Raw genomic sequence first — 72,089 nt, 5'->3', positions numbered from 1 at the left:
CTGGATTTACACAGACACACAGAGGTACACCTCCAGCTCTGAAGCCCTGCAGCTCTCATTGGCCCACTTATGACTTGTAACAAAACGTCCCACACTCCGCTTAAGTGCTTTCATCATATACCGCTTCCTCCCAGTCTGACTATAGATATCAGATATTCCAACCGCTCACAAGCACAAAACTAGACGATACTTGTTTAATTGCTGAACATGGACTGTTTGCTAGAACCAAAATACAAGTCTTATATATAGTAGAAGAGGAGGTCCCCCCTTCTGCTCATATTACTCTAACAATACAACTGTAACCAGAAACCTAATTCACACAAGCTAATTAACTAATCCCTTAAAGCAGCTGATGTGACTCAGTGCCCTCCGGAGCATTGTTATGATTAATCAGGATTTCACTACAGGTCAGACTTGTTGTCACCGAGCTTCACGCAGTAGATTAAACATTATCATAAGTATAAACACAGGACACCTTCTCACAATAGCAGGAGCTCCAGCAGGAGTCGGCCTGTCTCCTACATTGTACATTGAGGCCAGTGTGATCAGCTCTCTCAACTAACCTGTTGAGTTCAGAATCAAACAAACCAAGAATAGTCTTTACATATAACCTGGGAGATATTGTGGATATAGATTACTGTCCCATTTTAAGTAATCCGAGATATATTTTCCAGACCAAGTACTCTTTATGCAACTCAATCAGTCCATATTGCAGAATCTACATGCATCAAAAAAAAAAAATCTCAGCAAGCCATTAGAAACTTCAGTGTACTAAGCAAAGACAGCATTCCAAATATTTTTTGGTTAAGTATAGTGAGATGTATTGTGTTAATTAGGATACACTGTTTTGCTTGCATATACTTTATATCTTTGTGCTTGTATAAGCCTATCATATATTTTTGTACCATAAGCAGTGGTTGACCCTTCCCTTTAATTTGCTTTCTGGGGACTCTCCTGTCCACACCAAAATCTTTTTAATACAGTTCTTTTTGCTACATTGGACAGGTATCCCGTCTTATCATGACGAATCGGCTGGTACTTTACCAATTTGGTGAGGGTGGATTCTAGGACTTCTTTTATCTTTTTTCTGTTGGGAGCAAGGCAGCCCGGGACTGTCAGTGCTGTTTAGACTGGAGTGGACTGGATGGACCACTTGGCATGGAGAGAGACTGTCCCTGTGACTCAGGAGGGGACATGTTGTGTCAGTGAGGTGTCATCTGTGCTGCTGCACACTGCTGTCAGTGTCACTGTGAGAGTCAGTTTTATGTGTGCGTCCTGCCCATTCTATTTTCTTGCCCTCCTGAGTTTAGTCCCTGAGCTACTAACTTACTATATCAAAATTAAATAGGAAATATGTTTTTTGCCTTATTATCTACCTTAAATCTTTTTAATTGCATATTGTATTTGTTTGTAGCCTAAATACTGTAATTTGCACTTAAAACTGTAATTTTGTAACTTTTGGAAATGCCAGTAAAAACTTGGCTGTGCCAGTAACTTTTGAGTGTTGTGTCAGTAAATTTCAATCTGGTAGGTTGGCAACACTGATTTAAGGGGGTTGGCATAATGGCACAATAGTAAAGCAAACGTGAGAAGCCACCAACGGGTCAATGCCATGTGCAAACAAAGTATTACTTTGTGCACCTGTTATGCAGAGTTCCTACCTGTGGAGGAGCTCAGGCTATTCATAGTGGCTGCAGGGAGCAAGGCACAACAATATCTAGCAATTAGGGTTGCCACCTTTTTTTCAAGTCAAACCCAAACACTTTTGCGGCGCACAGCAATCATTTTATGTAGTATAAACTATACATATATTTTGCAATTAAATAACATTTTTAATCAAATGAAATTAATCACAAGCGTCCCCCTTTACATCAGAGTCCACAGAGTTCCTCTTTTACATCTGAACTCATGGAGTTTCCTTACACTGTAAGGGGGGGGGGGGGGGGGCTCTACAGACTCTGATGTAAGGGAGAACTCTGACATAAGGGATGCTCTGGGAACCCTGATCTAAGGGGGAACATTGGGAACTCTGATGTACGGAGAGGACTCTGATGTAAAGGGGAACTCTATATGGAGTGCTCTGAGAACCCTGATTTACCTTAGTGTACTCTCTCAGAGACAGGAGAAAGAAGGAGGGACACATCAGTTACAGATGGATGGATGGTGAGCTCACTCACCCCTTGGCAGTTATCACCTCTCATCCAGATGTAGCTGAGACTGCTGGACTTCAAATTTCTGGCCCCCACTTTCCTTTTATGAGGCACAGCGCCGGGGATTGAAGTGTGCACAGACACAGAGGGGTAAGGGCTGGAGGAAAAGGAGCAGATCAAGCCCTCTCTCCTCTCCTGTGTGGGGAGGGGTAATTGTTAATGCTGGCTTTGGGCATTGTGAAAGACAGTGTAACAGACACTCTTGGCTTACACAACTGCAGCCGGCAACCCTGCTGAAATGCCATTGTTTGTTCTGAATAATGTGTCCGGGATGCAGGTAGTCTGAAACCCGAACTCATGATTCCAAACCGAACTGTGCGGGTGAATCCTGGACAGGTGGCAACCCTACTAGCAATGCAGCATTCATTTGGATTCAAAGCATTTTTAAATTTAGCTCACCCAACCTCCACCGTCCGACTGTAAACACTAGCACTGTGCAGGTATGCATGCGTGCCTAGGGGAGACTCTGCCGACACTGCTGCCCACTTCACGTGGACCCCAGAAAATGCTGTTAGCATGATTAAATCTGCCCAAAAACCAGCAGCAGGGCTACCTGGATTATGGGTCATTTAGCTGGTACACCAGGGACCGCATCCAGCCTAAACCCACACACATAAACAAACAGCCTGCCAGCCCTTTAGACCAGCCAGGTAGAGGAGCACGCCTAGGTCCTGCACATAGGAGGAAAAAAAGAGGACTGCAGAGGCTGCACGTGGGCTCAAATTTATAAGTTAAGGTCCTGGAAGCATGGAGGGCGGGCCTACACCAACTGTGCTGATATGAAGCCATCAGGAAAATTACTTGGAACCTCCCAACATTTTATATACCTACGCTCTAGAGAATAAATTGGTGGGTTTTGGAATTTTTTTATGTCAGTTGGTTATTGCGGTTTTTCAAAAGCAATTTGTTTTGTAAAAAAATACACTTTTATGAATGTTAATGCACAAAAACACAATACATAACCCATTTTTTTTGTAAAAGATGATGTTACACCAAGTAAATAGATTCCAAACATGTCACACTTTAAAATTGTGCATGCCCATGCAATGGCACAAATGTCAATTTTACTATCCATAGGTGATGCTTCAAAGGCCTTTACAGGTTACCACTTAAAGCGGGAGTCCACCGGGACTCCGCGTTTTTTTTTTTTTTTTTTTTAAAAGCCAGCAGCTACAAATACTGCAGCTGCTGACTTTTAAATAGTGACACTTACCTGTCCAGCGCGCCCGCGATGTCGGTACCCGAAGCCGATCGCTCGCTCGGCTGCCGGGTCCCGCCGCCATCTTGGGTATGGGAATCAGGAAATGGAGCCTTTCGGCTTCATTTCCCGGTTCCCTACTGCGCATGCGCGAGCCGCGCGGCGCAATCCGGATGGTCCCCGCTGCCTCTGGGAGCTGTGTGTTTCCCAGCAGGCAGCGGGGCACTTGCTGAAGGGGGCGGGCGCTTGCGGAACGGGGCATAACGTACGCCCCGTTCCGCAGAGAGCTAGCCCGGAAGTGGGTGCAGTTACCTGGATTATCCAGGTAACTGCACCCCCCTCCCCCCTGAAAGGTGCCGATTGTGGCGCCGGAGGGGGGGGGGATTCCGATGAGCGGAGGTCCATTTTAGGGTGGACCTCCGCTTTAAGATTTACAGGGAAGGTCTAGTGCTAGAATTACTGACCATGATCTGCTGTTCACGGTGATACTTCACATGTGTGGGACGGTTGCTGTTTGTATGCGGGACCAAAGTGAATGTTCACCTTTGTGCGGGAGTACGGGGCACTTTATTTTTATTTTTTTTAATATTAATTTGTTTTTATTTTTAATTTTTACACTGTTGCTTTTAATTATTATTATTATTATTTTTTTTTTTTATCACTTTTATTGCTGTCACAAGAAATGTAAACATCAAGGTTGGTTACACTGATAGGCAAGCACTGCTAGGTGGCACTAATTGGCACCACTGGTGGGCATTGATAGGTGGCACTCATGGGCATTGATAGGTGGCACTAGTGGGCACTGACAGGCAGCAGTGGCAGGTGGTACTGGTGGCACAGATGAGGCAGAATTGCCTCTTCCTCTTTGGGACCGATATCCCTTGCAGATAAGATGGTGATCGGCTTTTGTTTCTCCTCACGCTGTCAGCGTGAGGAGAAAAAAAACAATTAGCGAGCTTTTGTTTAGATCACATGATCAGCTGACATTGGCTGACAGCTGATTACGTGGTAAGGGGCCGGGACCGGCCCCTTACTCGGATCTGTGATCACTCGAGTCTCAGTGACTTGGTGATCACAGCGCGTGCCCCGCAGGGGAAGCGTGCAAATGGGAGGCTGTCATATGATGGCCTCCCGGAAATTCAGGTCCGCGCTGTGGCCGTCATTCGGAGGGCAAGAGGTTAAAAGCATTCAAAATACCTAGATCGATGTTTTAGAAATGGTGCAGTTGCTTCTGGGTTACCATAACCATACCCAGCTTTGTTTGGCTGTCCAGCCAGCTGGAAGTCAGTCAGGTCTCCCAGTGGGAAGGGACAGCCCGAAGAAGGTGGCAGGAGGGAGGGATGTCCCCTCCCGCTGCTTGTAAAAGCAATCCAGCGACTAGTTAGCTGCTAGGATTGCTTTTACAAGCGAGCCAAGCATTGGCTCTGAAAAGCCAGTACCGGGGTGATGCCTACAGCCAGTGGCATCACTAGGAGGGGAACGAGGGGTGCAGGCTGCACCCGGGTGACACCCGCCAGAGTGGTGACACCTGTGGGCAGCGGCATCGCATGAGCTGCACATCCTTACCTCTATACTGATCTGTCTCTCCAGCTGTCTCCCTCAGCGAAGCGGACCGAAACTGCCTCCTCCCTCCTCTCTGTTAAAATGCACACAGGAACTTTATCTACTGACAGGATTACCATAAAATAAAACAATGTGGTAATGCTGTTAACAGACTAAAGCATATATGTCACATTTGTGTTTGCTCATAGATTTACTTAGCTAAAGATAGCTAAAAGAAGATGGTGGGGGTGAGGACAAAGTGTACACTGTCTTATGCCTAGTACACGTGATGAGAAAATCAGAGCAAGCATCCAGTAATCTGTGTTAATTACGTCAACAAACATTTTCCTCAAAATTTTCATCGGCAGCCTTTTTACAGTGACGAAAATGGAAAGTACACCAGATATTCGTCCACTGACAAAAACTATGAAGAAAATCCATTCCGTTTTCTTTAACGAATGAAAACAACATGAAAATATGAAGCAGGGATGTTTACTCTTGTGAACTTTCAGTTTCCACGACGCTCCACCTGTTTCCTAGCAAGCAAGCGAGTCAAGTCCGTAGCGTGTTTCGCTTAGCAGCAGTTGCAGCACTGTGCATCCAGCATTACAGGCTTCCGAGTCCCCAGACGACCTTCTAGAGCAGCACTGTGCATTAAAGGCCTCCCAGGAGTCCCACTCCCAACTCACAATGATGGCCGTCCAGAGCAGAGAGCACTATGAATGTGTACATTACAATTACTGGTCTGAGGCCTCCCCTCAGACGACTGTCCAACTGGATCACCGTGTGTGCATTACAGCCCTCCTCTGACCACTGGCATCCAGAGCACTGTGCATTAGGCCTCCCCTCAGACCATCACCCATCCAGAATACCGTGTGCATTACAGGTCTCCTCTGACCACCAGCATCCAGAGCACTGTGCATTACAGGCCTCCTCTCCGACCTGAGACCACCATCCAACACTGTGGAGCTTTACAGGCCTCCTCAGAGCACTGTGCAGCATTACAGTACTCCTCAGAATACTGTCCAGAGCACTGTATAGCTTTTACAGCCACCGGCCAGAGCACTGTGTAGCATTACAGGCCTCCTCAGACCACTCTTCAGAGCACTATGGAGAATTACAGATCTTCTCAGACCATGCTGCAGAATTACAGGCCACCTCAGATAACTGTTCAGAGCACTGTAGAGCATTGCAAGCCTACTCAGACCACTATGCAGCATTACAGGCCTCCTCAGACCACCATGCAGAGCACTGTGCATCATTACAGTTACTGCTGCCTTTTGAAAAACATACTAAAATCCTCCAGAGTGACACCATGTCCATGTCCATGGATGTCTCTGTCCTTTTTCATCATCTCAGCCACCTTGAGAACAAAACACTAGCTACCAAGACCTTGCCACAATTGCACAGAAGAATAAATGGAATGTAAGCCAGCGCAGCGTTTTGCTTCATTCTTAAATGCAACTGACGTGTTCTCGCCACTTGGAGCAGCTGCTTTTTTTGTCAACCCTACTGTCTGTGAAACCCTTGTTGATGTGATGGATGAGAATATTTAGGAACGGCTCAAAAAGGCAGAGGAGTACGCCGTAAGAAAATCCACATTGCCCTACACACAGAGAGGGTATTCAGTGTCACAGGTGACCTTTCTAGAGGCCGGCGGAATAAAGCAAGGGTCATGTTGGCACAAAGTGCTTTCCTTAAAATTAATCAAAACTATTAGAAGTGTTTTATTCTCCACAGTATCTTTACGTAAGAAGCATTGTTTTCAACAACAGTTTTAATTGTCAATTTAAATTCATAAGAAAAATGCTCAGGCTACAAATGCCAGGAACTATAACAACCACTACTTATTATTTATCAGCCCCTCTCTCTCTTAACATTTGACAAATTTGACAACAGAGGTAAATATCACACTCATGAAAAATAAAAATAGATCAGTAACTGTCAAAGGGCAGCCTTGCATCGGGGTCCTGCCCCTAGTAGTCTTTTTAGTGTGATATTTACCTCTTGTCATTGTAAATGCTGAGAGAGAGAGGAGTTGATAAAAAGTAGTCACGATTATAATCCACACACTAATGGCCATGGGCGTCCACAGAACTTTTTTTGGGGGATATCATTTTAAGGTCACCCAGGGGCATTGCTAGGTGTACTAAATATCTGGGGTCAGAGCCCATAGCAGCGTAGTAAAGAAAGTCATACGCTTGGGCGGGCTTACACATGTATATAATATAAGTGTGTGTGTGTGTGTGTGTGTATATATATATATATATATATATATATATATATATATATATATATATATATATATATATATATAGTACAGGAGGTGATGCGGAGATTGCAGGCATGGTACATGAGATGTCAGAGGCTGTGGGCATGGTACAGGAGATGACAGAGGCTGCGGGCATGGTACAGACCACCTCCCTCCATCAGTACAGACTCCCCTCAGTACAAACCACACCGTCCATCAGTACAGACCGTCCTTCACTATAGACCTCCCCCCCATTAGTATAGACACCCAAGCATGTACTGGCCATTGGGACTACCGGGAGTTTCCCGGTGGGCCGATGGCTCAGTGGGCCTCTTTGAGTGACAGCCTGTCAAAGTAATGGCTCCAACAGGATCACAGGGGGCCCCATCATATTCTCCTGTTCCCCCCATGCTGTCCCCCTCTGTCTTCCACCTCCCCATGCTGTCCTCCTCTGTCCTCCACCCTCACTGTGTCTTTCACCCCCCCCTGTGTCCTCCACCCCACTATGTCCTCCACCCCCCACTGTGCCCTCCTATGTCCTCCACCCCCCTGTGTCCTCCACTGTGCACTGTGTCCTCCTCCCCCCATGGTGTTCAACTGTGTCCTCCACCCCCGCCCCAGTGTCCCCCTGTGTCCTCCACCACCCACGCTGTCCCTCTGTGTCCTCCACTCCACTCCCCAACAGTATATATATATATATACTGTTTTTGTGCATGTTTGAAAAATGAAAGTGGCCCGGTCTGGATGAAGTCCAGGGCCAAATTTTTGTCCCAGTCCTGCCCTGTAGACACCCCCTCAGTACAGCCACCCTTCATCAGTATAGACCCCCCTCAGTGCAGACCCCTCATCAGTATAGACACCGACACCGCCTTCAGTGCAGACCCCCTATTAGTATAGACACTCCCTCAGTGCAGACCCCCCCATCAGTATAGACACCCCCATCAGTATAGACACCCCATCAGTATAGACACCCCCCTTCAGTGCAGACCCCCCATCAGTATAGGCAACCCTTTCCCCTCCCATAGCTCCCCCTTCAAATGTCCATCTACATATTGTATAGTAAAATGTACAGACCTCAGAACAGCACTTACGGATATGCTGTACACAGTGGTGTGTCCCTCGGGCTCCTCCTCCTCCTGTGTGGATGTAAACAGAGAGGAGGGGGAAGCAGCTTTAGTCAGCTCCGCTGAGGGAGACAGCCGGCAACACCTGAGAGTTTAGGGCAGCGGGCGGTGTTAGCGGTGCCACTACCCACGGGTGTCACCCCTCTGGCGGGTGTCATCCGGGTGCGGCACTCACACCCCCCCACCAATGCCACTGTCTTGGGCTCATGCTGTGTCACTCAGTTTATGTGACATCACTGATTGCTAGACCCTGGGCAGTTCTAGCAACCAGTGCAATGGCAGAACAAAGTAAAATGGCCGAGATGTTAGTTATCTGCACAGCGCCCACATCCGCCCACTGATGGCACCGCTTCACCCTGTGAGAGATTCAGGGCTATGGGCCCCAGATTCGGGGCTATTGTGCCCAATAGCCACCCCCTAGTGACGCCTCTGAAGTCATCCATGCTCCACCCCTTTTTAACAATGTCATCACGGTCAGAGACTGCAGCCCTAGTACAGAGATGGTCAGATTCTGTGAACAAAGTACATATACCTTACACCCCAATACACACATATTACACCCAGATACAGGCTGCAACAACTGTTGCACATGCCAAGCAGCTCAAATGAGGCTGAGGCCTCATGCGGTGGGTGTTCTCGGGGCCCCTATCTAAAAGGGAGCGCTGGGCCTCTCACACATGTCTAGGCAGAGCACACACAGCTGGTAGTCAGAGGAGAGGAAATAAATCTGGTCAGGCTGAACATTAGCAGATGCTGTCCGCAGCATGTGAAAGGTAACAGGCAGCTGCGCGAGAGCTTTGTATTTCCAGTTACTGGCCGTGCTGCCTCCCATCAGCTCAGGGCCCAAAAACACCATCACTCCTGATACACACTCCATGTTGTGTATGTGACTCCCAGCCCTGAAGCATGCAGCGCAGCGCCCCCAATTGATATGCACACTTGCCTATAGGTAGCACCAGCCCTGCCAGGGGGAGCACTTGACCCCCTTGCCCCCATCTGCAAACGCCCATGCTAATGGCAATATTGTAGACTGTACACATTTTCTTTGAATGTAACTGAGAATTAGAACTGTTGAAATGATTAACTGACAGTAAACTGATTCTTATTGCAGAAATAAGCATTACCCTCAAGTATTAGTTTATTATGCTGTGCCAGACTGCCAGTGACAGTGCCTGTGTGCTGAGTGTGCTTGTAGCTGCTGAAATGTTTTTCTGTGTTCTGTTCAGTTTCTTGAACTGTTAAAGTTCATGTAAATGTGCACTGCATAGTGGTCTCATCACGCAAAAAGGGTTTTTGTTTTTTTTGTTTTTTTATGTTAATGTGTAAAAAAAAACTGTCAAAAAAAGCAATAATCTTGCAATGAAACTTGGTAATGATTATATCTACTGGCATCTGAAGTGACGTCATGATGTCACTTTCGGCCTCCAAGGGTCAAAGGGTTGACCGGGGACCCTGTGGTCCATGGCTCAGCTCTATGGTAAACTGCTGCTGCTGCTAAGGTAGCTTTTACACTATAGTGAATCGCTGGTTGAAAAAAAAGATAAACAATGTCATATGGCATCTACCCAGGGGAAGTGGTTATGGAATTGTTTCAGCCCTGTTAATAACACTCATTAATATTTCGCTATATGAACACGGGAGTGCTCAGTGTTTTGAAAAGTCCTGCATGCTGCATCTTTGACGTGCTTTTTAAATGTGCACAAAAAACGCATGTAGTGGATGACATTTTGGACAAAGTGTCATTCATGTGTAAATTTTGTTTTTGCCTCAGAACAGTAGTGGGGTTCTGAGGGTTAATTATGTAGGTTAACTTTGACATCAGTTTGGCTGGGCTGTGTTGGAAGTTCTGCCTGGTCATGTGTAGAGTGAGGTGCACATGATAAGCCAGAACCAGGCCTGGCTGGACGTTTTGGGTATCGGTCTTCTCGGATCAGTGGATGTTCCGGGCCCCGCTGAGGAGTTTGGGAAGGGGTACTAAGATGTTGAGGTCACGTGTTCAGTAGGATTTCGTGAGGCCCGAGCAGTCTGTTCTTGTTTCTGGACCGGGGTAGCCCCGCGAGGGGTTCCGGTCACGGGGTGTTCGACATCCCTCAACATGCTTCCGTTGGTTACCCCCAATAGACCCGCCTGGTCTGGGGTAGGGATCCGTCTGTTCCCGAGTCTCGGAAACCGGCTGGTCCGAGGTGCAGTAACTGAGGGAGGATTCAAGGTCTGCGCTCGGCTTGGAGGGGCACCACAGCTCGTGAAAGTGACCGGGGGAGGACTCTTCAGAGGAGGACCAACAAGCTGGCATCCTGAGAAGTGCCTGGTTACTGAGTTGGGAAGGACATTGACGAATCCACGCTTTTTCCAGTACTACCAAGGAGACCGAGAACATTCCAGGTACTGAGGAAAAAGATTCCTGTTCACTTTCAGTTACAACTTGTTCAAGGTCAGAGATTTTACAAGTTCTGAATCAAAGTGCTGACTGCCATAATCTCTGGCTAGAGATTTGTTCAGCCTTGAAGCGCCCAGCTGCGAGCGGTTACTCTCTGGGTGGTATTAGAGACTTTGTTACGCCTGCAGTTCAAGGTGCCTGAGTTCTTCACCCTTGCCCTCTGTTCCTATACGAGACTGTGTTGTTGGATGTTACCCCTGCAAAATAAAACCTTTCAAAAGGACTTTAATGGTGTCAGCGTCCAAGTTGTTGGGTATCAACCCTGGGAACCCCTAGACGTGGAAGAACAAGCCAAGCGGAGATATCCGGTAAGCCCAATAAGTCAAGGCCGCCCTACAAAGGGTTATGGCCGCTACACGCATCTTCCTTTTATAAAGCCCATTTCACACTGGTGATCCGATCAGGTGTGCCTGTCGGTTTTTCAGGTGGACCTGATCGGACCCTCCAACCTCTTTTATGGAGCTGCGGATGTCCACTGACACCCGCCACCATCAGATCCGTTCCTGTCCGCCAAAAACATACGGATGGGGGACCTATTCCCCATCCATCGATTGGATGGCATCAGATGGAAATGGACAGGTGGTCTGTTTCCATCCAATTGCCCCATCCACCTGCTCAACGGGGATCAGTGGAGAGATCGTCTTCTGAGCAAGCGGATCCCGCTTCACGGAAGCGTCTGTGTGAAAGGGGCCTAAGACAAAGGGAACGCACTGCATCTGATTTTTAAGTCATATGTTCATGTGTTCACAGGTGCATGCTAGCATTCAAACAGAAGATCCCAGTGCTGCAAGCCAGAAGTGCACTAAGATACTGTACTTCCCTACAACGCATGTTATGTGCTTTACTGTGTTGCCCTGCCATTTTCATTTTAATGGCACCCTATTGCACTAAAGCAGGAGTCTCCAAACTTTCTAAACAATGGGCCAGTTTATTGTGCATCACACTTTAGGGAAGCCAGACTGTGGCCATTGGGAGTAGAAAATGCCCTGCCATCAGTGGATTAAGGAATGCCCCATCTTGGTATTAGGGGAATTATTAGTGCCACATCATTGGTGTCAGTGGGAGGAATAGTGCCCCATGGTTGGTGTCGGTGGGAGAAATAGTACCCCGTCACTGGGGTCAATGAGAAGAATGGTGCCCCAATGTTCATGTCAGTGAGAGGAATAGTGCCTCATCATTGGCATCAGTAAGAGGAAATATGCTCCATCGTAGGTTTCAGTGGGAAGAATAGTGACCCAATGTTGGTGTCAGTGGGAGGAATAATGCCCCGTCATTGGTGTCAATGAGAGGAATAAAGCTCCATTGTTGGTGTCAGTGGGAGGAATAATTCCCCATCTTTGGTGTCAGTGGAATGAATAGTGCCCCAACATTGGTGTCAGTGAGAGGAATAGTGCCTCATCATTTGTGTTAGTGGGGAGGATAGTGCCCCATCATTGGTGTCAAAGGGACGAATAGTGCATCATCTTTAGTGTCAGTGGGAGGAAAAGTGCCCCAGGCAAGCAAAGGGCTGCCTTCAGCCCCCAGGCCGCAGTTTGGGGACCACTGTACTAAAGTAATGCAGCTCTGATGCACATGCATTACAGCACATCACAACGCACAGTAACACACACGTCTGCATTGTTGTGCACTGTGTAGAATGGAAAATGCTGCATGTTCATTTTTGGTACATCATGTGCATTGGTAGCCCAGATAAAATGAATGGGGTATCCAAATGCAGCATACAGCAACATGTGACACAATATAATGTCATCTAAATGTCTTCCATGTTATACAAGCACGCACCCTTACATAATGTCACTTATTTTATTAGCTTGGGCCCATTCAAGCTTTTGTTATCCGCTCTAGCTTCTTCTTTCCTGTGTAACGTCATATAACTTTTCTCCTGTGTGTTAACATGCAGCGTACATCAACTATCACCCCTTCTGCTGATTCTGCAGCTGTGAATCTCTTAGACTCGGTTCACACTATGAACAGTATGTGAATCGCACAGGAACTGCACCACAGTCCTGTTCAATTCACATGCAATTCAGTGTGGTGCAATTTGAGCCCATTTATTTTAAATGGATTCAAATTGCACTGCATCACACCAAAGACGTGCATGCAGCAGTTTTGAAACTGCAATCCGGTACCGGCAAATTCAGGTTTGGGACTTGAGTTTTTAGTGTCATTAAGATTGCACTGACACCCGATGTGGATCACAAGGGTATTGTGATTTGAATTTGGTGTGGGAAACGAACATGGATTGAAGTATTTCCTGCACCGTGTTAGTGTGAACCTAGCTTTATAAATAATTCCCATGCATTATTGTGCTAGACATAGTGGAGTAATTTACTAAAACTGAAGAGTGCAAAATCTGGTGCAGCTCTGCATAGAAACCAGCTTCCAGGTTTTATTGTCAAAGCTTAATTGAAGGAGCTGAAGTTAGAAGCTGAATGGCTACCATGCACAGCTGCACCAGATTGTTGGCATTAATCTCTCCAATGTTTTGTCTTATTTAAAATCTGGAAGATAAACTAAGGTAGCAAATAGTCACAGGGAAAGCATTTGTGCCAAATGAAAAACCTGCTTTAGCCAAAGCCGAACATAGATTAAAAATTCTGTTTTTCTATCTTTTATATTAACTGCTTGCTGACCGGCTTACGCTGATATATGTTTGCAGAATGGCTCTGCTGGGCAAAACCCCATATGGGTAGGTTGTACCCTGTAAACACAAATCCCTGTTCTGTCAAGAGAGAGGAGACATATTGTTTGTTCCTACTAAATAGGAACAACGATATGTCTCCTCCCCCAGTCAGTCACATCCCCATACAGCTACAACACATCTAGAGAACACACATTTAAGCCCCAAAAATATGTAGAAGAATATAAATTGGCCTAAACTGATGAAGAAATGTGTTTTTTTAAAACATTTTTGAGGGTATTTATTATAGCAAAAAGTAAAAAATATTGGGTTTTTTCTTCAAAATTGTCTCTCTTTTTTTTTGTTTATAGCGCAAAAAATAAAAGCCGCAGAGATGATAAAACACCACCAAAAGAAAGCTCTATTTTTGGAAAAAAAGGACGTCAATTTTGTTTGGGTACAGCATTGCATGACCACGCAATTGTCGATTAAACCGAAGCAGTGTCAAATTGTAAAAAGAACTCTGGTCAGGAAGGGGGTAAAATCTTCCGGGGCTGAAGTGGTTAAATAAAGTGATGGCATGAATGAAAAATACAGAAGAAAAAACCAAGACACATTACCCCCTTGCTCCTGAAAAGCAGGGATCCTTCCTCACCCTGAGAGCACCCTAAAGCCAGCCACACATTTTATAATGCGGTTGCAGGATCTCTTTTATATTTTAGATAGAGCTGCAAAATCTTGACCATGTTCAGACCAGAGGGAACTTCAAGAGGTGCTTGTAGCGACCACAACTGATGGTGCGTTTTATAACCGGAGTGAAAGAGTAAAAAGTCACTAGCGCTCCAAAAGATGCGTTTTCACAATTTTGTGAGTGTGCTCTGTCACATAGGCCTCTCAAGGTCTCCTTCCTTAAAGGCTGACCTTCACAATACACAAACCACTATACAGTATATCATAAACAATTGCCATTTTTTTTATTAATATTTTTATGAAATATTGTTTTCACCCTTTTGAACATCCTTTATTGCATTTAAGTGGTGCTTATCCTCCTTTGCAATAAATAAATAAAAAGAGACAGCGCTTAGCCAAGTGTGTGTAAATGTGATTTATCCTAGAAGAGTGTATATAATATAAATATATAGTGACCCAAATACTATAATCTCTATCAAAAACAAATGATAATAATAGTATAATCTGTATCAGATTAAGTGATAAAAACTAAATAATTAATCTAAAGTGATATATAACCACACCAATATGTGATAAAAAAAAGTGGGAGACTAAACCCACAAAAAAATCTACTTCAATTTATGTGTCTATATATTACCAAGGAACAGAAAAAAAATAAAAGTCTTAAATCTTAGTGCCAAAAAATTATATTGTTGGTAAACCTATGTGTCAAAAAGGAGTTTAAAAGGAACTATGTTCAAGTGTAAGTAGCAAATTATTTAGTTATTAATCACTTAATTTGATAGAGATGATAGTATTATTATCATTCGTTTTTGATCGAGATTATAGTATTTGGATCACTATATATTTATATTATATATATACACTCTTCTAGGATAGATCACCTATACACACACTTGGTTTAGCGCTGTCTCCTTTTTTTTACTTCTTTGATGTTGAGATTTCTCAATTAGACAGCAGCTAGACAGGATTAATTAAGTATTATCACCTGAGCCTGGTCTAATTCTATATTTTTTTATTATCCTCCTTTGCCACTTCCTATCTACATGCAATCCCTCTAATGTGGGCTGCACATCATTGCAGCTTTCTAATGGTAATAAAAGTGGATGGTGCCTGCACAATGTATGTGACAACACAGGAGCATAACTGGAGAGCAGCTGTCACCACATAACAGGAAGTACTCAAACGAAGACCTTCATGGCATGGTTACCAGCTTTTCTTTTAGTAAAGGCTGCGCATTTGAAAGGGTTACAGTAGAACTATTTTGAATAGAGTAGTTTGTTTTTGCCATCTGTGTCCCATTTCTGAGATTTTCCTTTACTTCCTGTCCCATAGCCAAACAGGAAGTGGGGGAAAATTCCTGCAAATTAATGTGGTTCTAAAGGCAGAAGGTTTTTTTTTATCTTAAAGTGATACTAAAGTCTCGTTTTTATTTTCTGTTAAAAATAAAAAACATGTTATACTTACCTACTCTGTAGTAGGGATGGCCTTGCGGTTCGCCCGGCAGTTGGTTCGTGGCGAATTTTGCATGTTCACGATTCGCCAAACCGGCAGACTTCTGGCGCTGTTCGCGCGGCGGACATATGCGTATACATTGTGAAAGAACTTTGACCCATGATGACACATCCATCATGGGGTACAGGACAGCCAATTGAGACATTTCAGCACATGGACAATTGGACATTCCCCCTACCTTATAAATAGACCTGATCTGGTGGCCATTTTACATTCTGTCTTTTGTCAGTGTAGGGAGAGGTTGCCGTGTGGAGCAGGGACAGACTGTAGTGACACAAATCACTAGCTATTAGGTCCACAAAAGTCCTTTTAAGGACTGGTATAAGTGTATAGTATATAGGGTTCTGGTGCACTGCTGTGCTGCTGATTGCTGAGTGCACTGCTGACCGATTCTGCAGCTGTCTTTCGTCAGTGTAGGGACAGGACGCTGTGTGGAGCAGGGACAGTCAGTTTAATCACTAGCTAATACTATTAGGTCCACAAAGGTCCTTTTAAGGACTGGTATAGGTGTACTATTTGGTGTGCAGTATATAGGGGTGTAATACACGTATAAAATACTTGCACATATAGAAATCATAGTATAGTGCATTTCCACTGTGCAGCATTGTGACTGCTGAGCGGTTCTGCAGCGATACTACAAAGAGTGACAAACGCAATTTAAAAAAAGTATTATAACTGGTGTGATAGACCAGTGGCCCCCAAAAACGACAGATTGAAGCGGGGTGTTATATACCTTCTTCCACATACATACTGCACTTCTCTAAAGACTTTTGTCACAGGGTCATTTAAAAAATGACAGGCAGAGGAAGAGGCAGGCCCTTCCGCAGGGGTGATAGGGGTAGGGCAGGAGCAACAGACTTGAGCCAAAGTGGCAAATTGCAGAAGGTGCGTGTGATTACGTCAAAGGACGCACCAGACTTGGTTGAGTGGCTCACTCAGCCTTACTCTTCTGCACCCTCCTCATCCTCTCAATCTGCACCCTCTTCACTCTCTGCTGTGTACACCCCCAAAGAAACTACCACCAACAGTGCTCTCTATCTCGGTGCTGGTGTCAGTGCTCTCTATCACGGTGCTGATGTCAGTGCTCTCTATCTCGGTGCTGGTGTCAGTGCTCTCTATCTCGGTGCTGGTGTCAGTGCTCTCTATCACTGTCAGGGAAATAGGCGTAACCTCGCGCGGTACGATCGCGTTAACGCGCGTCAGCAAACAAGAAGGCGCTATATGGTTCCGAGACGAACGTCCCAAGCTGCGTCTGATCGAGTGCGAGTACGCGGTGTAGGACGAACGCATTCCGTTACACGTCATAGGCGTACGAACGCTACGGCGCGCACACGACGTAACCCAGCCACCCTGCCTATTTAAACGTTCACCTGACAGAGCCTCATCGCTGGATTATCGTCAGCTTCTCCTGAGTACCTGTGCCCGTGATTCCTGCTGTCTGATCTCCCGTTTACCGACCCGGCTTGTTTGACCTGCTTCTGTTGATTCTCCTGGCTCCGACCTCTGGCTTACATCTGACGCTCCCTGTCTGCTCCCAGTATCCGACCTCGGCTTGGCTTGACCTCCGCTCTCCGGCTCTCTGCTTGGTACCTGTTGTCCTGACCTCTGGACTGATCTTCCGTGTTGACCCTCGGCCTGGCCTTGACCCTGCCATTGGACTTCCTTGCACAGTTGCCCCAAGACTGATCATCGGCTACTGCTACCTGGCAACCTGTGCTACTGTGGGCACTGCATCCCTGTGTCACCTTCAGGGTTGTACTGCACTCGGTCGCAAGGGGAGCCCTCTCAGCATCTCGGCCTCCCTACCCGGACGTGACAGTATAATCCAGCCATGTCCGAGGCCGACAGAGGCGACTCCCCGATGGAGGCCATCCTACAGGAAGTTATGGCTCTTACTCCAGCAATTAAGGGACTCCAAGAAAAGTACCTCCGGCTGGAAGAACATCTGCAGCACTCCTCCTGCCAAGGTGCTATCACCATAACTACAACCCCGCCGGAGCCACGAGTCCCTGCACCAGAATATTTTCAGGGGGACCGAAGGAAATTCAGATCTTTCCGGCACTCATGTTATTTATACTTTTCCTTACAACCCCAGACTTTTGCTTCCGAAGTAACCAAAGTGGGGTTCACCATCTCCCTGCTAAGGGACGATCCCCAGACGTGGGCCCACGGCCTACTAGAACAACGCAGCTCCTTCGTCAGTACGTTGGACCAGTTTTTTCAAGCCATGGCTCACCTATACGACGACCCCTTTCGGACAGCAACAGCCGAAGCAACCTTGTATTCCCTGCGTCAAGGTGAGCGGCCTGCGGAGGACTACACAGTGGAGTTCCAGACATGGTCTGCAGATTCTGGCTGGAATGAGGCAGCTCTGAAATATCAATACCGGATGGGGTTGTCTGAAGTCCTCAAGGATGAACTAGCCAGAGTAGAGGTTCCCCCCACACTTGAGGATCTTACCCGACTTACCATTCGGCTGGATAGGCGTCTACGGGAACGCCAGTCTGAACGCGCTCGGACCCTTTCTCCTATCCTGGCGCCACCTTTGGTCTGCCCCTCGGCAACCCCCGCTCCAAAAGGCCTGCTTCGTTCCCCCTTAACCTCCGAGGAAAGACTTTACCGCCGACAGGCACACCTTTGCTTCTACTGTGGAGAGCCAGGACACCTGATAAACAATTGTCCCACAAGACCAAGCAAACCAATCCTCTATCCTCCACTTCACCTCCAAGTAACGAAGCCCGCCTCGGCCCATATCACCCTTCCTGTCACATTGATGGTGGCAGGTCGGGAAGTTCACTTACAGGCAATACTCGATTTTGGGGCCTGTAGCTGTTTTCTGGACTTAACCTTAGCCAAGAATCTCGCTCTCCCACTACTCCTCAAGAAACAAAGACTGACTGTCCGTCTGGCCGATGGCTCCCTACCTAGCTCTGGCCATGTCACCAGGGAAACAAGACCCATTCTAACGACCACAGACTCGGGTCATCGGGAGTTCCTTAAGTTTGATGTCCTATGCTCTCCTATGTTTCCCGTTATCCTAGGAATCCCATGGCTGCAGGCACACAACCCTCGGATTGATTGGCCTAAGAAGGAGATATCCTTTACTTCCGCCTACTGCCAACAATATTGTCTGGATCCCGAATCTAAGGACTTGTCCAGTTGCCTGACCGTTCAACCCATACCCAGTCCAGCCCCCAACATACCAGCTGCCTACCAGGAATTCAGAGATGTATTCGACAAGAAGAAAGCAGATGTCCTACCACCACATCGCCCTTATGACTGCCCCATCGAGTTATTACCAGGGGCTCCCATTCCCTTTGGCCGGATATTTCCTCTTTCCGAAACCGAGCTTGGGGCCCTAAGACAGTATATAGACGAGAACCTGGCCAAGGGATTCATTCGTCCTTCTTCGTCCCCTGCCGGTGCAGGCATCTTCTTCGTAGAAAAGAAGGACAAAACTTTAAGACCATGTGTAGACTATAGGGAATTAAACAATGTCACCCTGAAGAACCGTTATCCACTCCCGCTCATCCCCGAACTTCTTCAGAGGTTCCATACTTCACGTATTTTTACCAAGCTCGACCTACGTGGAGCCTATAACCTTGTCCGCATCCGGGAGGGGGACGAGTGGAAAACGGCATTTAGGACGAGGTTTGGACATTTCGAATATTTAGTCATGCCCTTCGGATTGTGCAATGCCCCAGCAACTTTCCAGCATTTTATTAACGACATTTTCCGGGAGTATTTAGACCACTTCGTTGTCGCCTATCTTGACGACATTCTCATCTTCTCAACCACTCTGGAACTCCACAGAATACACGTTAGGAAAGTATTATGCATTCTCAGGACTCATGGCTTATTCGTTAAAGCCGAGAAGTGTGACTTCGAAAAAGAATCTATCCAGTTCTTGGGGCTCATCATCACCACAGGCGGAATTGCCATGGACCCCCAGAAAGTGAAGTCTATCCTAGACTGGCCCGCCCCTTCTGATAAGAAGGGTGTCCAGAGATTCATTGGCTTCGCAAACTTCTACCGAAGATTTATAAGAAACTTTTCCACTATTGTAGCACCCATTACTCAGACCACTCGCCAGCATACCAAGTTCCTTTGGTCCCCAGCAGCTCAGTCCGCCTTTGACCAGCTCAAGACCCTCTTCACCACCGCACCAATTCTGCAACACCCAGATCCCGCCTTACCCTATGTGCTGGAGGTTGATGCCTCAGAGGTAGCCACAGGAGCGATTCTATCCCAACGCCAAGGCCCCAAGGCACTACTACATCCTGTAGCTTTTTTCTCACGAAGGATGAGCGCTCCGGAGAAAAATTACGATGTGGGGGATCGGGAACTTCTGGCGATCAAGACCGCCCTCGAAGAGTGGAGATATCTCCTGGAAGGTGCCGCTCACCCCATTCTGGTTTTTACCGATCATAAGAACCTAGAATACCTCCGCACGGCCAAACGCCTAAGACCCCGACAGGCCCGATGGGCTCTATTCTTCTCGAGGTTCAACTTTCACGTAACTTATCGCCCAGGATCAAAAAATGGTAAGGCCGATGCTCTGTCCCGAATGTTCCCAGATTCCCCAGAGAGAATCCCACCCAGTACAATCCTGTCTCCTCAAAACTTCCTGCTCATCCAACCGGATCTAAGAGCTTCATTAGTGCAGGCCGCCAGCCAATGTACGGAAACAGAAGCTTCTTCCCTGAGAAGCCAAGAGGGGCTTCTATGGCATCAGAATAAAATTTTTGTTCCGCAGCAAGTCAGGTTACTCGTGTTAAGGACCTTTCACGATCATCAACTAGCCGGCCACTTTGGGGTCCGAAAGACTATTGACCTAGTGCAGCGGTCCTTATGGTGGCCTACCCTAAGGTCTGACTGTAAGAAGTATGTTGACTCCTGTTCAATCTGCCAGCGTAACAAAGGGTCGAACGCCAGACCCTGGGGCCTGCTAAGGCCGCTACCAGTCCCATAAAAACCTTGGAAGGAAATCTCCATGGATTTCATTGTAGAATTACCTCCCTCTGAAGAATATACTACCATCTTAGTGGTGGTGGACCGTCTATCCAAGATGGCGCATTTTCTGCCAATGAAAGGGACCCCCTCTGCCTTGGATACTGCTAAAATCTTTGTAAAAGAGATCGTCCGACTACATGGTGTACCTGACAGCATTGTGTCAGATAGAGGGGTACAATTCACCTCCAGGTTTTGGAAGGAACTCTGTAAGCTGCTGTCAATTAAGATATGTCTGTCCTCGGCCTATCACCCACAGAGCAATGGCCAAACGGAAAGAACCAATCAGACGCTTGAGCAATACCTCCGATGCTTCTGTTCTTTCTCCCAGGATGATTGGGTCTCTTTGCTGCCCTGTGCGGAATTCGCATACAACAATTCAATGCACGCCTCTACCAACCAATCACCCTTTTGGGCAAATTACGGGTTCCATCCTTCATTTTTACCAAATACCATTCCTGAATCTACCGTCCCAGCTGTTCAAGATAGGGTAAGCTTCATTCAAGCAAATTATCAAATGCTCCAGGATACTATGAAGAAAGCCCAGGAGGAATATAAGAGGCACTATGACAAGAAGAAGAGGAGTAACCCCACCTTTAGGATAGGGGATAAAGTATGGCTCTCAGCAGCAAATCTGAAATTGTCATGTCCATCTCGGAAGTTGGGACCCAAGTTCCTGGGTCCTTTTGAGATCAAACGTGAAATTAACCCTGTGGCATTTGAACTTACCTTGCCTAAATCTTTCAGAATCCATCCTGTGTTTCATGTCTCTCTTCTCAAACATGTAACTGTCAGTCCTTTTTCAGGAAGAGAAGAAGCGCCCCCGCCTCCGATTCAGGTTGGTGATGATACGGAATTCGAAGTTGAGTCTATCCTGGACTGTCGTCGGAGAGGTAGGACAATCCAATTCTTAATTAAGTGGAAGGGGTATTCTGTCGAAGAAAACTCTTGGGAACCTGCAAGTTTTGTACACGCCCCTAGGCTCATACACAGGTTTCGCAACCTTCACCCTGAAAAATGGGCTCGTTTAGGCATCCGGAGGCTGCCCCTTGGGGGGGGGCACTGTCAGGGAAATAGGCGTAACCTCGCGCGGTACGATCGCGTTAACGCGCGTCAGCAAACAAGAAGGCGCTATATGGTTCCGAGACGAACGTCCCAAGCTGCGTCTGATCGAGTGCGAGTACGCGGTGTAGGACGAACGCATTCCGTTACACGTCATAGGCGTACGAACGCTACGGCGCGCACACGACGTAACCCAGCCACCCTGCCTATTTAAACGTTCACCTGACAGAGCCTCATCGCTGGATTATCGTCAGCTTCTCCTGAGTACCTGTGCCCGTGATTCCTGCTGTCTGATCTCCCGTTTACCGACCCGGCTTGTTTGACCTGCTTCTGTTGATTCTCCTGGCTCCGACCTCTGGCTTACATCTGACGCTCCCTGTCTGCTCCCAGTATCCGACCTCGGCTTGGCTTGACCTCCGCTCTCCGGCTCTCTGCTTGGTACCTGTTGTCCTGACCTCTGGACTGATCTTCCGTGTTGACCCTCGGCCTGGCCTTGACCCTGCCATTGGACTTCCTTGCACAGTTGCCCCAAGACTGATCATCGGCTACTGCTACCTGGCAACCTGTGCTACTGTGGGCACTGCATCCCTGTGTCACCTTCAGGGTTGTACTGCACTCGGCCGCAAGGGGAGCCCTCTCAGCATCTCGGCCTCCCTACCCGGACGTGACAATCACGGTGCTGGTGTCAGTGCTCTCTATCTCGGTGCTGGTGTCAGTGCTCTCTATCTTGGTGCTGGTGTCAGTGCTCTCTATCACGGTGCTGGTGTCAGTGCTCAGTCTCTATCACGGTGCTGGTTTCAGACAGTGAGGGAGATAGCAGCAGAGAAGCCAATCAGCAGGCAGTGCCAGCACCATGGCTGAGGATCAGCACTGGACTGGCACCTCCGGACCACCGCAGTGGAGCCCTGCATAGGTGGGGGTAAGGGCCGGGCAGAGAGAGAGGCTCAAGCACAGGTTGGCACACTGGCACAGGACTGCGCTGCCCTGACTGTAGCACTGATCATCTCCTGCACCCCCTTCATAGCCTGCCCTGACCTTGCCTCTCCTCTATGGCCTTCATGCGCTCCTGAATTGTCAAAATTTCACAGATAAAAAAAGAATGCTTGTCGTTGTCGATTCCAGATTCACTAAATACTTTTGTTATGTCAGTGTCCATGTGGTGGGACTATGTGTGCACAGCTAGTAAGTATTTTGTGGCTGAAAATATGACCTGTAGGTTTTTAAGGTTTGTCTGGCATTAAAGTCAATGGGGTCCACCGCGAACCTTGCGGTTTGTGAACTTTTGGCTGCGTTCGCGGTTCGCGTTCGTCGGAAGTTCGTCCATCACTACTCTGTAGTGGTTTTGCACAGAGAAACCAAGATCCTCCTCTTCTCGGTTCCCTCTTTGGCACAGCAAACTCAGACGGAAGTGGGAGCGGGTTCCTGTCAATACCAGGTGCCTGCTTACCCCAAAATGGTGCCAAATGTGGCAGCGGGTGGGGGGAGGGAGAGGAGGCAGCTAAACGGAGCTTTCCCTTTTGGGTGGAGCTCTGCTTTAAGATATAAAAAACCTGTGTGCAGCAGCACCCCCCCCCCATACTTATCTGAGCCCCATTTCGATCAACCGATGTTGCAAGAGAGCTTCGGCTGTCCGGGACTCTCCCTCCTGACTAGCCGAGACACAGCAGAGGGCGCCATTGGCTGCCGCTGCTGTCCATGTCAGTGAGCCAAGGGATGAGAGAGAGGGGGCGGGGCCGAGCCATGGCTCCATGTCTGAATGGGTACACAGAGCAGCGGCTTGACTCGGGGGTGCCCCCATAGCAAACTTTTATCTGTGGGGGCAGCAGGAGGAGGGAGGGGGTCAGGTGCGCCAGCAAGGGACCCAAGAAGAAGAGGATCTGGGCTGCTCTGTGCAAAACCACTGCACAGGGCAGGTAAGTATAACATGTTTGTTATTTTTAAAGAAAAAAAAAAAAAGACTTGAGGAAATTCCTTGGGGACCTCCCGGTCACCAGAACTAGTGTCCTCATAGGCCCAAAATGATTTTCTTTTACCTTCACTTTCACTGATAATGGTAAACAAATAAAGAGGATGAATCTCCCAATGGGAACAACGACAGCAATGAAAATGACAAGCATTCTAATCCCTCTGGAGGCATTTTAAAGTTTATATGAGATTTGATATTGATTTCGTTTAGGTCTAAATTAATCTCAACAGTTTATGGGCTGGCATGAGAAAGAAGATCCCCATCAGTCAGAGATCAGGTACTGGCATTTTACACTTTCTAACCAGGATGTTTTTTAATAAGTCAAACAGCATATGGCAGAAGGAAAGAATATGCAACATGTGGACTGTAACAAGCAATATAAAAAACATTTATAGATGTGGTAATTTGGGCTGCTAAAAATAAAGATTTTACCCCAAGGACACCTTCACTCGGGCAAGCAGGGGGCAGAGAAAAAAAAATGAAGGTTGAGCTGTAGTTTTATAGCACCTCGAAGGTGGTGTTGTACATATGCTGTAGCCACAATGCTTTGAATCATGGTCACACTTAAAATTATACTCCTATCGAGTGAACGGGGCCATGCAATATGCAATGCAGATGTTTGTGGGTTAGGGCTTTAAAGGAGGTAAAACATTACCAGTCAACCAGCCCTTTGAAAAGCAAAGTTTTTCAGAGGGTGCAGCAAGGACTGCTGCAAGTGTGAACGAGCACTTACTTTATCATTTCTCTGCACTGTGCATATTTTATATACTTTCTGAACTTCTTGTGGACATGTGTGCTTCAGTAGCAGCTAAACTTCCGCTTTACAGCGGTGACTACAGCAAAAAAGTGCCAGTGTACTGTGTGTTAGCATGGCTTGTAGCCCATTATGGTGGAAACATCATCAACCTAGGAAAGCAAGAACCTTGTTAACTGAATTACCAAGTTTAAAGGTCATTAAAAGCAGGCATAATGAAGAAAAAAAAAATACAGGAATGTATAGACGTATGTGCAATAACAGATTTGGTTTGGATTTAGATACACTTTAAGTACAATTTAGTTTTTTTATTAATGGTCATGCTGATATATTAAGCAGCTAATTAGCTATATACATACAGCATAATACATTATACTTTTATAATAATGTCCTTTTAAAATAGATGAAACGCAGAAGGGAGTTTAGCAAGACTCATGGCCACTCATTAAAGTTAGAAGAAAAGAGGTTTAACCTTAAACTACGTAGAGTGGCAAGGATATGGAATTCCCTTCCACAGGCGGTGGTCTCAGCGGGGAGCATCAATAGTTTCAAGAAACTATTAGATAAGCACCTGAACAACCACAACATACAGGGATATACAATGTAATAATAACATATAATCACACACATAGTTTGGACTTGTGTCTTTTTTTTCGACCTCACTTACTATGTAACATATGTATGAAAAGCTATCTATTGTTCCCAATGTACTGTATTGCTGAAGACATTAGTTTGGAGTAAACTGCTATAAAGCCCCATACACACGATTGGACTTTGTACAAACTTTCCTGTGGATTTCTGTACAAAACGTGTTGCCCGTGAACTTGTTAAGCATATACACGATCTGACTTTTTCAGCCAACTTTCACCAAATCACATGGTTTTTCTGCTCATTACCGCCACCTTTGGTCAACTTCTGTATTGTTGTCTGATCTTTTGCATTGGTTCTGAGCATGTGATTTTGTAAAGTCCAATGGTTTTCTGTACACACAATCGGACTTTGCTCCATCGGACTTATGTTGTTGAAAAGTTTGCACAGCCAACAAAATTCCGATGAAAACTGAAAAAGTTTGTCCGATGGAGCGTACACATGGTCGGATGTTGCCTCAAAACAGCTAATTTGCATGTTTGTTGTCAAAAAGTCTGATCGTGTGTATGGGTCTTAAAACTGCTATTTTCAACAAACTGCATTCTAGCTGATACCATTGTGCGTTTTCCAAACAGGAGCCAAAACGTTGCTTAGATTAGAGTTCTTCATTAAAAACTGACACAGGTTAAGACAGTTCTTATATATTAGGTTTCATCTCTATCCCCATATACTGTATGACTTCACTCCATGCCTTTGGTTTGTACGGTATATATTTCAGCATTGAAGCTATTGATGAAACCCTCAAATATATGTTAAAGATTATATGAATATGCTATCAGACAGTTATCACTTCCATGTGAATTGTCCATCTTCTCTTCTAAATATCTCAGGTCCTTGTTATTTGTCTGTGCAGAGGATGAACGGGGCCCGTCTAACATCACGTAGCTTGTTCTCTGCTCTGCTCCTTCACAAGGCTGAACATTTCCCAATCATGGAAAAATTATTCTTGGGGGTTTCAAGGAGGACACTTCAACCAAACACTTCATGAGACATGTAAATCACGTAGAGAAAACCATCTTGGTCCCGGTGTGTAGAATATACCTCCAGCATGGTCATTGATAAACTGACCATTTGACGTTCATTGACCATCACACAAAGAGAGCAGGAGGGAGGCAGGGAGAGTCTGCTCCTGTGAAAGAAAATGACTTTAGTACATATCATTTTATAACTTTTATTTTAGGGCCCAAAGTACCCAACATTCTTACACAAATGTGTCGAAGTACTAAAATATTTTTTTTTTTAATCTGAACTTCAACCTTACCCTCAGTCTTGCACAGTTGTATAGACTCTTCTCCCGTACAGAAATTATTTACTCTGATTTCACTGCACACTGGGAGCTTCTCTAAGTGTGCATCAGAAGCTACAACCTGCCTCATTTCCTGGCTGGAAGATGTCCAGCATCATCTGGCTCTTTCTTCCTCAGCCTCACTGTCCTTGGCATGCCCCTTTCATTCATATGCATTAAAGTGGTTGTAAACCCCTACAAACCACTTTGACCTACAGGTAAGCCTAGATTAAGGCTTACCTGTAGGTCCAAGAAATATCTCCTAAACCTATACGGTTTAGGAGATATTTACCCAAAGACAGCCACCGCTGTCTACGGCGAATCACAGCGCCGGAGCAGCGAGACCCGGAAGTCACTCCGGGATCCCTGGCAGCTGCAGACATGAAGACGGAGGACCGCTTCGGGGGCTTCGGTCTCAGGTAAGTTATTCATAATGAGCTAGTATGATATGCATACTAGCTCATTATGCCTTTGCCTTGCAGGTTGCTCCCCCCTCCCCCCAATGGGTTTACAACCACTTTAATTTATTTTAATCTGTATGCAAATGCAGTTTGCCAAGGAACATCCTCTCCTCCAGACTTTCATCCACCCATCATGATGACGTTTGTTCGCTACGAAGGGACTACGTTTAGGCTAGTAGCCAATAGCTTTGGTCTTGTAATTTGATCTGAGCATGCGTGGCACTTTGTCCGATCGGAATTCTCTACAAACGATCGGACAAAGTCATGTTGTCGGAAAATTTTATATCCAGCTCTCAAACTTTGATTACTTGGATTACCGACAACACGGTCCGATTGGACATTTTCCGTCTGAATGTCCGACCGTGTGTACAAGGGCTTAGAAAGGTAAAAAACTGGTAAAAATCATTTTGAATCACATTGAAACATGAATGGTGTTAGTAGGGCAGTGGATGGTGTCAGTAGTTTTTTATTTTTATTATTTTATTTTTTATAATTGTTTTAATTTTTTTTAGGACACCCATTGGGTTGCTTTAGTGAAATATCAGCAGAGGCAATCTGTGTCGCACGGGGTGATAAGGGTGTGCCCGTGTGCCCAGGCATTCCTGGCACAACCCCTGTGCAGGCCGATGCTGAATACATTACTGTCAAGGGTATTGTGTACAGACACAAATACAAATAAAAATATTTGGTTGCTCCAGTTATTAATGTGTCACTTTTGTTATTTGTACAACTCAGTAGTCAGTGGCCATTGCTCTTTTATCAATATACTTCTATTCCACTCCTGCTCACCTGATCATATCAACAAACTGTCCCATGGTGATTTCCGGGGGAACTAGGAATTTGATTTTCTGAAGTTGAGGCAGCACTTTTTCACGAACACTTCTCTCCACTATAACCTGTAACAGAGACATTTTTATGAAACCACTCCGGAGTGGTGCAATATGCCAATATGCTCCCTGGATTACCTCACATAGAACTGGACAATGCCTGTATAATGAGTATGAAAAATACTTGGACCTAGGTAATATTTGCCATAATACTTGAGCATGACTATGCCAAACTTACATCGCTAACACACCAGGAGAAGGATTTTCAAAAATGTGAGTTATTTGAAAATCACAGTCCTCTGGCTAAAAATAAAGATCCTCATCCATGTGCAAATTTTTATTAATGGAGTCTATTGTTTTAAACTAGGGATGCACTTAGCAAGATATTGTGCTTTGGGGTATTGAAGATTCCCTGCTTGCACAATTATTTCATTATTAGCTTTAAAGTCATACATGGATCAAAATCCAGCTGGTTCAGCAGGGACCGACCAAATTTCGATCCATGTAAAGGCAGGCTTTTTGTACAGAGGTTGATCTACCGATCTGTACAACCAGCCTGTTGTAAATGTTTTATATGATCAGTGCCGCCTACAGCTGGCAGTGCTGATCAGTGTACAGTACCTTGAAAAAGTATTCATACTCCTTGAAATTTTCCACATTTTGTCATACAACCAAAAACGTAAATGTATTTTAATGGCACATATCAGAAGTCATCTAATTAGTAAATAGAGTCCAACTGTGTAATTGAACCTCAGTATAAATACAGCTGTTCCTTGAAGCCCTCAGAGGTCTGTTAGAGAACCTTAGTGAACAAACAGCATCATGAAGGCCAAGAAAGACACCAAACAGGTCAGGGATAAAGTTGTGGAGAAGTTTAAAGCAGGGTAAGGTTATAAAAAAATATCCCAAGCTTTGGACATCTCACAGAGCACTGTTCAAGCCATCATCCTAAAATGGAAAGAGTATGGCACAACTGCAAACCTACCAAGACATGGCTGTCCACCTAAACTGAAAGGCTGGGCAAGGAGAGCATTAGATACCAGTGGCGGCCCGTGCACTGTGGGCACACGGACGCCACCCCCCTTTCAGGACGCCGGACACATGGATTCCTATGGCCGGGGCTGGGGGGGTACTTTTTGAAGCACCTGATTAGAGTCAGAGGCTCTAATAGTCTTCAAAATAGGGTGGGCCCAGGGCACAGAGAGTGCACCCTGATCCCACCCAATTGTGTGACCATAGCAAAATAATTTTCGCTATTCTCACACTAACCTTCCTCCCTGCCAGTCAGAAGGCAGGGCAGCAGACCTGTTTCCTGATTGGCCCTATTGGATGCCTGGCGCTTAGGAAGAGGAGAGGAAAAGACACGCTGGAGTAAGTCTGCTGCAGTAAGTCCCCTCTGCCAGAGCGCGTGGGGGGGTCCAGTGCTGCCAGAGCCTGCACATCTCCCTGAATACACCATCCCCACCGTGAAACACAGTGGTGACAGCATCATGTTGTGGGGATGCTTTTCTTCAGCAGGGACAAGGAAGCTGGTCAGAGTTGATGGGAAGATGGATGGAGCCAAATACAGGGCAATCTTAGAAGAAAACCTGTTAGTCTGCAAAAGAATTGATACTGGGGCCGAGATTCACCTTTCAGGAGAACAACGACCCTGAACATACAGCCAGAGCTACAATGGAATGGTTTGGCTAAAAGCACATTTATTTGTTAGAATGGCAAATTTCAGACCTAAATCCAATTGAAAATCTGTGGCAAGACCTGAAAATTGCTGTTCACAGACTCTCTTCATCCAATCTGACAGAGCTTGAGCTATTTTGCAAAGAAGAATGGGCAAAAATGTCACTCTAGATGTGCAAAGCTGGTAGAGACATACCCAAAAAGACATGCAGCTGCAATTGCAGCGAAAGGTGGTTCTACAAAGTATTGACTCAGGGGGGCTGACAAGCAACACTTTTCAGATATCTATTTGTAAAAAAATGTAAAAACCATTTATCATTTTCCTTCCACTTCACAATTATGTGCCAAATAATAAAATACATTTCCGTTTTTGGTTGTAACATGACAAAAATGTGGAAAATGTCAAGGGGTATGAATACATTTTCAAAACGCTGTATTCTGATGGAGGAGAAGTTTCCTCACTGTTAAGCCATGTACACGCGTGCGGATTTTCCTTCAGAAAAACCTTGGATGGTTTTTCCAACGAAATTCCGCTCAAGCTTGGCTTGCATACACACGGTCACACAAAAGTTTGCTAATCTTTCAACCCGTCAAGAGCGCGGTGACGTACAACACTACGATGAGTGGAGAAAATGAAGTTCAATGCTTCTGAGCATGCGTCTAATTGTTTCCGAGCATGCGTAGGAATTTTGCGGGTCGGAATTGCTACAGAGGATCAGAATTTCCGATCAAAACTTTTTCGATCCGAAAAATTGAGAACTTACTCTCAATCTTTTTCTAGCAGGAATTCGGCCAGCAAAAGTCCAATGGAGCATACACACGGTCGTATTTTCCAGCCAAAAGCTCTCATCAGTCTTTTGCTGGCTGAATTTACGATCGTGTGTATGCGGCATTAGAATACAACACCTCATGCCGCATACACGATCGGAATTTCGGCCAGCAAAAGACCGATGAGAGCTTTTCATCGGAAAATGCGACCGTGTGTATGCTCCATCGGAATTTAGCTGGCCAAATTCCCGCCAGCAAAAATTTGAGAGCATGTTCTTAATTTTCCCGAAGGAAAATCTTTCTATCGGAAATTCCGATTGTGTGTATGCAATTCCGACATGCAAAAAATCATGCATGCTCAGATTCAACTACGAGATGGAAGCTATTGGCTACTGGCTATTGAACTTCCCTTTTCTAGTCCCGTCATAAGTGTTGTACGTCACAGCATTCTTGACGGTTGGAATTTGGTGTGACCGTGTGTATGCAAGACAGCTTGAGCGAAATCCCGTCGGAAATTCTGTCGGGAAAACCATCAGAGCTTTTTCCGACCAAAATTCCGATCATGAGTACGCGGCATCAGTGGGAGTAATTCCCCGGTTCAAATTGAGTGTGTGGATGGGGGAATAAAGTCATTCTTTTCATTCAACCCACTGGTTGAATAATAAAAAAAAAATAATCATGTGTGGCCTGCTTCAGTTTTAAAAAAGTCTTGCAAACAGTAGTTAGAAGTGTTTTTAATGATCAAGTTCCAAGAAGGAGTACAAAAAATGCCCTTTAATGATCTTTTACTAGCTCTAAAGGTAAGGCAAGCCATAGATGAGATGATTTTCTTTCCTTCCACCATGGGTGGAAAGAAAAGAAAATCACTCAATTTCCAGGATCAACACAGTCAATGACTTCCTAGATAAGATTAAGCATGTGCAATCTCAACACAAACAAATGCCAAACTGACATCTGGGAAGAGAGCTAACCACAAATCATCATTAACCCACTCTCAAAGATCTTTTTACGAAATGATCAATAAAATGTGGCTAATCTCTTACCAACACAAAAAAAAGACAATCAAAAAATAAATATCTAAGTCACCTAACTCTGCCCCATCCAAGCTTGAAAATAATTAAAACAATTTTAAATTTAAATGAACAGAGGATCATATAAAAATATCTTGGAAGCTAGGGGTCAGTTCACAAAGAGAGAAATGCCGCATTCATTTTTGCCATCAAATAACTTTATATTTGATGTATAAAATAGTCAGTTTACAAAAAAAAATTATTTTAGAAAATGCAGGACCCTTTCCCTGCATTTCCTGCAGGTACAGCAGCCCATTCAAATGAATGAGCTTGTGAGCCCATGCAAACACATCTGCAGGGATACCGCATAGATGTGAACTTGGCCTTATGCCGGCCATACACGGTTCGAATTTCGAAAGAATTTTCTTTCGAAAAATCGGATCTAAGAATTTTCGTATGAATTTCGCACCATTAGTGGGCTGCAGCAACAGCCGATTTTCGTGCGGAAATAAAATGAGTAATCGGACATGTTTGAAATTTTTTGAAAAACTAACGATTTTCTAATCAATGATGGGAGAATCGTGCGAGAAATGTAATAAGAAAAGAAAATTTACGGAGATAAAAGAAAATTTACGGAGAGAAAAGAAAATTCCCGGCCAAGAAAATTATTTTCTGTAGCAACATGAGGTGAAATTGAAGGCTTGGTCGGCCGAATTTCGAAAATCAATGGTGGCATCATCAGATCACAAAAAAAAACGAATTTTCTGATTTTGAAAAGAAAATTTGTTCGAAATTTCGACCATGTATGGCCTGCATTAGACCCTTTCCCTGCAGCGTGGGTACAGCACAGTGTACCTGTGGTTTTTGTGCACGTTACCCATGCTTTGCCATAGACTTTTATGAGATTGGGTGGTTTTGTTGCATTTTCTGAAATCCCATCAAACCCCCCTGACAAGAACATACAGAAGTGTGTAGGTAGCACTCCCACTTTACAGCCGGTGTACAGTGGTGTGAGAACAGGAGGCAACACAGTACTGGACAGAGGGCAGCTATCAAACTTAACTTTTCGTATTAAAATCTGGTGATTGGTTGCTAGGATACCAAGCATTCCTATCTCAACCAATTGAAAATTTGATACAGTCTCAATTCTCCCCATCCTATAAAGTGGGAAAAATAAATCAGTAAGGCATATGAACTGATGTTTCTTTCTTGTTTTTTTGCTCCCAAAACAGTTATAGCTCAATTTATGATTAATTAGATGCAGGGCCCTCTTTAATATTGATTGGACCCTGGGCAAAACTGTTCTTGCCCCCCCCCCCCCATGCAGTTTTGCTCTCCACCTGCTCTGAGACATACAGTAAATAGCAACTAGACTCAAAATCAGTTTACTGAATCAGATCAGGCAGCTATTGCGATTGGTTGCCAGAGGTTACAGTGTATCATTACCGCTCACTGACTGGTTGCTAGAGGTTACAGCACACATTACAGCTCACTGATTTGTTGCTAGAGGTTACAGCACCTAATCTCCTCACTTCAGGGGTAATGCTATACATATGGATGCTGCCTTTATTTACATATCTATGCTGCTATTTACATATGAATGCTGGTTATTTACATGTAAACACAGGTCTGCAGGTGAGTCATCTGTACACAATAGGGCAGAGCTGGGCAGCATTAGTAGCAGCACTTCACACTGAGATATCAGGACACGGCAAGAGACAAGGAAATTTAAACTGGGATAGTTGGCAAGTATGAGGCAGCTGCTTTGGGCCCCACAACAATGACAGAGCCCTTTTTTTTGCCCTGCCTTACAAACGGCCCTGATCAGGTGTTCGAAAATGGCCAAAATAATGCGTAGATAGGGAGATTTAGCAAAAAAGGCTCTACACAAAAAATGGAAACCATCTCTTTAAGGCAAAGAGTGCTAGAAAATTAGAAATACAATGTAAGGGGTTTGTTGTTGTTGACTGCAGCTTTCTGATAGGTGCTTTGGAGGTTATTTACTAAAGGCAAATCTACTTTGCACTGAAAGTTCACTTGGAAGTAAAGTCGCTGTAGATCCAAGGGGGACATGCAAGGAAAATAAACAACAGCATTTTAGCTTGCACATGATTGGATGATAAAATAAGCAGAGCTTCCACTCATTTCAGATCTACCCCTTAGATTTAGAGTGACTGCAAATGTGCAAAGTGGATTTGCCTTTCATAAATAACCCCCTTTGTGTTTTTCTTTTCTTGTATCTAGCCGGTTAGTTTGCTTTAAAAGGACAAAGTGGTGCTACTTCTTACCGGAATTTTGCAGGGGAATTTGCTCTTTACTCTGTTTACCTCATGGATTCGACTGTCTGCAAAAATAATAGATAAATATACATCGTATTAAAATGCTTGAAGAGATTTTGACTACAATATATATATATATATATATATATATATGCAAAACACCAATAGGCAATCATACTTGTGTACAAATAACTATGATCAGACTCCTCCAGTTTTGCCTTGTAGGTTATCTGGTACCTTTGATAAAGATTATGACCGGTACCAGACACACAGATTTAAATTTGACCAGCAGAGACCGTCCAAATTTTAATCCATGTATAGGCAGGGTGGTTGTATAGCAAGGCTGATCAGTGCATTCTGATGATGGGGAAGTCTCCCGGCTGGAAGGCTCCAGAAAGCGTAGGATTCCCTCATCCACAACCCGTTGGTTGAAGGAAAAAAAAATGTATGGGCTGATCTACAGTATACAGGATAGGCATGGACACCACTGTGGCATGAGTAATTTCTCAGTTGCTTAAGTTTCAGCACATGAGCTAGGAAGACATTATTGGCTAAATGGAAGGGGGCAGTTAACCCTACGTTTCAACAATGGAGAACTGTGGTGAACCAGGTGTTGCCTCTGTACAAATTGATTCATATGGGATAGAGCTGCCATAAAAAAAAAAAAAAAAAAAAATCACAAAACCTGGGGTACTTGGGTGTAAGCTAGAGATCTAACTTTGTGATTAAAGCAGAAATATGTTACAGCAACAAATACCATAACATTAGCAGCGCTAAAATAATCCAAACATTTTAGGATTTGTTAAAAGTTCACTAAAATAGTTAAATAAGTATGAAATCCACTTTATATATAAAATGAGGCAGATGTAAATGTAGGATTATCCATCACAGAAAAAACGTTGCAGATAGTAATTCAAACCAATCGCCTCCTCCACACTGCATGTGTCACAATCCCCCTAGGGAATGCACTTACTAGATGATACTGGGTTATACGCTTATCTGTCAATGGATGATGTTTGCTCGCGGCATACACTCCATTAGATGATCCTGGGTTATACACTTGGCTTGCAATGGGTGTTGTCAGCTCTCTGCATGTAATCCATCTAGATGTTTTCTCGTCACTAGTTTCGTAATTGCTTCATCAGAGGGCATCGATGCCCTGTGACGAGGCAATTACGAAACTAGTCAGGGCCTGACCACGCAGCAACCTACATCATTGGCTTTCCTGCTTGCCTTACCTGGGAACACCGATGGAGCGGTGAGAGGTAGTCAGGAGTATCGACTTGTGATACATTGTTGTTACATGCTCTTTTATTTTAATTTACATTGTGAGTGTGCAATCTTATACCTATAGTAAATACCTTTTAGCACTGGATTACGCTATGTATATCTTTGTTCTCTCCTTGTGATGAGCAAAGATCTAGATGGATTACATGCAGAGAGCTGACAACACCCATTGCAAGCCAAGTGTATAACCCAGGATCATCTGACAGAGTGTATGCAGTGAGCAGACATCATCATCATCTGCATGCACTACTTTTGGAAATTCACTGCAACCCCATTGCATAGTACTTCTGTACCATGCGATCCGGTTGCGAGCAAATGAACTGCATTTGAGACCTGCATTTGGGTTGCCATTAGCTTAGTATTGACACCCACTGCAGACCGCAACCGCAGTGCCTTTTGAACAGTGTGCGGGAAACGGGCAAGAAACACAGGTTTCCTGCACCACGTTCTGGTGTGAATCGGCTCTTAGCCCTTGTACACATGGTCGGAGATTCCAACGGAATGTGTCTGAAAGGACCATTTTGTCGGATAATCCGACTGTGTGTGGTCTCCATTAGACTTTTTCCATCTGAGTATCCGACGGACCAAGTTTTCCAACTTGTCGGTAAAATCGATCATGTGTAGAGAATTCCCGATCTAACAAAGTGCCACGCATGCTCAGATCAAATTCCTACACCAACGCTATTGGCTACTAGCGTGAACATAGTCCCGTCGTAACGAAATAACGTCATCACGTTCTGAACGATCAGATTTTACGACAACTTTGTCCGACCGTGTGTATGCAACAGTTTCGGAAAAAATCTGTAGGAAAAAATCCGACGGATTTGGTTGTTGGAATTTCCGACTGTGTGTACAAGGGCTAAGACTTTCTATAGAGGCTTCTCTGCTATTTATGGAAGTATGTTCACAGATAACTGTCTTATGCCTCGTACCTCTGTTGAATAACCATGGATTATTATGTAAACATGTATACACACACGTGCATCACCCAGACTTGTATGTACCAAATTATTTGTTATATAACCTGTACTTCTTCTATGTGCCGCATGGAACACTGTTCTGTATTGTAAAGCTTTTCGTAGCCTCCCTGGCGGTATTCCCGAGTCTGGCTCGGGGTGAGATCTAATTACCATAAGCGGTATTCCTGAGCCAGACTCGGGATCGCATCGCTGGATCCATGTAGGGGGTTACTTACCTTGTCCCCTGGATCCAGCGATGTCTCCCCGCTGTGATCAGAGAGCTGCTGTGTCTCGCTAAATCTGTGACAGCGCTGGGCTCCGTTCCCTGCAAGCGTTGCAACGCACAAGGACTGAGTTCGGCGCCAAATTCAAAAAGTAAAATACACAGTATAGATACAGTTAACTGTAATCTTACAGATTATAGTGCTGTATCAAATAATTACACATCCCTTTGTCCCTAGTGGTTTGTCCAGTGTCCTGCATGCAGATTTATATTATAAATACTGTTCTTTATGCCAGGAAACTGGAGATTGTCCATAGCAACCAAAAAATGTCCGTTTACATCAAAAGTGGTTATAGACCAACTAGAAAACAGTGATAATAAATTAGAATCACTCGCAAAATTGAGCTATAGTAATTTGTGGGGAAATTCGTCATCAAACACTAAAAGTAATGACAGCGACAATTCTGCAACTCAGCATATTTCAGGGTTTTCGATTTGATTACATTATTGAATCATTTTTATTATTATTTGTTATAATTATTTATAGGTATTTATTTTATTATATATATATATTATAATTTATGATTTCATATTTCACATTTTATCATACCCGGGATGTCTATTAGACTCTTGTTTGGACGGATTTAAGTGAATTATTTCTTAGCTCTTGTACACACGGTCGGACATTCCGACGGAAAATGTCCGATAGTACCATGTTGTCGGATAATCCGACCGTGTGTGGGCTCCATCGGACTGTTTCCGTCGGAATATCCGACCATCAATGTTTTAGAGCAGGGCTATAACATTTTCCGACAACATGATCCGATCGGACTTTGTCCGATCGTTTGTAGAGAATTCCGATCGGACAAAGTGCCACGCATGCTCAGATCAAATTCCTAGACCAAAGCTATTGGCTACTAGCCCGAACATAGTCCCATCGTAATGAAATAACGTCACCACGTTCTGAATGATCAGATTTTCTGACAACTTTGTCCGACTGTGTGTATGCAACAATTTCGGACAAAATCCAACAGATTTGGTTGTCAGAATGTCCGACCGTGTGTACAAGGGCTAAGAATTACAGGCCCACAATATAAAACACCAAATTTTCATGCAAAATAATGGTACCGTTTTCAGCACCTAAAATCTGACATAATCATACCACCAGAGAGGTTAATAAAAGGTTTCTGTTAAAAAACAAGAAACTCCAGCACATGCTTCATTGTCTCCTGGGTTAGTGCAGTGTGGGTGCAGAAGGGTAATTATGCTGTAGGATAAAGAGTATCTCTAGACATCAGTGCCAGGACAAGGTCATCCAGCACCCAGGGCAAAGATGCCAAGCTGCGCCCCCCACCGCTTCCCTTAGGGTTAGGGTCAGGGCCCCCATCCCTGCAATAAAGCATTGCGCCCAGGGCAGTCTCCTCTTCTGTCCACTCCTTGTTCCAGCTCTGCTAGACATGTTAGCCCTTGTACACATGGTCGGAGATTCCGACAACAAAATCCGTCGGATTTTGTCCGTCGGATTTTGTCCGACGGATCTTGTCCGACGGATCTTGTCCGACGGATCTTGTCTGAAACTGTTGCATACACACGGTCGGACAAAGTTGTCGGAAAATCCGATCTTTCAGAACGTGATGACGTAATTTCGTTACGATGGGACTACGTTCAGGCTAGTAGCCAATAGCTTTGATGTAGGAATTTGATCTGAGCATGCGTGGCACTTTGTCCTATTGGAATTCTCTACACATGATCAGAGTATGTCCGATCGGAGCATTTTGTCAGAAAATATTTCCGGCAAGTTGGAAAAGTTGGTCCGACGGCAACAGTCCGATGCAGACCACACACAGTCGGAATATCCGACAAAACGCTCCGATCGGACACATTCCATCGGAATCTCCGATCGTGTGTACAAGGGCTTAGACTACTTGGATCTCCATCCACACTCGTTTGTGTGGATGGAGAAATCTGTCTTTTCATTCATTGGTCTGGCTGAACAAAAAAAAAACTAACCATGGCCAGATTTCATCTCAGGTTTCTACAACATACAAATTTAAGAACTATGAGAGATTACACAGGAAGTATGCACAGAACTCAGGACAGCTCTGAATTTCTGACATAAACTCAATTTTTTTATTTTTTTTGCATTTACCAAACAGATATAACAAAATGCTTCCAATGATACATTTAACAGACTAAAAAGGGACCAAGTAAGAGAATTTCATTGTTAGTGTTTCCATACTGTACTCTTTAAAGTTTGCACAGCATGGGGAATTTTGCATTAAAATGAATAAAGAAGTCGTATTTCTTATTTTATATTTAACGTAACTGCACATTGCACATGGATCATTCCCTGTCCTAAGAAAAGAGAGCTTACCCATGATCCAAGCGTTAATAATATAAAGGCTACAATAAAATTATAATATTAATAATCTTCCAGAAAGGAAATCAGAAAGCTCATGCTCAATTTTATAGACCCCCATTACATACACCATTGCATATCATTGTAGCTCTCCATACCTAGTCGTTTTCTTTGCTTGAAGGATAATAGGTTTAGTTCCAGGCTGGTGCTGCTCCCAAGTGGGGACATTTTCTCTGTGTGTGGCCCTCAGTCTCTCTATGTGTGGCCCTCAGTCTCTCTATGTGTGGCCCTCAGTCTCTCTGTGTGGCTCTCCATCCACAGCCATCATCCTTGCCTTTATAAGTAGTAAGCAGCTGAAACCAGTTACATCTGGCAGCTCACACCCTCCTTGTTCCAAGAATGCCTAAATTACCTTCTACATGCCTCACACCTAACTGTAGAACTGACCTCAGCAGTACCAGCACTAGGGATTGATGCTCTCTGCACAACATTACTGAAAGTTCTGATCAGAAGACACATAGACAGCAGAGGTCACACCTATATGTAAGAACTGGATGTTCTATATATAGGGTATTTAGAAGCCTTGTATTCTTTGGTCAGGAAAAATAGACTCGAAAAACAACTAAAAAAAAATATTCTTGAGTACAGTAAAGATTAACTTTTTGAACCTTTTACATCTCTATGACTAATGTGACTTGTTTAAGACAAAATAAGGCCTTGGGTACACTGAAGAGACAATTGGAGTAAAATACGCCTATTGTTGGTGTCAGTAAAATAAGTCCTACCATTAGTGCTAGATAAACACCAATGACGAGGCTTACTTTATTCCACTGTCACTAATGACGGGGCTTATTTTATCCCACTGACACCAATGATGGGAATTATTTTAAGCCACCGACACCAATGACAGAGCTTACTTTATCCCACCGACACCAATGACAGAGCTTACTTTATCCCACCAACACCAATGATGGGGCTTATTTTATCCCGCTGACACAATGGTGTGACTTATTTTATACCAGTGACACTATGATGGGGCTTATTTTTTTCCCACTGACAACAATAGGGTTTATTTTTCTCCCACCTCAATGATGGGGTTACTTTTTACTGTCACTAACACCACATCAATGGGAATAAAATATGCCCCATTGCTGGTGTTAGTAGTATAAAACTCTCCCATTATTGCTCTCAGAGCAATAGTAAACATTATGAGCAAAATACAGCGCTACCCAAATATAAATATAAAAAAATAATAATTCATACCATATTAAAAAAAACTATTTCAAAACTAAGTGCAATAAATTAATACAAGGGTTCTGCACTTTCTTAACTCTAGTAAATATAAAACAAAAGTGTGGAAACTTTTTGAAGACCCTTTGTACATCAATAAATACACAGTGCCTTGAAAAATAATTTTGTTTATGTTGATATGTTGTTCACGTTTTATGCACATATAAGATTCATGCTTGTAACACAGAGTTAGATGTTATTGTATTGCTGTATGATATTGGGGTATTTTACATATGTGATACTATTGCTGATATTAATACTGAGGGTTGGTGTAGCATGGCACAACTTACTATATATCTACAGTTCGGTCCATATATATTTGGACACAGGCACAATTTTCATACTTTTGACTCTATGCCGCCAGAATAAAATTAAAACTAAGCAATCCAAATGAATTTGAAGCGGCGACTTTCAGCTTTAATTCAGCTTTGAACATAAATATCAAGTACAAATTCCCCCCCATTTCAGGGATTCAAATGTAATTGGACAAATGAATATAATATAATCATAAATAAAATGTTAATTTTTTATATTTTGTTAGGCAGATTTGCACGCATTTGTCCAACCCTTCCAAGCAGACCCTTAAAATAACCTACACATAGTTTTAGAAGTTATCACCCACACATCAGACTTTCCTATTTTATGAACATATGGGGTACCTGCCCAGATATGCAAAAGGCAGACATGGGGACAGAAATAGATTCAAGATAATGTAGACCAGTGCCTGGTCAATCTGAAAGAAGTACACCCTGGCTTTTCTGCAAGAGGCTTGGGGATTGGTATAGTGAAGCAAAGAATGAAGGAAAATCTAGTTTGTCCCACTGGCGGGTAATATCTTCACGCCTCTGGATTCAGGTGCCCTACAGATGATCTGATAGGGAGATGCCCACTCCTGCCCTCTCCTCCAATGAGAAAAGATCTTTACACACTCTAAAACACGATCTGTGAACAGTCTGATCAATATCAGGATTCTCTCCTCCATTCACAGGCAGTGTAATCAATGAAAGGACTTTTCTCATTGAAGGAGAGGAAAAGAGGGGGCTTGTCTCCATCAGATCATCTTTTGGCTAGGTTCACATTTGTAGATGTAGCACCCTGGTGTTTAGGCAGGGTTGCTAATAAATTTAGTTTGCCAGGTGGTAATTTTCCTGGCTAACTGATAGAAGATCAATTGATTCCCCTCTAATTCTGGAGTTGCTGCACCCTTTCTCTTCTGTCACTAGGTGGAGCTGTGGCTGGTAACATTAGAATGACATGGGGCTAAGCAAGGTCAGAGTATGAATGGATGGGGTGTCTCAGCCAACTGGCAGGGGTTTCTTTAGTCCCTTGGCCCACTGGGAGAGCCTATTTGTTTGGGTGGAGTGGTGATCGGAGTTCAGTGCCACCTGGACTGCTGTCTAGGTGGATGTGTTTTATGTCGCCCCAGGCTGCTAGGTCGGAAGCCTAAGGCCTATCCCAGAGACACCTGGCTGCTAGGCTGCCTGAGCCCTATCCAGGAGCAGGAGAAGCCGATTAGGGTTGGGACTGCAGGATTGGAGTCCAACCAAGTTGAGAAGGTTCAGCTGGATGGGGAACCAGTTGTGGTCGGAGGTAGAAGGGAAGCTGTCGCCACTAAGGGACTGTCCATCTTACTACTGGAGACTACAGTAAGTAAGCTTGAGCAAGTACCAGAGCAGTCTTCTCACCAACCGGGGACGGTGAAGAAGTGGGAAAGCTTCAACAAGTGCCAAGCAAGGGACCCAGCAGGATAGTGGGGGTGACCCTTGAGGAGTATACAGCGAGATAGCTGTGGAAGAACTCAGGGGGATCCAGTTTTGACTGGGATCTGGAAGTCCAGTGAGAGACTAGGAGCTCAGTGAGTGAAGATCTACAGTAAGATACTGTGATATAAGAAACGGACTGTTTTGTGTTACCAAGAGTTACGTACAATTACCTTTTATTGACTGTTGCAAGATTAGTTGCCATAGAAGTCATTGGTCCTACCTATACAGAATTATTATCAGGCTGGAGGCCTGCCACTGTATAGCTGTCTACCTATAGACGTCTCGGAGTCTGCCAATTAGCATTGCATCTACTCAAGGTTGTCCTGGCCCTAACCTTCTCTCCAACAGTTCTGTTAGGAGACAATAAATCTCTTGTTCACATTCAAAAAGGGACTGGCGCCCAGCATTTTTTCTTGCATCACACCCACCATGCCTGGTAACCCTCTTTACAAAGAAGGATGTCAGCTCCCCCTGACTCTGGAGGACACCATTAGGCTTCTAGGGGTCAGGGGCCTTGCTACATGCACAAAATCATTATTATTATTATACAGGATTTATATAGCGCTAACAGTTTGCATAGAGCTTTATAATGTAGAGGGAGGACAGTACAATTACAATACAGAAGGGATGGGAGGGCCCTGCTCGTGGAGTTTATAATCTAAAGGGAGAGGGAGGTGGTGCAAAAGATAATAGCTGCAGGGGTTAAACTGATGGAGGTGGCTCGGGTACAGTTCTTAGGTGGAGGTGGGATAGGCTTTCCTGAATAAGTGAGTTTTCAGGGATCGCCCAAAGGCTTTCAGGGTAGTGGCTGACTGGACATACTGGAGCAGAGATCTCCAGAGTATGGGAGAGGCTCTGGAGAAGTCCTGGGGGCGAGCATGAGAGGAGGTAACCACGGGAGCTAGAGAGCAGGAAGTCTTGGGAGGAGCGGAGAGGACAATTTGGGCGATACCTGCAGATGAGGTTGGTGATGTAGCTGGGGGCAATGTTGTGGATGGCCTTGCATGTTGTGGTTAGTACTTAGAATTTTATGAGGTGGGGTAGTGGAAGTCAGTAAAGGGATTGTCAGAGAGGAGTAGCGCTAACGGATCGGTTAAAAAGGTGTATTGGTCTAGCAGCAGCATTCATAATATATGTTTTTGCAATGCACCAAAAAATGTGCATCCCTTTTGCAGACCCCAACAAACCTTGCTAAAATGCTTGCTTATCTCACCCCAAAATGCATTGTAGCAAAGTACTATGTATTTTGGTGTGGCACGATTTAAAAAAAGTGTAATTCATTTCATGCATGAAATTAATGGGCTGCCCTAAATGTGTTGTTCAAAATCATGCAAAAATGTACATGCACCATTGCACCTTCGAAAAGATGAATGGAGCCTTAGTGTTGAGCTCAGAGAACACAGAACCTGGCAGCGTGCACATTGTGGGGCATACATCACTACAGGTAAGTGATGTAACTAAAGTCGTAGAGGAAAAAAATGTTTTTTAAGCCAAACTTCAGCTTTAGGCCAAATGCCAGAAATAAAAAACAGTTCAAGAGTTCTCGTTTGACCAAAGAGTTCAAAACTCAAGCCATATTCCCTATGCTGGCTTAGTATGTGTGTGTATGTATATATATATATATATATATATATATATATATATATATATATATATGTCTCGTTTGTAGCTCCGTTGTACGTGTTGCACGTAACCGCGCTCAGAACGACCGGATTTTCCAACAACTTTGTGCAACTTTGTGCAACCGTGTGTATGCAAGACAAGTTTGGGCCAAAATCCTTCGGAAAAAATCAGACGGATTTTGTCGTCGGAATGTCCGACCGCGTGTACAGGGCATTATAACCTCTATCAGTTGAATGAGAAAAATCTTGCGGGTATACGGACCGGTCTTCTTTTTCCTTTGATGTAAACGGGTATCAGATGTACATCAGAATGTAGCGTTTACAAATAGCCGTCTTGGGAAGGTCCAGCCTCAGAGTAGTAAATATACAGTGCAGAGCACAAAATGAGGTCAGCAAAGGGTGCACTTTATTCAGCATAAAATAAGCATCAACTTATGCACAAATGCATGCATAGGTCCCACACATGTATGCAAACAGAGATTGACCTTTTTGTAATATTTCCACTAAAGGTTTCCCCTAATTGCAATGCGTTTGAGCTTTTACATTTTCTCTTGTAGTGTTTGCCCCCCCCCAGGCTTGAGAAAGGGGTGTGATGCCTGGAAACAAGTTTAAAAAAATTCCCTCTTCGTCTATCATGATGTGGTATCCTGAGAGCTGCTGATTCCACTTTATTGATGCTGATATCCCTGATCTATGATAAATGTGTGTAGCACTGACCCCCAAAGGAGCAGCTGGTTTTGCTGGGCTTACCTTCTCCACCTCGTTGTTCTTGTCTAGGGGTTCCCGAGGTTGATGGCCCAATAACTGCAGAGACCAACACTTGAATCCCATTTGAGGAATTTTTATTTGCATAAAACGTTGAACAAAACACAGTCTCTCAGTTGGGCATAGAGTGTATGGGTAGGAAAGCTCAGGTACTTGTTTGGAAACTGCTGACACTTGAAATGTCTCTCTCTAGATGATCCAGGGAATAGCCACTCACAACTGGATACTTCAACTGTCGGATAAATCCTGGTTTATGGATTTAGCAGCCGACAAGTGATTCAAACTTAGCAATGTCTCTGACACAGACTTGGTTGTAAAACTTTACACAAACACAGAAAGTCTCTCACAGGAACTTAGTTGTAACTGAAGGATGAAATTAGGAACTTTCTTAAAGTACCAGAATCTTGCAGCCGGTCCGGCGATACGGTAAGAATGTGGATTTGCTTGGTGTCCTTTCAGCTCAGCTTCCAGGCTCTTACCGAGCAAGCCAGCCTCGTGCGTGGCCCTCTTCTGAAGAGTCCTCCCCTGGTTGCATTTTGAGTTGCTGGGCCTCTCCAAACCTGAGACGGCACCGGACCACCTTGAAATTCTCCTTCCAGTTACTGCGCCTCAGACTAGCCAGTTTCGAGACTCCGAAATGGAGGGATCCGCACCCCAGGCCACAAGGGCCTCTGGGGGCTGGTCAGGAGGACCAGGACCATGGAGTCAGAACATACTTCTGGACTGGAACCCAGAACCACGTGACCTCAGCACCTTAAGTTCCCTCTCCCGGAATACACAGAGAGACAACGCACCCATTGATTGGCTCCGCGAGAGAGATTGGTTCCCAATGCATCCAACCAGACTGCGTTCCAATGCCTATCACAGGTGATACACGCACCTATGACTGGGCAGAACATAGTACAGTCCAGCCAAACTGATGTTAGAATCACAATTTACATAATTTAACCCCAAGACCCAACTATAGTCTTAGGAAAAAACAAAATTTACAAAACATAGCGCATACTCTTCAGGAGTACCGGCGCTACATGTGGATGCTTTTTTTTATGCTGAATATAGTGTACCTGTTACTGACATCATTTTGCATTTTTCTGTTTACATTTACTGAGCTGTATTGTGACTGATAATTGTGATAGCCAATTACAGGCTGCCACAGCGATCAAGAGAACAACAGCTGATAGTGGATATGTGTGTTAAAAGATCACAGGCATTTGTCTAGAAACGCCTAAATAACATCCCCCAAATCCACAATGGCTCAAAAGTGATATGGTCCAGAAATATTTGGACAGAATAAAGGTGGGTGAAGCACCTGGACCTGATGGCATCCACCCACAGGATCCTAAAAGAATTGAGCTCTGTAATTTCAAAGCCATTGTATCTAATTTTTAGGGACTCATTAATGACAGGAATAGTACCACTGGATTGGCGCAGGGCCAATGTGGTGCCTATATTTAAAAAGGGAACAAAGTCTTTACCAAGTAATTATAGACCCGTTAGTTTAACTTCTATAGTTGGGAAGATACTGGAGGGATTAATAAAAAACCACATAGACGAGTTCTTGCAGGAAAAAAAATATTTTGAGCAACAGACAGCATGGATTCATGAAAGACAAAGTTGTCAGACAAACCTGATTTCTATTTATGAGGAGGTGAGTAAAATCTTGGACAGAGGGGTGGCGGTGGACGTGATATATTTGGATTTTGCAAAAGCGTTCGATACTGTTCCGCACACACGGCTCATGTGTAAGGTAAAGTCTACAGGTTTGGAAATATCAGTTTGTAAATGGATAGAAAATTGGCTAAAAGACAGAATTCAGAGAGTAGTGGTTAACAATTCTTACTCTGAATGGTCTAAGGTGGTGTACCCCAAAGTTCAGTGCTGGGACCCTTACTTTTTAATATCTTTATAAATGATATTGGGTCTGGGATCAAAAGTAACATTTTCGTCTTTGCAGATGACACCAAGCTATGCAGTGGAATAACGTCCTTACAGGATGTCACCAATTTACAAGCCAACATCAATGCTCTGTCTAATTGGGCAAATGTGGCAGATGAGGTTTAATGTTGAGAAATGTAAAGTTATGCACTTGGGGGCTAAGAATATGCATGCATCATACATGCTAGGGGGAGTACAACTGGGGAAATCCATAGTGGAGAAGGATCTGGGGGTTTTGGTAGATCATAAAGGTAAATTTTTTATTTTCTACATAGGTTCCTTTAAGCTAGTGCATTGTTGGTTCACTTACCTTTTCCTTTGATTTCCCTTCTAAATGTTTTTTTGCTTTGTCTGAATATCTCACTTCCTGTTTCTCCTCAGTAAACTTTTCACCATAATCCGAGCTGGTGGTTAGTCAGCCAGAACAGCTTACTGAACAGCTTACTGGGGTGAAACAGGAAGTGAGAAATTTAGACAAAGAAAACAAAGAAAAAAAACATTTAGAAGGGAAATCGAAGGAAAAGATAAGTGAACCAACAATGCACTAGCTTAAAGGAACCTATGTAGAAAATAAAAAAATTACCTTTACAACCCCTTAAGCTCAATAACAACATGCAATGCCAAGCTGCGGTTTCCAAAGCGAGCAAAGTCCTTTCCTGTATTAAGAGAGGTATGGACTCCAGAGAGAGAGATATCATTTTGCCCCTGTTCAAATCATTAGTAAGACCTCACCTGGAATATGCAGTTCAGTTTTGGGCACCAGTTCTCAAAAAGGATATCGGTGAACTGGAGAAAGTGCAGAGAAGGGCAACCAAACTAATAAGAGGCATGGAGGAGCTCAGCTATGAGGAAAGATTAGAGGAACTGAATTTATTCACTCTTGATAAGAGGAGATTAAGGGGGGATATGATCAACATGTACAAATATATAAGGGGTCCATATAGTGAACTTGGTGTTGAGTTATTCACTTTACAGTCAACAAAGAGGACAAGGGGGCACTCTTTACGTCTAGAGGAAAAGAGATTTCATCTCCAAATACGGAAAGGTTTCTTCACAGTAAGAGCTGTGAAAATGTGGAATAGACTCCCTGCAGAGGTGGTTCTGGCCTGCTCAGTGGATTGCTTTAAGAAAGGGCTGGATTATTTCCTAAGTGTACATAATATAACTGGGTACTAACATTTATAGGTAAAGTTGATCCGAGGAAAATCCGATTGCCTCTCGGGGGATCAGGAATTAATTTTTCCCCCTGCTTTAGCAAATTGGATAATGCTCTGCTGGGGTTTTTTGCCTTCCTCTGGATCAACTGTGGGTATAGAATTGGGTATATGGGCTGGTATGATATTTATTATATATATATATATTTTTTTGTGGTTGAACTGGATGGACTTGTGTCTTTTTTCAACCTGACTAACTATGTAACTATGTATGTAACATTTTTAAAAATCTTGTTTTTAAACTGATGTTTGGTAAATGAATGCAAAGGTCTAGTGATTTTATGGCTTCCTTTCCCCAGATGTAAATCCCTTCAGTTGGCCACTTGGTGGCACTGTACACACCCCAGAAGCATGACAACATGTTCATAATCTATAGCCTACTTTCCTCCCATTTGAATGATGCATATATGGGCCGTTTAGGCCTGACTCCTTTCTTTCTCTTATGTGAAAGGTCTCATATACAAATAGATTTACTCATACATACTAATGGATCATGGCCAGCTTTGATAGACAAAAATGTTTGTTATCTGCGCTAAATGTCTATATTATATGGCAAACAAGAGAATCCAGGCAACCTCTATTCAAACAGATATCTAAAAACTGGCTTTGAATGGTTGCCTATACACATCGTTTTTTTAAATAATCAGAACTGAAGACTGGGACTAGGTTGTGATTATTTAGGGTTATATTCTGCAATACACAACATATTGTTATATCCAGCAATGCACATAAAATGTATTGTTGGCCTTTCCTTTCATTTATTGGGCTAAGGCCTTGTTCACACGGGAACATGGGCAGTCCCATTGCTGTCAATTGCACGGATACAGCCATTGCTACCAATGTGACAACTGTCCAGGTCAGGGGCGGACTCACAACTCATGGGGCCCCTGGGCAATAGGAGATTATGGGGCCCCCACGCAATCCGAGATAATGGGGCCACACAGTATACAATCACACTGTATACACAGACATGTTTCTATTGGCTAAGAAGGTACTGGAGAGGTGGCGCAGCTATAATCTCTGGATTTTTAGACCAAAAGGATGTTGGTAAAGGACATTTCATAGACAGATGTAAAAAAAAAAAAGATTTTTACATACTGTCCCTGGTTTTACTGAGGCTGGCAACTCTGATGGGGCCCCCTAGTGTCCCGAGGCCCTCAGGCAGTGCCCGAGTTGGCGGATGGTCAGTCCACCCCTGGTCCAGGTTCAGGTTCAAGGCCCCAAATGCACCCTCGGTGCATCCCAATTGACAACAGCGGAACTGCCTGCATAGGGATGCATGGAACACCTGTGCTGAGTTATTTTTGCATAAACGGAGGCATTTCACTGAGGGGCCCTGGATGCACTTTTTCCCTTCTGAGCCCAGAGGAGGTTCTAATCTGTGTTTGGACTTGGCTGAATCGCTAAGTCGCACGCTCTAAGGTGAGCGTTCACTGCCTGGGGGATCACTGGAGGGAGGACACCTTGGCACATTTGAACCAAGCTGTTTTGTGATTGCATGGACTACCCTGTGTAATGATTAGATACACAGCAGGACACTCTGCACATGAGCACTTTATTATTTGTTATATATACACATATATTAAAAAAAACATTATATATAAACATATATTTTATGGACTTCTACGAACTTTATGAATTTTACGAATCTATATGTTTTTTTCACATGTGCTCTATATACTTAATGTGCATTTGAGTTTCCACTCCCTTATATATTTTTTTATATATTATTTATTGCCACTTCACCATCGGTCAATATTTGTGTGTTTCCACGTTTTATATATATATATATATATATATATATATATATATATATATATATATATATATATATTTGGTATCCAATTATTGGGTGTATAGTGCATATTACATAGCAGAGCACTTTTCAATTCATTTATTTTAGAATTTGTTCTGATTTTAGCTGCTGTTTCTTATATTGATCCTATTACCTTTTACATATTTTTATATTTTTGATGAGATCATATTTACAGCGTAGTATTTACTCATTTATGTTTGCACGAATTGTTAGACTTGTTTATCGCCAGCAGCTTTTTCTTTCGCTATACATTTAATGTGTATCTGGTCAGTGGTGGCTCGCAGGATTCTTTGTGTTTTCTATGGAATACTTGTGCTGCAAGGTTTGATGGAAAATAGAGTGAATTTTTGAAGGAAACAATTCTTGGTGCATTAATTGGATCTTCTAAAAAAACTGTTACAAGGCTTCTCTGAATTAGAAGCTGTAAACGCGCTCTGGTGGAAGCAGATCTTTCATTCATCTGCCCGTCCTCCATTCATAGAGCATTTTTCATTGCTTAAAGCTATAATACAGCTTTCATGAATGGAAGGAAGGGGCAGACATAGCCATCACTCTTGGCGAGTGCTTAAAGCAGGTCCAGTTATTGTATTAACTCCCACAGTGGTAGTTTTTCAGTACTGATTGCCTTTGACAGATTCAGCTGTTTTAACCAATCAACAAGAGTGATGACTATGCCAGCCCTTTCTCCTCCATTCATAGAAGCTGTACTATAGCTTCCATCAATGAAAAGTTAATGGAGCTTGGCCAGATGAATGAAAGGTCTGCCTCCTCCATTCATAGAGTGCTTTTTATTTATGAAAGCTATAGTGCAGCTTTTATGAATGGAGGAGGGAGTGCTTATGACAGGTCCAACAGCTGTAGTAACTCTCTCAGTATTGGAAGATTACCGCTTCAGGGATATGGGGGGGGGGGGGGTGTTGGCAGAGGACTGAAAGTTTCTACAAAGGCCTCGTTTATACAGGTGTACTACACCATGTTCAGGGCCTTGCACCCGCAGCCACATGGCTGTCAACTTGGGAGCAATGGCTGTATCCATGCAGCAGCGGCATCCCAATTGACATGAATGGGACTGCCTGCACCTAACATCTGTGCATCCGCATGTGGGCAAACAAGGCCTAAGACAGCAGCCACCAGCACAAGGAACTCTCATTCAATGTAAGTGCTGTCCCTTATGCTGTTTTTTTTTAAATATTTAACTAAACTAAAGGTGTCCTTAGATTTGACCGGTTTAGCATAAACTGGCCAAATTTCGATCCATGTATCGCCACTGCTGGTCAACAGAAGTCAATCTATTGATCCACTGCTGTCGCACAGACCTGTTGGAAAAAAATTCTTGATCGGCGACTGCAGCACTGAAATGTGTATTCTGACAGCGGAGGGGTGCCGCTGTCGGAAAACATTAGCGCAGTGGGGAGGTTCCTCTATCCACCTCAATTGTCTGGATGGGAAAATTAGATCAGTATGACCATCTATCAACAGAATTATGCCGTGTACACATGACCAGACTTTTAGACGGACTAGGTCTGGCGGACTGAATCTGATCGACAATTCGATTGTGTGTGGGCTCCAGCGGACTTTTTCTTCCCCAACGTCCGGCGGACATAGAAATAAAACTTCTGTCTGCCGGACTCGGCTTTCTAGCGGACAATCCGTTCGTCTGTGTGCTAGTCCGATGAACTAAAACTGACATTAGGACAGCTATTGGCTACTGGCTATGAACTTCTACGTCATCACGTTAGAATCTGCCGGACTTTTGGAGTGATCGTGTGTGGCCAAGTCTGTTCATTTGAAAGTCCGGCGGACCTCGGCTTTAAAGTCTGTCGGATTGTCCGCTGGACCAAGTCCTTCGAAAAGTCCAGTCGCGTGTACGCGGCATAAGGCTTTCAATTTGACTTGTGCAGACTTCTAGAGAAAAGAGCCAAACACACAAGCAAGAAAGTGGAATGTTCCTTTAAGTGCTATCACAGTATGATGAATCAGGCCTTATCCCACCTCATTTATTTTTTTTCCTCAATTCCTAAATTTATTGTGGGTTTTGTGTCCTTCCTAGTTTAGATAAGGAGGTTATCACACAGCTATGTTATCCAACTATTGTCAGTTCAGAGTAACAGAAACTGGTGAAACTGATGACAACTAAAAAAAAACTACTGGACGCAACTCTAATGATCTGCATTGAATTAAAGTTCACACCTTACACACAACACTAATTCTTTATACAATGACATTTAAAGTGTTACAATTATTTTTAGGAAACTGCCTGAAAGTATAAGTAAACATGAAAACAACTGCCAATTAATCTACAAGGGAGCACAAACACATGCAAATAAGTGGAATTGTGTTTGCAACAAATCAGCTTTGACACATTTATCAATATATGTTTACACATTTAATATTATTGTATTTAACAAGTAATTATTTATAGTGGGGGGTCTAGCATCACGTCATTATGTCTGTCTTAATCAGTGTAACAGGTGAATGGATACTCACCGCGAGATGAGCTTTTCTGGATTCTTTTACATAATCAGATGAAAAGGTGCATCCCTCTTGCCATCAGTGGTGGCATCTTTGTTTTGTTGTTTTTTCTTGCTTGGTGCACTAAAATCTGGCACAAAGTGTCATGTACATGTTCCTTAAAGCAGAACTTTACTCCTTTTTAAGTTCCTCTCTCCTGCCCCCTCATTTACACTAAATTAAAAAAATTAGGGCTGTGGAAATTAAAGATTAAAACCTTGATTAATTGATTCATTTTTTTGATTGATCAAAATTCTTTTGATCTGTACTCACCTCTCCGCCGGCTTCTGGGTCTTCAGGGAGTTCCATCGGAGATCCGGTGACGTCACGGACATCAACATCACTGAACTCCTCCGCTCTACCCCAAGTGCCTCCGTCTACTAACGAAGGGAAGGGGAGGAGTCTGGTGACGTTGAAGTTCTGATTGAACGTAACGCGTATGGGGGAGGAGCTACGCACGACATTACCCTCTGCTGCCCTACGGAACTAAAACGATTGTCGGTTTTACATGCTGTGTTTTTATCATCTTTATGTGCATAGTTTGTGTTTGAACACAAAAATTTAATCTTATACTTAAGCAGTGAGCACTTAGATCTTTTCTTTCTACCCATGACCTGGCATCCTTACTAAAATCTAAGGAGACGTGAGAGAACTTCTTGTGAAAAAAAAAGGAGATGCGAGAGAAGTTTATGGTCCGTGTTAACCCTTTTCATACCTGCTTGCATGACCACCTGTTTGCACAGGGGTCCATGCCATAAGGTGAGAGTGATTAGTTAGACCGGAGGTGGAGGGATTGTCATGCTACTGTGGTAAAAAAATTACTTACATCAGTGCTACCGTTTGAATTTAAAACATATTTGTGTGAACTGTGAAGTTAAGTCATGGATTGTGGAAACGAACTAGTGTTGGGTGATTGTATATAGTATATACCACATTTACCACTGACTAATGCAGAGTTGCAATGCAAGGACATCAGCTAAAAGTAGTTGGATCTGTATGTGCGTTATAATTAATCAAAATTAGTCGGTTAATCAAGTTAAAAGAAAAACGATTAATCGAACACGAAAATGTTAATCAGTAACAGCCCTAAAAAAAAATGTATTTAAAAAGTAAAAAAGTTTTCTTTATTTTGTATTTTTAATTGCTAAACTCTGGCCTAGGCCAGTATGACATCATGGCCTGCCCGCACGCACAGCCATCTTTTTGGAAAAACGTCCCCGTGGAAAGTCTGCGTATGTGCGAGGTCCCACAAACTGGCTCCTGGGATGTGTACGGTAGCATCCAGGAAAACTGTTTGCGAGATGTCGTGCAAGCACAGACATGCCACGGGGGTCTTGTCAGTATACTGGCTGGCCATGCATGGAGTTCTGGCGCATGCACAAACACAATGCAGGAACTCCTCTAGGTCCCGTGTCTGTAAATGCGCCAGTAAAGATGGTGAGAGGAGGGGTGAAGGAGGAACCTCTACTTCAATAAAGGTAACATTAGACTCCGATATTCAGCTACTATGCTTTTTTGAGACATGCATCAGTGTTCTGGATTTTTTGGAGGTGGGGGCTGTAGGCAGGATGAACTTACTTCTTAAGGCGTAATGCCTTGTACACACGATCAGACTTTCCACCAACCAAGCCATGGAATTTTGTCTGAAGGGTGTTGGCTCAAACTTGTCTTGCATACACACGGTCATACAAATGTTTGCCAACAGTTACGAATGTAGTGACATACTAGCTCTTTAGCACCACCCTTTGGGCTCCTCCTGCTAATTTCGTGTTAGTATAAATTTGGTGAGTGTTGATTTGCGCTTTTCTTTTTGTGTTTTTCATTTTGCGCTTTTCAGTTTGTGCTTTTCTGTTAGTTTCTGAGCAGCCGTTCGTCAACCAGACATGTTGCAGAATTGGAGGAGATAATGTATCATTTATTATTGGTTTTGGAGTTATTGCTTTGACATAATTTTTTTCGTTGAATAATGATTTGAGTTGGTATATTTTCTATATTTTTGGATGCAAAGAATGCACTTTTTGATTAAGTTCTGGCAGATAGCATGTCTAATTTTTTTTTTTAATGCACAATAAAACATTTTTGGAGAATAATACTTGGTTATGTGTTTTACTTCAAATGACAGTTTGGGAGTAGGCAGTTACATTTATAAAAAATACAATGTAAAATTGACAAGGGACACCAACATAGTTGTATCTTTGATCTTAAAAACTACTGGATAATGGTGTTGTGGTAACTTGCACAAATAAAAAAAACATAATAATATTATTCTTGATATCACTAGAAAAAAAAAAGCCTTTGAATTTTTTTTTGCAATAACGCTATCAGTATCACCAGCAAAGCAGCTTCATTATTATCCCATTAAAGAAGAAGAGAATGTGTGCTGCATTTGGAGATTTCATAATTTGCCTGGACAAATGTTAATTCTCCATTACAACTAGTTTACAAGACTGACCGTTTCTGCCTCCGAGCATGCCTGTTTGTATTTTGGACTTTTGATCGACGGACTTGTGTACACATGTGTACACATGTTCGGAAAAATCTGATAACACACATTTGTTGGAGGAAAATTTGAAGACATGCTAGCCAACATTTGTTGGCGGAAAGTCCAACAACAATTGTCTAATGGAGCTTACACACGGTCGAATTTTCCTGCCAGCAGCCCGACATCCAACATTTCCCATTGGAAAATCCAATCGTGTGTACGGGGCTTTAATTTTTTATTTTTTTAAAATAACAAACATATTATACTTACCTCCACTGTGCAGCCCGTTTTGCACAGAGTGGCCCTGAACCTGCTCTTCTGGGGTCCCTCGGCGGCTGTCTCTGATTCCTCCCGCAGGTACTTCTCACGTTCATGCGAGCTCCCTCGCATGGTGAGAAGCACCTGCGGGTGTGCTCCCGTGATACAGCTGGCTGCTATAGCTGCTCGCTGTATCACACGCCCCCCCCCCCCGGCGCTCCGCGTCAGTGGATGTGATTGACAGCAGCGCGAGCCAATGGCTGCGCTGCTTTCCATGCATCCACTCCAGCCAATCAGCGGCCAGGCTGAGTGGCGAGGAAGGACGGCCGGGGCGAGCGCGGGATTTTCGAGGGGTGAGGTAAGTAAAATGGGGGGCTGGGGGCTCAGGCACTGTCAGATGGTTTTTCACCTTAATGCATAGAATGCATTAAGGTGAAAAAACATTTACCTTTAAAACCCCTTTAAAGAAAACTCCAGTCTGATTGGTAGAAAACAATGCTCATATAGATCGTTTTTTGTATAGAGTTTTGATGACTATTTTTTTTTCTGCCAGAAAGCTCCAATCAAAAACGCAAACCAGAAGGTTTTTTTCCTGCCTCTAAACGCTGAGCTCAAAATATGCCTCTAATCGCCCTAATGTGCATGGACACATAGGATAACATTGAGCTGCTTCTATAGGCAAGACACAAAACCCCTGTACAAGCAGTGTTTTTATAAACCAGTGTACATGGACCTGTGTTTGAAAGATATCAAAAACTAACAAAAATTCCTAGCTCACTTACCAGCTAGGCTGCAACAAAACCAAATTGACCCTACCTAACAGTTCACATTAAAAACAAGGGGTTTTTGCACACATTTGCATATATGTGTAAGCTGCTGTGGCCACTAAACCCCGTATTTTTTGCATGAACTGTAATGAACTGTAAGGATGTAATTTGGTGTTGCTGGCTAGCTGGTAAGTGAGCTGGGATTTTTTATTTGTTTTTGATGTGCGTTGCCCTTCCATGTGCTCCTTGCTTCAAAGGCTAGTTATAGGTTGGGGTCATTGCCATTTGGTTGTTTAGTTGGTGAATTGGTGTGGGGACGCACTAGATAAATTCAGCTGCCATTGTGCCCTTGCTGGGTGACCCCTGCACCCCTGTACCTTTAAGGAGGGGGTGGGCTTCCTCCAGGCCAACTTGCCCTTAATCTATCCACTGCTATACTGTATATGTGCTCCAACTTGGGGGACTCTCAAAATTATAGAGTTTAAACTACAGTATACTGGGGTGCCCTGACCTGGCCACTGCGGCTTACACATATACTGTATTTGCAGATGTGTGCGACTAAACCCCTTGTTTTTAATGTGAACTGTTGGACAAGGTCAATTTGGTTTTGTTGCAGGCTAGCTGGTAAGTGAGCTGGTAATTTCTTTTTTTTTTTTGATGTGCATTGCCCTTTCATGTGCTCCTTGCTGCGAAAGGATAGTTATAGGTTGGGGTGATTGCCATTTGGTTGTGTGTGAAAGATAGCACCATAGAGTAGAATTTAGCCAGTTGTTTGTGCTTGAAATGGGAACTAATGGCTTAAAGTAAAACAAATACAGATTTCCAAGCTCAAACTTACCAACCAGCCAGCGAGCAACCAAACTAACCTGTCTAAGCCCTTGTACACACGGTCGGAGAATCCATCGGAATGTGTCCTATCGGACCGTGTCGTCGGATAATCCGACTGTGTGTGGTATGCATCGGATTGATTCCGTCCGAATATCCGTCTGACCCAATTTTCCAACATGTTGGAAATATTTCCCGACCAACTGGTTTGATCGGACGTACTCTGATCATGTGTAGCGAATTTTGATCGGACCAAGTGCCACGCATGCTCAGATCTAATTCCTACATCAAAGCTATTGGCTACTAGCCTGAATGTAGTCCCATCGTAATGAAATTACGTCATCACGTTCTGAAAGATCGGATTTTTCGACAACTTAGTCCTACCGTGTGTATGCAACAGTTTCGGACAAGATCCAACGGACAAAATCCGACGGATTTGGTTGGCAGAATCTCCGACCGTGTGTACAGGGGCTTACAATATGCGTTAAGGACAGGGGTTTAGTCTGCACACATTTGCAAATACATGCGTAAGCTACAAGCCCCGTCAAGGCACTCTGTTTTCTTTAGTGCCTAACTATACCTTCTGAGAATCTCCACAATGAGGCAGAGGGCAGTTGAGCCTGGAGGCAGGCTCTTTCTGCAAAAGATGAATGCAATGTTGTTTCTGTGATAAAATAAATCTACCTGCCTGTTCGCAGTCTTCTTTGGAATGTACACTGAGCTGCTCATGCGCAGCCCAATTTAAAATTCTGGCACAGATCATGTGTGTTGGGATGACTGAACTCCAGCTAGGGTTGCCACTTCATCCCTTTAAACCCAAACACATATGAATTACACAGGTTCTGAGACAAATTTTAACGCAGATAAGGCACCAAGTGAGTTGAATTACCACCTTAATTAGCCACAGTACCTGTGAAATTCATATGTGTTCGGGTTTAAAGGGATGAGGTGGCAACCCTAACTCCTGCACATTCACAGAAGTGATGTCTTCCCATGCTGGCCAATAAAGATGTACACATCACAACACCTGGAAGATGCCGGCACTGGCGCGGGACCTCAGACCGTTGAAGGAGAGGTAAGCATTGAGGACTTTAGGTTGATTGAAGTTGTATTGGTGCACCTGCAACAAAAGCATTGGGTACTGCACTTATTATACTTTTTTTTGTATCAGTACTACAGGAACTGAGAAGAAAACACTCAGAAGCTTGCCTTGAAAATGTAACTGTTTGCGCAAATAAAAAAAAAAAAGTATCACAGAGACAATACTCAATTGTTTGGTTTGTACTACAAAGCTCAGGAAGTACAGAGCGATGAGCTGTATCGACAAGAGACATCTCAATCCCTGTCTGAACAAGCACAAACTTGTATTGTGTCCAGGACCAGAAATGGCTTTATTCTTAGGTAAAGAAACAATTGATATGAACAACGGAGGAAGAGTCTCCAGAACGTCATCACCACTAACGACCAGCTGTTTTGATAAAAATCCCAGCAGGGAATGAGGTATCAGCATGGCCATTTTAATTAAATTCCAGCGTATTGTATTTTTTTGACGAGGGATCTTTAGATACAAACACTTTCCCACATTTGTGTTGCTCACGTTTCACTTTCTGTAGGAGGGTTCTTGCCTCCCCCCCACCGCCTATATCCTGCGTAATGTCTTACGTCTTGCCAGGCGGGGGGCAGCCTTGTGATGTCCCCAGGCAGGGGGTTGTTGCAGGAGACATGTTCTTACAGTTTTCTGGGGAAAGTAGAAAACCTCATCCAAGCCTAACCACAAATGTGAATCAATTCCTTTTTTAATTAAAGAAGTGAAAAAAAAATATGATGCACCATGTATGCCAGTTATAGGGAATATATATAGGAAAAATTAAATAACCACCATTGCATGACCATACTGTGAGTACCAAGTAAGGAGCTATACGTATAGTTTTACTTTTATATTTCGTGTATGTGTGAAATTATCTTGAAAATAGTAGGCTACTGAAGTAAGACAAATTAGGGACACATTTGGGCTTATTCAATAATGGTGTATGGCGTAAAATACCAAGTTATAGATGAATTCCAGGTTTAGATATTAATAAATAGTTACAGTACATTGGTCCAGCTTGGACCAATGTAACCATGTATATACCATACTTGGTTTCAGTGGCGGCTGGTAGAATTTCTTTTTTTGCGGGGGTTGCAAACAGTATGCCACCCACCCCCGTCGGTCAGTAGTACTTGCCCCATCACCGACGGCTTCCCCTGCTCAGTGGCAGAGGCTGCAGACTCCTGTTCTCCTGCTCTCCATCACCGGCGGCTTCCCGCTCACCTGTTCTCCATGGCGGTGGCTTTCATTTCCTCCCTCCTCCTCGGCGGTCAATTAGAAGTCTTCTCTTTTCGGCCAATCGAAAAATGGGTCTCACACCCGCTTCTGATTGGTCAGATTGAGGATCAGTGTTTCAACAGCGAATTTTCATTCGCTGTTGTAACACACCTGGGTTGGCTCCGGTCACATGCTCTGCGCCCCAAGCCCACCCTGATTTGAAGCCTATTAGAGACAAAAAAATCCCCTGCTGCTGTAATTTATGCACCTGGTGCCCCGAAGGGGCCGGATACATGAATAGGGGGTGGCCGCGGCAGCCATGGTTAGATTCATGTTATGCATGAATCTATCTATTACCATATGAGGGGTGGCCTGGAGAGAGGGGACGGTGCCCAGGTGCCCCTAATAGACAGGCTGCCACTACTTGGTTTATTCCTCAGGAAGTTGGAAATCACTGAAGTAGACACCACTACTCCAGTGATCTCCACCTGCTCCTGGGTCCCATGCCTAGAGGCTTCCCTGCTGCATTGTGAACATGGGCTCCATTCAGAGGATGCTATGTCTTCTCTTAATGAATGCAAAGAGTTCTCAGGGTGAGGTGTAGAGGTGGGGTGGTGATGGCATGCTCTTCACCTCGTCTAGTCAGAGAATCAGGGAATGCTTTGCATTCATTCAGAAAATAAATTTGTATCCCACGGGGGTGGAGGAAGCCATCTCCGCTGGGAAAAGGTATCCCAGCACCAGATATTTGGTCATGGCATACTGTATTGCAGACTGAATATCAGTCTTTTGGCTTTGCATTTAATGGCTGTTGGCATTTTTCCCATTCACATGGCAATTGATTAACACAAAGTGGCTTGCATCTCCCCTCTTGCATGACTGACTGGCATATCATACTGCATGTCTATATATCTGGACTTGGACTGAGCATAATGTCCACATATATTTGCCAACTGTGCTCACCATACAGGCATACTGCATGCAGCTGCTCACCCATTTATCCATGCATTAATTCCAGAGTGCAACCTACAGCAGACATATGGCTTCATGACTTTATGGCTTTATAGCTGACCTATGGCAGGCAGTAATCATTGATTCAGTTGAATATACCATCTGATGGACTGTAGGATCCTTATACCAACTGCAGTTTTATAGTAGCTCTGTTCCAAGCTTGGACATGGCGCTTCAGCCCATGCTCAATTCATGTTCAGTTTCATGTGGCAGGCCACTTGGGCAATTACTGGCCTAGTTATGAGCACTCCATCCACCCATTGTAGTTTTAAGGTGGAGTGCCATCTAGACCATGGTCCCTGTAGGTCAATCTGATCCATATGCACGTGCAGGTGCCCTGTGGCAGGGGTATTTTGAGGTTATCTAGGGGTATCTTTGCTGCAGCCCCTTGTGGGAGGACCACGTGACAGATTTTAGAGGGAGGGTTTGATATGTGGGTGGGTTATGGGTAGAGGGGGGTGCTTTGTGGGTATATGTGGGGAGGGAGAGAGGTATATGTGGGGAGGGAGAGAGGTATTTGGGACATGTGATGCTGTTATCATTGAAGTATTTTACTAAACATATGAGGACGTAGCCTCTGGGTGTATACTTTCTTTTTTGATTTAAAATTTTTAGTATGCTGGCTCCTGTGATTACACCCACCTTATATGATAGGTGAGAACTACCTCTGTATTAATATTGTAAGGGGTTCCCGAGACCAACACAGTTTTGAGTGTGCTATATATATATATATATATATATATATATATATATATATATATATATATATATATATATAAAACATTAAAAATATCAATTTATTCAAGGTATGCAGACCTTATGATGTTCCAAATGTTGTTTGTGTATAGAATGTATTTTCTAAGGGGCTTTCACACAAGATTTACACATTTTCCCAATAGGATTCAATTGGAAACATGTTTAAATTGAATCTTGTGTGAAAACATTAATTAAACCCCTTAGTGCTAATTTATGTGAATTCATCTATTAGCTAAAAATAAATGTGTATTGTGAATTACAGATAAACACAGAAAACCAGTAATAAAATAAAAAATACCTAATTCTTTAATTCACGCAAGTTCTAAGAAACTGAGAGAAACAAAAGCAGTAACTAGTAGCGTGAGAGAAATGGTATAGAAGATACAAAAAAAGAAACATTTTTTTAGAAGGAAAATCAATTAATGGAAAGGACACCAGGGTCTAGAAACTGCCCTTTAGGTACCTGATTCCAGATGTATACCATATACAGAGATGAACTTCCCAAGTAAAGCGGAACTCAACCCAAACAGGGAAGTTCTGCTTTAAGACCTTCTCATCTGCTCCTTTTTAACATTTGCTATTTTTTTTTTTTGGGGGTGGTGGACGGGGACGGGTACCTGGTTATGACAGGTACCCGCTTCACCTTCCGCACGGATCGCATAGCCAATATGAGCAGAAGTTCTCTTCCCCCTTCCCTCCCCGCAATCTGAGGTCCCAGAAGACTGTGGGACCATTCTCAATGTGCAGCGTGGCTCGCGCATGCATAGTGGGCACACGGCTGTGAAGCTATCAGCTGTCACATCCAGGTGTTCACATTTAAGATCGGGTGAGCACAGCGTTGGATCCTGGTACAGATAAGTGTCTGTTTATTAAAAGTCAGCAGCTACAGTTTTTGTAGCTTCTGACTTTTAACCACTTCAGTATTGGGCATTTTCACCACCTTCCTGCCCAGGCCAATTTTCGGCCTTCAGTGCTTTTTGCACTTCAAACGACAATTGCGTGGTCTTGCAACAATGTACCCATATGAAAATGTCATTATTTTTTTGAGACAGAGCTTTATTTTGGTGGTATTTAAAGTGTTTGCTCCCTGAAAGCATGCATAACAGCACAGTGCTTGTGCTATGTAATTTGGCCCCTTCTGTCACCTAAAAAACCTGGCTGATCCTGCCTGGCTGTGCCCTCCCCCTGTAAACTGGCCACGGTTTATCATGGCTGCTGAGCCCTGACACCATAGTCAGTTTACGTGCTTCCATTAGCCGCAGCTCTCAAACCCTCCATTTTCCTGTTATCTCCCCCCATTCCTCCCTGTCTGTCTGATAGTCTGTGCCACTCTGCTCCCTGTCCCTTCCCTTCCTGCTGCTATCATAACTGTACTACAAACATCCCATCCCCTCTGTTAGCTAATACTATCTATCCTAGTGTCTGTGCTGGAAAAAAAAAAGCAGATTATACTTATTTTAAAGCGTCTCCCAGCACTCACATGACTCCCCAGCTCTCTCTCCTCCTCTCCTTCCCAGCTGACGTCAGCAGGAGTGCTCTGCCCTACACACTATAGCTGTCAGCTGGGCAGAGGAGAGAGCCGAGGAGTTACGTAAGTGCCAGGAGACGCTCTGAAATTAGGGATAATCTGCTTTTTTTTTTTCAGCACAGACACTAGAATAGATAATGTTATCTAACTGAGGGGATGGGATGTTTGTAGTACAGTGCCTTAAACGGGTTGTAAAACTTTGTTTTTTATTTTCTAAATAGGTTCCTTTAAGCTAGTGCATTGTTGGTTCACTTACCTTTTCCTTCGATTTCCCTTCAAAATGTTTTTTTTCTTTGTCTGAATTTCTCACTTCCTGTTTCTCCTCAGTAAACTTCACACCATCATCCGAGCGGTGTTTAGTCAGCCAGAACAGCTTACTGAACAGCTTACTGAGGAGGAACAGGAAGTGAGAAATTCAGACAAAGAAAATAAAGGAAATCGAAGGAAAAGGTAAGTGAACCAACAATGCACTAGCTTAACCGCTTCGCGCCCGCCCTATAGCCGAAATACGGCTACAGAGCGGACGCTAACTGCCGGGAGGCCGTTCCTGAACGGCCTCCTGTTTACTTCCGCAATGCCCGCTCCCGCGAGCGTGCATCGGAGAAGTTCTGTGCTGGCCGTGTCCCTCGGACACAGCCAGTCACAGATCGCTGTAAACGGCCAATCACAGCGGCCATTTACAGCGTGATCGGCCTATCCAATGAGAGATGATCTCATATGTAAACATATGAGATCATCTCTCAGCGCCGCTCTCCCTCCTCACACAGACAGCGTGTGAGAAGGGACAGATGAACGTCTGCAGCGGCCTCAGTGCCACGTATTAGTGCCATCTGTCATCAGTGCCACGTATCAGTGCCATTTGTCATCAGTGCCACCTGTCAGTGTCATGTGCCATCTGTTGTCAGTGTCACGTGCCATCAATGCCACTTATCAGTGCCATCTGTCATCAGTGTCACGCGTCATTGGTGCCACGTATTAGTGCCATCTGTCATCGGTGTCACATATTAGTGCCACGTATTAGTGCCATCTGTCATCAGTGCCACGTATTAGTGCCATCTGTCATCAGTATTTTTTTGGGGGTGTCATTTGTGGTATACACATGCCATGTGAGAAAAATAACCCATTACAATGACAATTTTGTGGAAAAAAAAAAAAATCTTAATTTTGCAAAGAATTGTGGGAAAAAAATGACAACATCAAAAAGCTCACTATGCCTCTTACTAAATACCTTGGAATGTCTACTTTCCAAAAAGGGGTCATTTGGGGGGTATTTGTACTTTCCTGACTTGTTCGGGTCGCAAGAAATGAGATAGGCCACCAGTACATCAGATGTGATCAATTTTGTGCCATTCGCACCACAGCTTGTAGACTCTCTAACTTGCACAAAGACCAAATAATATCAACTATTTTGGGTTATTTTTGCCAAAGACATGTAGCAGTATAAATTGTGGCAAAAATGTATAAAGAAAAATTTATAATTTGCAGAATTTTGTCACAGAAACAAAGAAATATGCGTTTTTTTTCAAAATGTTCGGTTCATTTATAGCGCAAAAAATAAAAACCCCAGAGGTGATCAAATACCACCAAAAGAAAGCTCTATTTGTGGGAAAGACCAAAGATTTTTTTTAACTTAGTTACTGTTTTGCAAATAAGTAATTTTTGCAAAGTTTTTTTGTAATGTGCGCTGATGAGGCTGCACTGATGGGCACTGATGAGGTTGCACTAATGAGCTGCACTGATAAGGGGGCACTGATGGGAACTGATAAGCTGCACTGATTTGCACGTATGGGGCTGCACTGATGATCAGGACACTGATGATCAGTGCCCTAGTTATCAGTATAATTGATGTGCTGACAGCATTGCCAGTTATCGACTCCCCAGTGTAGCGGGGCTCTGGGATGACGTCCATGGACGCCCTCCGAGAACTGGGCGACAGTGCTGTAGCTGTCTTTCGGCTATAGAGCAGTATTGAAGTGATTCATTTTCAGAAAACCAACTAGAGCTCCTCTTTAAGCTGGCCATACACCAGTAGCCTTTAGTTTAAACTATCAGATGGGAATTCTATTAAAATGATCGTCGGAACATTTGAGCTTGCCATCATTGAGTCAGCTAATTTTATTCAAAAGGCCTTCAAATTTTGTCCAGACTAGCTATTCCAGTGATGGGGAACCTCGGCACCTCAGATGTTTTCAAACCACATTTCCCATGATGCTCAACTACACTGCATAGTGCATGAACATCATGGGAAATGTAGTTCCAAAACATCTGGGGTGCCAAGGTTCGCCATCACTGAGCTACAGTGCCTTGCGAAAGTATTCGGCCCCCTTGAACTTTTCAACCTTTTGCCACATTTCAGGCTTCAAACATAAAGATATAAAATTTTAATTTTCTGTGAAGAATCACCAACAAGTGGGACACACTTGTGAAGTGGAACGAAATCTATTGGATATTTTAAACTTTTGTAGCAAATAAAAAACTGAAAAGTAGTGCGTGCAAAATTATTCGTCCCCTTTACTTTCAGTGCAGAAAACTCACTCCAGAAGTTCAGCGAGGATCTCTGAATGATCCAATGTTGTCCTAAATGACTGATGGTGATAAATAGAATCCACCTGTGTGTAATCAAGTCTCTGTATAAATGCACCTGCTCTGTGATAGTCTCAGGGTTCTGTTGAAACCGCAGAGAGCATCATGAAGACCAAGGAACACACCAGGCAGGTCCGTAATACTGTTGTGGAGAAGTTTAAAGCCGGATTTGGTTCCAAAAAGATTTCCCAAGCTTTAAACATCCCAAGGAGCACTGTGCAAGCGATCATTTTGAAATGGAAGGAGTATCAGACCACTGCAAATCTACCAAGACCTGGCCGTCCCTCTAAACCAGGGGTGTCCAAACTTTTTTCAAAGTGGGCCGAATGATGAAGTGAACATGCGTGAGGGCCGACCATTTTGCCTGACATTCTTTGAACCATTGAATATTCGGTCTAAGTGTGTCCATCCGAGCTCCAATACACTACCCAACAAGAATTCTCTTGCCTTTGTCGCGCTCGTTCCCAACACACAGACGAATGCTCTGCACTTTAGGAGGCACCGTTAATTCTTAATGGTACCCCACACATTGGAAAATGTAGGGTGCTTTTGGTGCAGTGCAATAAAAAAAAAAAAAAAAAGCTCGAGAACTTCTTCCCCAGCATTTTTGTGAGTAGGGATGTCCATTGAAATTAATGGGCTGCCCTACACACAGTACACAGCCACACAGATGTTGCATTTACGGGCTTAAAACAGGTGGTGAGGAGGCAACATAATGCCTCTTTACCGCCATTCAAATGCCTCTGAAAAGAGATCTGTGCATGGGTTGCTTTTCAGAGGAGCAGCAGTCCTGGCTAATATCACACACAAGCCCTACAAAAGCAGTTTTGATGGTATAAGAATGGGGGGAGGGGGGTCCGGATTAAAAGACACATACACACAGACACAAGCACACAAATGCAGGCACACATACAGACAAATGCATGCCGCACACACATACAGACATATATGCACACACATACAGACATACATACAGACATACATACAGACACATGTGCACACACACATACATACAGACACATGTGCACACACACATACATACAGACACATGTGCACACACACATACATACAGACACATGTGCACACACACATACAGACACGTGCACACACACGTACATACAGACATATATACATACATAAATGCACACACATGTGCACACACACATACATACAGACACACGTGCACACACACAGACACATGTGCACACACACACACAGACACATGTGCACACACACACACAGACACATGTGCACACACACACACAGACACATGTGCACACACACACACACAGACACATGTGCACACACACACAGACACATGTGCACACACACGCACACACACACACACACGTGCACACACATACATACAGACACACACATGTGCACACACACATACAGACACATGTGCACACACACATACAGACACATGTGCACACACACATACAGACACATGTGCACACACACATACAGACATACATGCACACAAATACAGACACATGCATACACATACATACACACACATGAATAAAGGCCTTTTTAACACTAATCTAGCTTGTAGTACAGTACCTTTGCAGCTTCCTCATTCAGCCGGGTACTGCACTGTAGGGGGAAGCAGAGAGCACAGCACAATCCTCTGCACTTTACTTTTACTTTTGAAGCTCACGGAGCTTCTCACAGTGCCGGGGATCGGCTGATCTGACAGCCCTGATCCCGCAGCACAATAAATTGAGAAAGACCAGACGGGCCGTTCAAAACCGGACCGCGGGCCGCAATTGGCCCGCGGGCCGGACTTTGGACATGCCTGCTCTAAACTTTCAGCTCAGACAAGGAGAAGACTGATCAGAGATGCAGCCAAGAGGCCTATGATCACTCTGGATGAACTGCAGAGAACTACAGCTGAGGTGGGAGAGTCTGTCCATAGGACAACAATCAGTCGTACACTGCACAAATCTGGCCTTTATGGAAGAGTGGCAAGAAGAAAGCCATTTCTCAAAGATATCCATAAAAAGTCTCGTCTAAAGTTTGCCACAAGCCACCTGGGAGACACACCAAACATGTGGAAGAAGGTGCTCTGGTCAGATGAAACCAAAATCGAACTTTTTGCCCACAATGCAAAACGATATGTTTGGCGTAAAAGAAACACAGCTCATCACCCTCAACACACCATCCCCCACTGTCAAACATGGTGGGGGCAGCATCATGGTTTGGGCCTGCTTTTCTTCAGCAGGGACAGGGAAGATGGTTAAAATTGAGGGGAAGATGGATGCAGCCAAATACAGGACCATTCTGGATGAAAACCTGTTGGAGTCTGCAAAAGACCTAAAACTGGGACGGAGATTTATCTTCCAACAAGACAATGATCCCAAACATACAGCAAAATCTACAAAGGAATGGTTCACAAATAAACGTATCCAGGTGTTAGAATGGCCAAGTCAAAGTCCAGACCTGAATCCAATCGAGAATCTGTGGAAAGAGCTGAAAACTGCTGTTCACAAACGCTCTCCATCCAACCTCACTGAGCTCGAGCTGTTTTGCAAGGAAGAATGGGCAAGAATTTCAGTCTCTCGATGTGCAAAACTGATAGAGACATACCCCAAGCGACTTGCCGCTGTAATCGCAGCAAAAGGTGGCTCTACAAAGTATTAACGCAAGGTGGCCGAATAATTTTGCACCCCCCACTTTTCATTTTTTTATTAGTTAAAAAAGTTTCAAAAATCCAATAGATTTCGTTCCACTTCACAATTGTGTCCCACTTGTTGGTGATTCTTCACAAAAAATAAACATTTTATATCTTTATGTTTGAAGCCTGAAATGTGGCAAAAGGTTGAAAAGTTCAAGGGGGCCGAAATACTTTCGCAAAGCACTGTATTTAGTGGAATCCCAGACATGTTAAACAGATGTATTTTTTCGCCTGGCACATGCTCATTGCAATCTCTATTATTTTTTCCCAAACGAAAACCATATTCACAGTTAGAATTTCATTAATTTAAAAAAAATTCCAAAAGAAAAAATGTTTTTACAAAATTCTACCAGCGCATCGGCAGCCCCGGTAATGTTTAGTGTCTGGTGTCAAAGACATTAATCTCTTCATTACATTAATGAGACTTTTTCTTGTGCAAATAGTTGAATTACATTTGTGAGGCCGTGTTTATGCATTTTATATATAGTCCTCTACTGCTATTTTTGTGCCTTTATATACAGTAAATACTTTGTACTATTTTCTTGCAAAGCGGATAGAACATATGCAAGCATAAATAGTGCACTGAGTTGAATACAGATGGGTCCTTGGTTTTCTTTCTTATGTACATACCTTGTCATGTACTCTAGTACTGTCCAAAGGAGAGCACAGGTACTCAGTGGTAGTATTAGCATGTGTAAGCTGGGTGGCTCCTGCCATCTGCTCTTATCACAGGAGGAGGTACACTCCGCTCTTATCTCCTCATTATTCCCCACTGATTTCCATTGTTTTTCAAGAGTTGTGGGGGAGGAAGGGACATTAATGAGAACAGAGTCTGGATGACTTCAACCTGCTGATAATGGGCTCCCCCCTCCCGCCAGCACACACTGGGCTGCCTTTTACTAATCATCTTGTAGACAGAGAATGAGCACACTTCTGTTACTAGACATTAACATAAGATCACTACTTTCCTCAACTTGTTTAAAAAGATATGCTGATCAGAAATCTCATCATGGTAATATCTATAGGGTCAGCCAACCTATGTTAAAATTGCACATACATGCAATTGTGTTACTTTACTTTAAACCTGGAGCTAAACCGGTCAGATTCCTACACTGAACAACATATCACTGCCTACTTCCACGCTGTACAGTGATAGTATCTGCAAGGCTGTTGTATTATGTTGGAAAAGAGGGATTAGTTAGATACAGTTTATTAGAATTGCTCAGCGTCAGACCTTAATTGTGTACCCACATATACCACTTGTAAGCTGGCCATAGACGGTCCAAATCTCAGCCAGTTCAGCAACCCGTGGTTGCAGAAAATAAGTTTACTCTGTCTATGAGCGGCATTACACCCGATGAACACATAGGACACCATTGTGGCCACTCTGTTCCAAACCAGTTGTGTCACTAGGGATGGTGTCACCAGGTGCAGTAAAACATGGTGGCACCCCCTCAAAAATGTTTTCCTGTTTTCTAAAAGTGTGCCAAAGATGCAGCATGCGGGACTTTTGGTGCGCTTTCAGAAAATGCAAAAAGAAACACGCAATCTAATAGAAATATATAGGACTGCAGTTTTAACAGCAAGTAAAATGTAGGAAGACCCCCTTTACATTACACGACCCCTGCACCTCTGGACCCCTTTACATTACACAGCCCCTGCACTTCCGGACCCCTTTACATTACACAGCCCCCTCACCTCTGGAAAACTTGACATTGCACAGCCCCTGTACTTCTGGAGCCCTTTACATTACACGGCCCCTGCACCTCTGGGCCCCTTTACATTACACAGCCCCCACACCTCTGGACCCCTTTACATTACACAGCCCCCTCACCTCTGGAAAAGTTACATTACACAGCCCCTGTACTTCTGGACCCTTTTATATTACATGGTCCCTGCACCTCTAGGCCCCTTTACATTACACAGCACCTGCACTTCTGGACCCCTTTACATTACACAGCCCCCACACTTCTGGACCCCTTTACATCACACAGTCCACAGGCCCCTGAACCCCTTTACATTACACAACCCCTTACCTAAGGAAACCTTTACATTTTCCAGCCCCTGCACCTCTGGACCCCTTTATATTACGCAGCCCCCACACCTCTAGACCCCATTACATTACACAGCCCCCTCACCTCTGGACCTTTTTACATTACACAGCCCCCGCACCTCATGACCCCTTTACATTACACAGCCCCCGCACCTCGTGACCCTTTTACATTACACAGGCCCCCACATCTGGACCCCTTTACATTACACAGACCCCACTCCTCTGGACCCCTTTACATTACACAGCCCCCGCACCTCTGGATCCCCTTACATTACACAGCCCCCGCACCTCTGGATCCCCTTACATTACACAGCCCCTGCACCTCTGGATCCCTTTACATTACATGGCCCCCGCACCTCTGGATCCCCTTACATTACACAGCCCCCGCACCTCTGGACCCCTTACCATTACACAGCCCCCTCACCTCTCATTCTGCCACCTGCTCCCTGCCTTCCTCTGTTGTGTTAGTGAGCAGCAAAGCAGAGGCATTCCAGTGGCCATCCCTGGGTTTCACCCCTCTGGCTGGTGTCACCCAGGTGCAGTCCGTACTCCTCACACCCCCATAGTGACACCACTGTTCCAAATACCTTATATAAAAGTGTAATTCTCAAATAATGGTGAATGCAATATTTGATCCTTCAGGCTTATATAAAAAGATATTTTGTAAATCAATATACAGTTATATATATTAAAATATAAATATTGCATTCTTAAGCAGTATTAAACCCAGAACCAAAAATATAATATATTGCAGCTTACCAATAATTAGATGTGGTGGCTTCATTCATTTTCTTTTTTTAAGCTTTTTTTCTCTTCTATTTTTATCTGGCTATTAACACACTGCCTGTATAAGAGTGCCTACGCTCGGATAAAGGAGCAACAGAGACGCCTTTGAACAGCAGCATTGCCAGTCTGGGGGGGAGGGGAGTGTTAGATGTACGTTGTTGCTTTTGAGATAAAGGTTTTACATAAATAGATGAAAAGCTGATCATTGTAAGCACCTCTGTCAACTTTAAATGGTTTGTCTCAACTCTCTAACATCTACATCTGCAGGACAGCTTGTATTTTTGAAAAACAACAGACATACTGGCAGGATCTAGGAGAGATAGAAAAAAAAAACAGAGTGTATGAAGCCTAAATCTTTTTACAATTGCCGACCACCAATGGGTTGCCCAATCTATTCCCCCTTCACCAGAGTGTCAAATTCATCATCACCAAGTCCTTTTAGTTATCAGTATGATAATGGCTTGGTTTTACTTTACATATGGATAGATAGGAGCAACCCAGATAAAATAAAATGAGGAGGCATATTTACTTATCCAAAAACAGCAAATGACAAATATAAAAGCTAGACACAACTACTGAGATTTTCCTTTTGTTTTGGTGTAATTAAAACATTGAAGTGAAGTACAGTTACTGACAATGTTAGTAACTGTTATGTAACTGTTATGTTATGTGCCACTTTAATTTCAGGTTCAATAAGGGAGAGAATCCTGTTTTAAATTTTTTAATGTTTTTTTTAATTATTATGCAGGATTTATATATAGCGCCAACAGTTTGCGCAGCGCTTTACAATATGAGGGCAGACAGTACACTTACAATACAAATCAATACAGGAGGGATCAGAGGGCCCTGCTCGTTAGAGCTTACAATCTAGAATTTTTTAATTTTTATTACTATTCAGAGATCCAGTACGATACCATCATTTTGTTCCCGTATCTCCGCAGGGTATGAATACATCCAGTAAATAATCCCTCTTTAAGGCCAGCCATAGACGGAGAGAATTTCTCCTCGATTCCCCCATCAACATAGTCAGTGTAGACACGGAAATCCCTCCTGACGAGCCCGTGTGTTCTCCCAGTAGGTGGGGGAAGCCGCCCCCTCTGGGAGAACACAGTGATTATTGCTAGTGCTAGCAATAATCGCATGTAAAATCTGTCAGGCTGGTTGTACCCAAGTTGATTGATCGATCAGCTTGGGTACATTTAGCCTGCCCATACATGGTTAAAATCTCAGCCAGTTCAGCAAAAACTGGCTAAGATTCGATCCATCTATGGCCGGCTTAAGAGTATAAGGTATCGGAGTATAAGCAAATTCAGGACATCTGCTACTTCAATTAGGATCACAAATTGCAAATGATTATTTCAGCTAGCTAGCCAGGAAATAGACATTAAAGTATGCACATATTCCTAAAGTAAATGTAAAGACAAAACATATTTTTTAGGCTTAGATAAAGTAGGGAATGCCCTGTCAGTTTTTTAAGTCTAAGCCTGGGTTCACACTATAGCGATGCGGCAACCAGCGCGATTCCAGTGCAGGTTCCCATATCGCATCTCTCCTGCAGGCAATTCACACTGCACTCTGCAAACTGCTGCGGGTGTCAATACAATGACATCCCCAGATTGGTTCACAGATCGCAGTGTGAACTGTGGATTCAGACAGGGATCGGAAAGGGGTGTCATCCTCAAATGGAAGGCAAAGGAGCTCAAGGTCTCTAACATCCACCAGCTCTGTGATGTCATCATGGAGGAGTGGAAGAAGACTCCAGTGGCAACCTGTGAAGCTCTGGTGAACTCCATGCCCAGGAGGGTTAAGGCAGTGCTGAAAAATAATGGTAGCCACACAAAATATTGACACTTTGGGCCCAACTTGGACATTTTCATTTAGGGGTGTACTCACTTTTGTTGCCAGCGGTTTAGACATTAATGGCCGTGTGTTTAGCTATTTTGAGGGGACAGCAAATGTACACTGTTATACAAGCTGTACACTCACTACTTTACATTGTAGCAAACTGTCATTTCTTCAGTGATGTCACATTTCGTGGGAAAACCCCCTTCATCAGGGCCTTAATAAAAGGGTTTAATTTTTATAACTCATTGATTAGTGTTTATTATACCCATGGAGGTACCTTTAAAATCCCAGACATTTCTGTATTTTAATAGTTGTTTCTCAAGGGATGGTACCTCCTTAGGGTAGGAATTTTATAACACTCTACCCCCACACACAAAATTTTGACTAGCGTCTCCATTGGAAGATTTCTCCTCTATCACTTTTCTGGAAACAACCCAAAATATTGGATTTTCTTTTCACTTTCAATGATAATGGTAAATAGAACAAATACACAGGGTGAATCTCCCTAACGGGGACACAGACAGCAATAAATGCTCACAAGTGTTCTAATCCCGCTACACTCTATCCAAAAAAAAAGAAAAGAGTTTTGCTTTTTAGTTATACTTTGTCACTTTAATCCCTTAAAGTACTTCAACTGTGAACTTTAAGAATTAATTGCTCCACAATGCCTGCAGCTACAGAGGTCGGTGAGCACTTGTTTAAAAGCCTATTTAATGCTTCTTAATATTATGTAAATGCTTCAAAGTCAATAGCATGGCTAAAGGTTCGCTTAAACTCTTTTGACCGCTTCATGGTCAAGTGAATAAGTTCTTTGACTATAAATGACACAGAAAGAATACATATCAATGCCACAGTGAAAATGTGCAAGCTCGGAATTACAAAACACGAGTAGTTTTCTTTTGAAAGTAAAACACAAAAGACAGACCAATTCTACAACAAATAATCATGTCCCGTTACACCAGTGATCACGGATCGCTGTCTTGACCTCTATGTAGAATGAGATCTCAAAGGAATGCGGCAGCTTAATTATCCTATGGATTTGAGGAACAAATATACAACAGATTTAAAGTACATCTAGAAAGTGCCAGACTCTGTTGGATATCATTCTGAATGTGCATCAGAATTACTGTTT

General features: G+C 43.7%; 1 protein-coding gene across 1 annotated transcript; it reads right to left on the bottom strand.

The window, feature by feature from the left end:
• Positions 1–24,661: 24,661 nt before the first annotated feature.
• Positions 24,662–38,558, bottom strand: LOC143932296 (microtubule-associated protein 1 light chain 3 gamma-like). The gene is made up of 4 exons (XM_077455819.1): positions 38,321–38,558; positions 33,344–33,399; positions 27,563–27,669; positions 24,662–26,156 (listed from the first exon to the last, which is right to left on the bottom strand). Exons 1-4 carry the CDS (start codon positions 38,388–38,390, stop codon positions 25,997–25,999), a joined length of 393 nt encoding a protein of 130 aa, XP_077311945.1. The 5' UTR covers positions 38,391–38,558; the 3' UTR covers positions 24,662–25,996.
• Between the last annotated feature and the right edge of the window lie 33,531 nt (positions 38,559–72,089).

The sequence above is a fragment of the Lithobates pipiens genome, unplaced genomic scaffold (genome assembly GCF_037356315.1).
Source record: "Lithobates pipiens isolate NorthernLeopardFrog02 unplaced genomic scaffold, aLitPip1_a1.2 Scaffold_10, whole genome shotgun sequence".
NCBI classification, from domain to species: Eukaryota; Metazoa; Chordata; class Amphibia; order Anura; family Ranidae; genus Lithobates; species Lithobates pipiens.
The sequence above is the reverse complement of the archived record's forward strand: the minus strand, read 5'-3'. Positions and strand labels throughout refer to the sequence as shown.

What these genes read in the sequence shown, in the direction of transcription:
- LOC143932296 (XM_077455819.1), bottom strand. Translation starts at nt 38,390, where the DNA reads ATGTCCCCACTTGGGAGCAGCACCAGCCTGGAACTAAACCTATTATCC. An exon ending in CAAGCAAAGAAAACGACTAG is followed by an intron (nt 33,400 to 38,320) that starts GTATGGAGAGCT and finishes TTATTTTTGCAG; the next exon opens with ACAGTCGAATCCATGAGGTA. An exon ending in AATTCCCCTGCAAAATTCCG is followed by an intron (nt 27,670 to 33,343) that starts GTAAGAAGTAGC and finishes TCTCTGTTACAG; the next exon opens with GTTATAGTGGAGAGAAGTGT.